Below are 72,089 nucleotides of genomic sequence, written 5' to 3'. Positions count from 1 at the left end.
GGTCGAAATTTCCGGAGTCCTTCACTACGGCGTGCCTCACAATCAGAAAGTGGTTTTGGCACGTAAAACCCCATAATTAAATGTTTAATTTAGGAAGGATGTCTGAAGCGCAGCCATCAATTTCAACCAATTCTTTCCTATTCTTTAGATAGGCCTCTACTCGTTTAATGATATAATTTGGAAGATCTATGGATTCAAGCTTAAAAAGAAGTTTCCCATGGGAAACTTTGTCAAACGCTTTCCGGGAATCTAGTAATAATACATCTATTTACCCAGCATGGTCTAGCAAGGAGAAATCATGAATAGTTGTTAATAATTGATTAGTGGGGGGCGATTTACCTTTTCTAAGCCTATCATGAGAAGGCCATAATATACCTTTATTGTCTAAAACAATCTTATTACATCTGCAACTACATGTTATATCAACTTTGAGCATGGGCGCGTAATGGACACAGGTTCGTAATTGCAAGCAGCCAATTTATCACCTTTTTTTTAGAAATTGGCACTATACTCGTGCCGTTTTCAAGTCATTTGGCAGTTTACTTGAGTCTAATGAAATTTGAAAAATGCATGCGATAAACTTTGCTATTTGTGCCACGCACTGTCTAAGAAAAGCATTCGGGATGTCATCTGGACCACTGCTCTTTCTATCTTACAATCTGCAAACCATCGACACAACACCTTCTACTGATACTTCCGAATTATCAGTTGCAGCCTGTGTTGCATATTGAACTCCTAGGGAGAAACGCATTGAAAATAAAGGTTAAATGCTCTAGCAATTTCTACACCATTTGTTACAGTTTGGCCATGTAAGGTAAGCTTTTCTACCAATTTAATTGCTTGGCCTAAAGGGCCCCTCACGAGGTCTGGGCATTTTGAGCTGACAAGCGCAGAGCATACAATGCGCTCTAACGATCGTGTTTGCAAAGAATTACATCGCTACGCGCCGCGGAAAGGTCTGAAATTTCAATCCGAACGCCGCTTTCCCTTTCCTTCGCGGCGACCGCGCTCCAAGCCGGACGGTGACGTACTGGTGTACCTGCGCCTACGTACTCGGGTCCGCAGTGTGACGACGCTCGTGGTGACACGTGACTTCGAGAATAATTCAAGGCAATATCTGTTATTTGTGTGATCTGTTGCTAGAATTGATGAATTGAAGTTAGAGAAATAATAAAACCCACACGCGGAATGTCTGCGTGCTTTTTGTTTCACTTCGCACCGAAGCGAGAGATGTACTTCCGCTTCGTCTGCTTGTTCCCACAGTCGTGCAGTCACGTGCGCAGGTAGCGAAACTATGACATTCTCTACCATGTTGCAGCACGTGATCAAGCTCTGCGATCCGACTGTTCTGCCTCAGTATTCGTGTATCACTGAATTATAGCGCTAGTCATGTGTCCTTGTGCAGAGCGCACAAAATTCATGCGCTGCTCGAAACTAGACAATCACAATAGCTCGTGCGCAACGCCGTAAGCAAAAGTACAAAGCGCCGAAAAAAAAAAGCGAGGAGAAAATAATGAAGCCGGGGCCCGTGACGTATGCGTCACGCGATCCTCGAGGTCCGGTACGGGAGGACGCAGGGAAGGAATTTCGCTTGCGCACGCTGGACGGGGTCAGTGGACAGAGCATCCCGCTATGCAGTGGAGCTCGGCTCATGAAATCATGGGTTCGTGGCACTGCAATATTTCTATCTCGGCTATCAATGGAGCCGTTATCAAAAAAGTTTGCGGCAGAACGCTCCCTAGAGAACATGTAACAACTTTCAGCGTATAACCAAAATTTGCTATGGGGCCTGGTGAGGGGCCCTTTAAATACCGTCAGAACTTTGGGGGATCAGTTTTTAGAAAATCAGGAAGGGTGAGAGTAAAATAACGAGATTTGGCTTTTCAAAGTTTAGTGTCCAAAGTGTTCCTTACTTCCAAAAAAGTGTTGCTGTTCATTAGTGCGTTTCTTTCAGAGTCTGTTTATTTAATGTTTTAAATGTAGTATTTTACGACTAACCCAAGGGTTCTTATAATATTTTTTATTGTTGTCGGAACAAAATTTTCAATACAATCAAAAATGACATTCTTAAGTTGCATACTTAAACTGTGAAGGTCATGATAAGTAATCTCCACATTGTGCTTTCTCTATATAATCAATGACTGATGTATCATCCCTGTGGTCAAAATTGTTAACGCTTAATACTTCAGATTTTGAATTGCTCGCACAGGATTTAGATAACCAAGAAAAAGCGACAATTTAAGATCAGATATCTCAGACTAAACAGAAATGGCACCATCAGAAAACGCTTCACTAAGAAAAAAGAAAAGATCCAAGATAGCGTCCTCTCTCGTACTGTCACTTACAATTTGCCCAACATTTAGTGTAATTTTTTACGCAATCAGAATAAAAAATTATGTGAAGTATCATGTCATCATTTTCCCTATTACCATACAGTAATTCTGTCCACCCAAATATTGGTAGGTTATTGTCACCTGTTATTATCATGCAAGCAGGGTTCAGAGAGGTAAAATGATCGCAGAGTTTAGGAAGAAACATTTACTCAGCATTAGGCGCCCGGCAAGCCGCACAAAGTAAGAACGAGTATGCACATATTTCTATGTTCAAAAACAGGCGTTCATGCTCTTCTATTTGAAGTAATACTTTAACAGCATTAGACTTAGTAATCACTACTACTCTACCTCCACGTGAACAGCGACCTGGCCTAAATATTCTATAACCAGGGGTACAATTTCATAAATTTTATCATACAGATAAGTTTCTGTTAGTGCAACTAATGAGGGTCGTCACAAAGTAAAAAGTACTCAATCATATCAATTTTATTTGCGATGTTTCTTGCATTCCAAGAAACCATGCGCATCTGACGCGCGGACTCCAATTTGAGCTATGCGTCAGGTATAGCATGGCTAGTAGGTTCTAACGCAATGCGATAGTTAGAAGCATCTTCCCATATGCAGAACGTGTTATCGATACGTAACTTATCATTTACAGGGAATACTTTCGTGCCTTTTTGTTTATCTGTTTTGGCATTTCACCCCAGCCAGTTCTGCTTTCTTCGTGTATCCCATGAATAATGATTATGAATAAAAATGCCCGTATCCTTTAGTTTCCTATTGAGCGCAGCACTTTTTATTTTTCTAAGTAGTCCTCGCATCAAATAATTATATGGCGTTTTTATGATTGTTTCCCCATTCTTTGAATTCTTGCGACTGACGTACAGCTAACACCAAGCTTGTCGAGAAAATTTTCCTTCATCACCTTCTCACGCAACATTGCATCCGTTTCTCCGGGTAATTCGGCAGTGCCGAGACAATAAGGTTATTCCTGGGGCTACGGTCATCAAGATTGCTAGTTTTACTGCGGTGCAGTCGAAAGGACTCTTGGAGCCTTCCACTCAGATGATGGACTCTTGGAGGTCACTCAGATGATCAATTATTCCTGTCTGTTCGCCTATATCCTTTAAATCTAGTTCAAGCTTTATCATTCGTTCACGAAATCAGTGAGAGTTCCTTCAAAGTGTGCAAGCTTTGTTTTCACTTCTGCAAGATCTTATCGAATATCCTTGGACTTGCTAAAAATATATCTAGCACTTTACAAGTGTTGAGATCCCACCGAGTTTTCCTTTGCGTCACCACACAAGTCTACATACATGAACACGATCGTACGTAATATCTAACAACGTACGTGGGCTCGGCAAAATAACAGTGCATCTATCATGGTCTTTTCATGAGCAGGCATAGCCAAGCTCCTGAAAGAAGAAAATGGGGCGTTTGGTCATCGTCCCGCCTCCTTTAGATTCACCGAGCCCACTGTTGTACATACGTGACGACAACCTTTTCTGGTTGTCTATATATTCGATAAAGTGAGTATTTTATTCTCATTGGACTCCATTATCTCGTGCCTAATGTATATAGGAGTACATCAGGGCACTAATAAGCGTTACGGCTGGAACTTTATCATGTCGAGTCTCTGATAACAATTTCCTGAGGTGTCATTGGGTAGAAGAAAAAAAAACAAATAGAAAGGGTAGCGCGAGCGACTTCATCGCTTTGAATAGTAGTGGCGTGCTATTACTTTCGGAACTGTTTCGCAATTATCTCGGATGTGTGCAGCTCAAGGCCAGTCTACTCAGCGTAAGGCTTCAGCTCAACTGCCTGAATGACGTGTGCATGATCCAAACGCTGTGTGGACAGGGAGAGCTGGTAAGTGAAAACCCCCTTCTTGCGGTCCTTTACAGACTAATAATAACGAAAATCTGTGCGGGAAGCAACTTGGGCTATTTCGTTTCGGACGTATTGGGTATATATGATACTGTCATGTTGATATGTTATGTATGTGTATGTTGTGTAGATATGTGTAGATATAGTATGTGTCTATATAATGGAAATATCATCTGCGGTGTTTGTTTCTGTGTGTGGCATTATTGTTATAATTTTCAGTTAAATGTATGTAAGGAATTTTGGGCACCTCGTAGGTACGTCCCGGCTACTCCTCTGCTCCGACGTGCGTTAAAGAAGTGAACACTGTTCGGATAACAAAGCCATAGCAATGAAAAAGCACTCAAACGCCAGTCCCCGAGCAGCCTTTGAGTACGGGCTAGTTCGTATTCCACAGCGAACGCGATTTGCAGCGCATACATAGACAAGGGAACAGAAAGAATGACGAAGACAAGCGCTGACTTCCAAATGAATTTTTATTTTGAATAACACGCACATATGACGAAGATACCGAGACAAAAGCAACCCCTCCAATTTTCAGTGATTGCTCATGTTTACTTCGTATTTATGCAGGGGGCGCTTTTGTCTTGGTATCTTTGTCATGTATGCATCTTATTCGAAATAAAAATTCAGGTGGAATTCAGCGCTTGTCTTCGTCGTTCTTTCTGTCGCCTTGTCTGTGTACGCGCAGTAAGTCACGCTTGCGGTGGAGCTCACGAGAGTAGTTCACAGTTCAAGTTCACCAAGCCAGAGCGCAAGTGCAATGCAATCCGCGTGAAAAAGCGCTTGAACACTACCAAGGAGGTAGTAGACTTGTAGCAGCGCCCAAAGTTTCGTAGGACGTTCACTTCACATGGAGCGCGTAGGCGTTGTGAGAGATTATTTGTTCACTTTCGAACCGGCCTGCTCATTGAAGTCTATAAAGACATATTGCTGATATTTGCTTTGCTGGCCAATCGCGATAATTGTCGCCTGCAGACAAGTTACTATACCTATCCAATTGACTGAAAAATAAACCTAATAACTATACTATGTGTATTACCATCCCACACACGACTCGCGGCACTTGTCCTGTGCCCCCAGGCACATATCCGACACAGCAAGGACACCAAATGTCGGAGCATAACCATGCAGATCATTTAATATTCCACACCAATATACAGAAATGGTCAGAATATCACCCTCAGGGACTTAAAATAGGCCTTGATCTTCTACAATAAACCCTCGTTATAACGAAGTTATCGGTTGAAGAAACTGACTTAATTTTCAGTGGTACTTCGTTAAAAGTGGAGAAGCTCTAAAAGAGCCAAAGTATAACGCGGGACGCGCTCTCCAACAGTGCTGGAGCACGTAAAACGAATACTGAAACAAAGCCGTGCTCGATAGTGGCGACATGAGGGTGGTGAAATTCTGTCACGCTCTTGAGCAGCTGCCTCATTTGTCGATTGCCATGATTTGATAGAGATGTAGGCCAAAGGAAAACAGTATTCAAAATTATCGACAATAAAATTTTTCGGACAAAGCTTTACTACATTTTTTTTTAATTTTTGTTGAAATTTCGACTTCAGGTAAAGGTTAAGACGATCGCTTGATAAGAGTTCAGAACATTCTATTGTTCGAGTCCCATACTGATTCTTACTTAAGCCATAACTTCTCACATAATAAAGCTGCAGACCCAAGTACCACTGATTATCTGCAAAATTCACTTGAGCATACCTTTTCGTAACTTGAATGTAGATGTCGAATGAGTTCTTATTGCTTGTATTAAGGGAATTCCCGAGACCATTCGTCATAGCGACGTACAGAAACTAAAATACTTGTTTTATGCTGCACAGGTGGACGTGCTCCCGCAGTACCTCTCGGTAAGTTATTCGTGCTGACTGACTGATTTTAATTATATGTGCCGTTGCGGCTTTCGAAAACACCAGCAGAGTGCGGTCAGCGAAAATTCTGCACACTGTTAAAGTTCATATAAGCAGTTAAAAACCAAAAGGGAAATTATTTTGCCTGCATCCATAGTATATAAATTTTGTGGCTGGCAAAGAATGACATTGATTGACTGTGTTAACATACGTGAATGCGCAGTAGATACTATAGGAAGCCGCAGGACAACAACGCCGGCTCGCATGAGGTACGCTTAAAGCTTTAAGTCTGTATTTAGGCTAAGTTCGCTTCACAGTTATTCAGACTCCGTGCAGAGTCTGACGTCCCGAAAAAAAAAATGATAAATCCAGGCAATACATTCTGCATGCTGGGAAATTGAGGCAACCTTTAGAGTGGATTGTTGCTCTACGACAGCGCTCCACTTGAGTGTTCCCTCCATTAACGAGTGCCAACTGGCGAAATGCTAGAAGAACGTGTCACCTCTACTCGGTGTCCCAGCCAGCCTGACCAGACTGAAAAATAGTACGAATAGAGAAAACAAAAAATTTCACGATAGCTAAACTAACTCCATGTTGTTTAACACTAGCAGAAGACATAGGTGAGTGGAAGCATAGCGACGGCAAGTGCACAATATTCGTTTCAAGCGGCAAGACTCTGATGTCGCGGAGGGCTGGCTATTATGCAATCCATGTAAATTTGCGTAAGGGTGGAAAATGACGACGCCCGCCAAGCTGGCTAATTGGTTAAAGACTCGCTGACACCCACGCACGCGCCACAGCGCGTGTGTCTTGCCGAGAAGGAAAGCAAAGCAAAATATGTGTTGCGTCAATGTTCTATTTTTTCACTGTTGATATTGTTTAAAGACATTGTTAAAATCTATAGCACACGTGCAACTCAATGCAAGTGTTGTAGGAAGACTCGTGTTAGCAGAAAACTGGTCACATACATGGGCATGAGCGGAACGGACAGTGTATATATATATATATATATATATATATATATATATATATATATATATATATATATATATATATATATATATATATATGTGTGTGTGTGTGTGTGTGTGTGTGTGTGTGTGTGTGTGTGTACATTTCGCTGCAAACCAGAATCTCTACAGGAGTGACCTATGCTGTCTTATTTCGCGAAGTTTCCATTTGTTATAAATGCGTATTTAGAATATGTTTTAGAATATCTATTTAGAATATACTTAGAATATGTTTTAGGCCTGATTATGGTCCCACAGTAATGTTTGGTTATCTGCTAAAGGCACTTCGTTTCCTTTTTTTTTCTTTTTGCACTGCAATTACAGGACCAAGAAATCGTAGAGCTTCATGACATCGCCGAAGAATGCAAACCATGATTTTTGCAAAAGGAAACATGCAGTATTGCTTGACTCGAGGAAAGCATGAATCGAATAATAAATGATCAGCCCCTTCATTCATGTGTGTGTGTGCATGTATGCTTTTACGGCTTTCCTTTAATGAACGAGGAACTAACGGGTTAAAATTAAAGCACACTATGAGTTTACTAGGTTCTTAACTAAATATACAAAATAAGAGAAAAAAACTAGCTAACTCTCCATGAACAAATCGCGGGGCAAATATATGCCTCAGGATATATATACGACAGTATACTAAAGCACCTGGATAGCGAACCGAATACATTGTCGGAACGCGTTTGCGCGTGTCCCACGCGATACTATCAAATGTATACTAACATAATCAAATGTCATACTTCACCTATAAACTGTCGCTGCAGAATCACACACAGATCAGAGCAGAGTCGTATAGGCACAGAAAGGGTTATGAGGTCGAACCCACTCCCCATGAGAATGGTGAGGCCACCACCAGATGTTATGCAAGCGCACGTTCCCTCGTGTTGATGAGCCATGTAGATAGGTCCATCGTGACAAAATTGCGCAACTGAAAAAAAAGAATAAATAAAACGTAATCATTCAGTTATGTAGAGCCATTTTTTTCTGCGACGCTAAGGACGTATTGCACTAGCCCTAATATAAGGGTCTCTTGTTCAGGCAGCAGCCCAGTTTGCTATAGAGCGCTCTTACACGTGAAGCTACATCGGTCAAAATAAAGTCTTTGAAGGTGTACCTGGTGCGTGCCATTCTTACGGCTTCGGCTGGGCATCTGAAACTACGTGGTAAGATGACACGCGTGCATTGCATAAAAAAAATCAATTACATACGTGGGAGGCGGTGGGGAGGGAGGCTCGTATCACTCATCAAGCCACTTATTCTAGCCATTTCTTGTCCTCAAAGGCGCCTTTATATATCTGGTAAATGAGTCACTGTAAGTCAATGAGACAGTTCAAAAGCAAATGGCAGTGATAATCTCCGACACATTTTAAGATTACACGACTGAGGTCACTTTTAATTTATTCATTGGGGCTGACTATGTAGTGTACTGTTGTGAATTCGGGGGTCCGTCCGGCCAACGAAGGTTCCATGGATGGGGCTGTTCCAGGTACCGGGAGAAAGTCGGGCTCCGAGCGACGTTGAAGAGAATGAAAAAAGGATTAAAAAAAATTACCGACGATTACGTTACTTCCTAATGCGAAATTTGAGCGCAGCAAATAAGCTGTTTCACCTTTTCGATATATTGAGGCAAAGAAATCGAGCAACACATGTATGCGCTATCACAGAATTTTTTTTTTATTTTTCACACGTATTCCTTTAACAAAGACTCCACTAACAGTTCTTGACAGTCCTGAAGGAAGCTTTGTGGTCGGAGAAATAGACTGATATATGTTCGACTTGGTACACCAATGCTTGATTCTCAAAGACGAGATCTATACAAGTGCCTCGCGAGGTTGTCACAGCCGTGGGACGCGTTACGAGCGAGAGGAACGGGATGTTCTCCCGCATAAGTGTTAGGAAATTGCTGTTTGTCTTTATGTCAAGCCGCCACCGATCTGGCTCTCTGATTGCCACCGCACAGGGCGAACGGCAGCGGCAATTTCGGCTCGGGCGGTGCACATATACAGATCCGCCGTCACCGATCTGGCTCTCTGATTGCCACCGCACAGGGGTTGCATTGGAGGAGGAGCGAAGAAAGGAATTAAGTTCGAGCCGGCGCTTTGACAACCGGAGACTCGCAGGAAGAGGGGGGAGGGGGCGGCGTGTACACCCAGCGGCAAACGATGGGGGCAGAAGCGCGCGCAGCAAGCGGACAACACGATAAAGGGAGGAGGGAAGAGATAGCAGCGACGGACTGATGCCGCTGACGCCGATAGTGAGTCAACCCCAGCTGCGGAGTTGGTTTCAGGGACAACGAATAACCGGCGCGTCGGCAACTGAAGAGCACCCTATCCGCCACACAAGAACAGGGGGGGGGGGACCCTTTCCTCCTCTTTCTGCATGGCGGCGACGGTGTTCTATGCAGTCACGTTATCTTGACTCTCTAGCGGGGTCAGCGGCATCCAGCGGTATCAGTCGGTCGCTGCTAGCGCTGGGGGGATGAAAGGGGGGCGGAGCTGGTTACGAGGCCGACGACGACGCGAAACCCAGGAACGGACGCCAAAGAGCTGCGCTCTAAAAAAGAACATGGTTCAGTTTTACAACACGGCTCCAACTATCCGAGCACACTGCATGCTAGCGTCGTTGCATGTCCGAGCGTCTCTCTTTATTTACACAACCGTACGGATCCGCTTTTTGTGCCCTTTTCTTCCCTCTTTCCCTCGTTGAGGGAATTCACTGGTCAATCACAAATGCCCAGTCGTTCACCACCTCTATCGCTCCTCACTGATCTCCAACGTGCTGCTCCTGTCGCCCACGTGGTGCTCGGGCCTCCACCATGGCAAACTGAATCTGCTGTCGACGCTTTCTCCCGGACTTCTCGACGATGAACCTGCCATCGATCAGTGGCCTCTTCGTGGCGTTCAGGAGGGCGACGTTGCTGTCTTGAAGCGAAGTGAATAATGAGGCGTGAACATCAACCGTGACAGCTGCATGTCGCTGGTGGGGCATCCTTTGTTCTATAGGGGATCGCTAGGAACAACAGTACATTTCTAGATGAGCAAGGTAGTTGACATTAATGTTGCTTGTAGCGCAATAAAGTCTGTTCTGTATGTTTCTATTTTGTGTGCTTTCTTCATTTTCCGCTGAAAGCAAAGTGTATAACATTCGATATGTTCCTTCCCTCGCTTACCTGTGCACTTTCCCCGTACCTCACCCGTACATGGGAGCCAACCGGAACTTCAACTCCCATTTCCACAAGGAGCTGTTCGGAAGCCCGTGCAGCACCTGCGATCGCATCTGATAGCGACGTCTCAACGACAACGCCTCAAAACGCTGTCTGTTTCGACAGCGTCTGCGTCTTCGACCAAAGGCGTAACGTCCGAACGACAGTGTCTTAATGCTCCAGATGTCACGAGGCAAAAATGCGAGAACGTTCCCCTTACCACCGTGCCTTTATGCGCTTCCGCACGGTACCATCTTTACCGAAAGTTAAAGGCGTTAAAATGCTTTAGAAAGTTGAATGCATTAAAAAAGGCTTACCTGCATACTTTAGAGTTGACGCAAACAATCCTGGATCGTTCGCTCGCAGCCTACTTTGACCGATTTCACATACGCATATAGTTATTCACATAGTTGTTGAATAAATGCAGACAAATGAGAAACTATGCCACATTTGAGCTGACTACTCCAAGGCATAGCTGAGAAGCTCCATGTAATCATTGCGACATCCAATACGCACATAAATTTCGCAAAAACATCCAACATACCGAGCATACAGAAAGGCACAATTAAGGAATTGAAACCACACATTTGACCACACATACGCACAGAAATATAGAAACAGACGGAGTCTGCAAAAAGTGACTGGTTCTTCTTGATGGTTACATCATCAAGATGAACCAACGATAAATCAACGTCAAATAAATAATTTTTCACATCACGGCATCGACCGGTTGGGAGCTTATTGTGTTAAACTACGTCTCGGGTTATCGGTTGGCAACATTCTGGCGACAGTGGCTTTTGTCAGCTATTTGTCATGGGTCCGGCAAACAACTCGGGCATAGAGTACGAGGAAGCCACCACCACCACGAAAGGACAACAAGATCGTGTTCAAGTCGCTACCGGGTCATTGTGGTACGCCCGGCAATGATCTCGCCGATGAAGCTGGTTGAACAGTACATGAAAGAGCACGTTTTCTTTGAAGGACCACTAAATGCCAAATTTTGGAGTTTGACTTCTATACTTCCGGGAGTTTATTTCTGAATGATCACAGAATGAAGCCGTGGAACCTCCGACGTGACAAATAATGAAGGGTAACAACGTTAATTGTAAGCATTTCTGACACCACTTCAAGACGAGCGCCAAAAGCCGAAGGTATAGCCGAGCGTTTCCCTGCGGCGGCCGCAAGTGACCCGACGCATGAACGCATGGGCTCACAAAGCAGTGACGTCGTCCAGAAGCGCGCGCAGAATTCGTCTGTTAGTCTCGAACACACTACGTCGTCGCCTTCAGAATCATGGTCGTCGTCATCGTTAAATGAGGCCGACGTCTTTGGGAAAGTCGGGACCGCTGCCATATACATCATGCCCCAGTTGACTTTAGCCAGAGTTTAAAAATATGCAAATACCACGTAGCTGGACAGAACGAAAGTATTGTTGTTTGCCGTCGCTTGGAGATACTGAAAGTACTTTTTCATTCCGACTAATTAGATTAGCTTTATTTGTTTATTCAACTGCTCAAATATCATAATTAGATGGAAAGTGTCAATGGCAAAACTTCGCGGCAATGAAAAAAGATAGTTTGAGTCTCCAAGCGATGGTAAACTACAATACCTTTGTTGTGTCCAGCTCCGTGGCAATTTCATGTTTTTAAACACTGGCTAAAGTTAGCTGGGAGACCCTGTGTAGTGGATTTAAAGAACCCTTTTCACGGTAGCCTCTGCAGAGCAGCGCGTCGGAAATTGAAAACGCTGCAAGCAGCGATGAAAGATTTACATGCAAACGTGCGCATTGGCCTGCGCAAAATGAAGCGAGCAAATTCGGCTGCTTTTCCCAGGAGTCCATTCATTCCGACTGCTGCTGCGGACGAAGTTGACCCACTGTTGTCGGGGCCTCACCCGCCATGGTATACACCTTACTGGCTAAGGCGTTGCGCTGCTGAACTCGACATCGCGGATTTGATTCCGGCCGCGTGACCGCATTTCGATGGGGGCGAAATGGAAAAAAAAAACGCTCCTGTACGTAGATTAGGTGCCCGTTGAAGAACCCAGGGAGGTCAAAATATAAAAAATAACTAAATCGGAATTTAGTTTCGCTGGGGCGCCGCGTGGGGGAAACAAATGAAATGATAAGGCTGCCACGATGCCATCTGTTTGCTTCAGTGGACACCGGTGCACCCGACACCGATGCCCTGTCGCGACGGTATGTTTCGACTACTGCTGTCACGCACAGAAGAGCGAGGAGCCAGTCAGGAAGCACGCGATACGGGCGAGCGGTAACGATACTGTCCGCCCAGATCCGGCGTCCCTTTATGTACGCTCGGAAGACTTCCCTATGCTCCTCAGAAAGTACATAACAAAAATCTGTGCACGGCGCTCCTTCGTTTTACACGAACATATTAAATAAAACATGTCACCACGCGCGACAAACACTTCCCCATGGCACCCTGTCCACTGACAGCTCCGATGACTGCCGCCGATGGATCCAGAGGGCGTGCGCAGGTCCCCTGTCGCCGCAGCCGACGGTGCTTGCGAACCGGTGGCACATTATTTTTGCCAGCACGAATAACATTTGTACAATTAAGTCGTGCTTTAATAAATTCAACTTGTTTTCTCGATGCCTTGGCTGCGAAGAGCAAACGTGTAAGCCAGGGGAGCAGCTTCGCTGAGGCGGTTGGTGTGTGCCGTCTGTCTGCGAGACGAAACGCCCTTGCATCGCGGCTCGTCATCTCGCCAGTGTTTTAGTACTGAGCGCTGCGTTGCTGAGCAGGCGCACTTTTAACTTACCTTTATTCATTTAGTTACTATTTCGCGTCAGAAACAAACTGTAGCCAATTTTTATGCCACCGCGGTGAGTGACGCAGTATAGATGGGAACGCCTCAGTTGGGGTGATCAGACGGGTCAAGGAGCGCCCAACCGCTGGCGCAGGCTCGTATGTAACCGACGCGAGTTGATTGTTCGACCGGAATCGGATTAAACATTGCATTCTGGTGGAACTTGGAAATTTGTTGGGGCGGTAGTTAATGTAAAATTTGGACGCCGGTTCATACCACGTGTCTCTTCACACGCGAGCAGATGACCAATCCAATATGCAGGCGAGGAATGACAGTCTATCTCACCGTACTCTGCCAAAGTATCCCGATCTATGACATCGACAATACCAGTGTATCCGGCAAAATGGTACAGAGAACTCGAGAAACCACTCAACGTGTCATATTGATGACGATGCCACCAGAAGCTGCAGTGTGCTGTCAGCCGCTCGCGCTGACTTCAAGACCATATTAGAATATATTCAAGGCAACGTTCGCCATTAACACTCGGTCAGATGTACATACGTATGTCGGGCAATCGAATTTCATGCGCCCTTAACCAAGGCAAATGTGAAGGCTTGTGCAGAGTTAGCCCAGTTATGATATATTGTATTGTGATACCTTATTCTCAATATAATATTCACAACGGCCGTTGTGGCCGTTGGTATGACAACGAATGCATGACGATGGCTGTGTGACGACGACGCAATACAGTGATGCCTTATTCTCTGTATCACGAGATACTGATTGAGGCTTCATATGTTCATTGACGTGTGTGGCACTCCTGCATGTCTCCTTCAGAAAATATGGCTTCATGGGCTGCATAAAATTCAATGGAGGACATACGTTGCACCACCGCCAGAGAAAGTGTATCGTTGAGAATGCAGTAGGACTTTCCACAGAAGCAACACTGGGACCGTCCGTACTAGTAGTTGTAGTAGTACCAGTGGTTAATGTTATACTTTGCTTATCGTCGACCACGCGCTGATACACATTTCAATTTCATATACTTCCAAACCTTATCTTGATTACTTTCACTGTATCTATGGCACTCAGTGGCCGCAGCTTCTGCGCTAACCTAGTTGGGTTTAGAAATCGATTAGTCCTCATTTTTTTGTCAGAGCGGCAGAACTAGTGAGTTGGCATGAAAAAAGCTATATTCCTCATTCGTTTAGGTAATCGCTTACTGCATTTAACCATTGCTGAAGACCACGGGAAGTGACGTTCTTGGACATTGGCCAACAGGGATGCCAGCGCGAACCGCTATGAAGGCGCAGCCGCGTTACTTAAGAGATACCACACTGTGTGAGAAATTGTCACGATGCACTGTGTGGCGCTGGATGTATTAGTGGGACGTTGCCACTGCGTATGTCCGTCCGTCCGTCCGTCCGTCCGTCCATCCGTCCGTCCGTCCATCCATCCATCCATCCATCCATCCATCCATCCATCCATCCATCCATCCATCCATCCATCCTCTTATGCTGACACAGTCGCCCAAGTTGTCTACCAGCGTGGGTCGCTAGGTGTGGCTTTGATGCCGTTGTGGCCGTTGGTATGACAACGAATGCATGAAGACGGCTGTGTGACGACGACGCAATGATGACGATGGCGTGACAACGGCAAAAACAATTGGATGACTACAACTTCGTGACGACAATGGGGCAACGATGACTGCATCAAGAAGCCTGTGCGGCAATGATCACGGCATTACGACGGCAGCCTGACGAGAGTCGGATGACAAAGCTGGACTGACGACAATTGAATTGTTCAATTGTTCACTCGAATTGTTGAGCTGAATTGTTCAATTGTTCAATTGTCGGTAGTATGATTAATAACAATCGGGCCCTCGGTTAGCTTTCTTCTCGTTCATCTATATATATATATATATATATATATATATATATATATATATATATATATATATATATATATATATAGATATAGATATATCATTGCTGAAGGCGGTGCTTGGTGACCTCAAACGACTTAAGAGACGCCCATATGCCACTCAGTGCACCATAGCGAAACGACGCCGGTCTGTGATGGAGTTCATTAAAAATCGAAACCATTTCGACCAACGGTTTATCGTTTTAGAGAACCGATTTTACCGCTAACAAGGTACCATGGATATTCAGTCACGCCGTACAATGCAACAGAGGGAATTTTCTGCTATGGATCAATTCAGGATCTAGTCTAGGCTGTTATAAACATGTGGCTGAGGAGAGCGCAAAACAGCATGAGCGATGGATCACAATTACCACATTGCTTAAAATGGCGGCAATCAACTGGAATCTGAAAGGTGGCGCATAGCTTTTTACAGAGAAATATCAATTCACGGCCTAAATAGGACAAGTAGAAGCATGTCTCAATTCGCCGCAGTATGTTATTTTTGGGGAGCCGGGATGCGAAACAGGTGCACGACAGAAATTGTGCCTACAGTTAGCAAAGTTCAGTGGCCGAAAGTGAGTTCAGGACTCTAATTAATATATATATATATATATATATATATATATATATATATATATATATATAGAGAGAGAGAGAGAGAGAGAGAGTGAGAGAGAGAGAGAGAGAGAGAGAGAGAGAGCACCAGAAGCAAAAACACCAAAATTGTTCAATAACGCACGTCGTTTCACGGTATGGGCATACTGTGCGCTGGTATTCCTTGTAGCTTCAAATAAACAAGTGGTACGTTGCAGACAGAAGAGAAAAGTAGACTGCGAAGAGAGTCTTGTAGCGCAACAAAACATATTTTGGTAGAATTCAAAGTTCGCTCCCCGGTGAAGAAAAAGTAATAGCCTGAGAATTTACAGTATCGATATAATGGTTAAGTGAAAAGTAGAATACGTCGCCGCAATGGCTTCGCGTGTGACACCCCCATCTGAAGGCATAAACAACGGAAAATGTAATGTCATATTCTAGCTACCAAGAAAACAGCGCAGGATAATATTGCCACGTAGTAGTGAAGGGATAGAAAGCAGCAAAACAGGGAATGACGAAACTAGCGTTCTAATGGGCGAAACTGTGCCCTCAAAAACATGCTATACTCAAATAACAACGACAGCGGCGAACACAGTCAGCGATCGTCGAAAATCTGATCAGTGGGTCAAGCGCGTCGGTTTTTATACATTACTTTTTTAGGCTTGTAGCGCAGCTCAGAACGAACAACAGGGAAGGTGGAAGGGGCAATGAAAAGCAAGGGAGAACAGGATTAGCCTTCCACCTTCCCTTTTGCTCGTTCTGAGCGGCACTACAAGCCTAAAAAAAGTCACGGCATACGAAGTCGCGCTAACTGCTACGCTTTTATGCGTTAATCATCGAAAGTTCCAGAGTAAGTGTTGGTGCCCGCGTGTCTTCCAGAAAGTACTACATCATTCGCGCCGCTCATACGATCAGATTACACTAGGTTCAGTGACATCAGACAACTGGTAGAACCATTGATAACATTCGAGAAATTTCCGATACATGCAGGCGAGTCTTGCGCCGAGCGATCAGTCTTTAACATTTGTTAGCCGGTGAAAAGCGGTCACCGGTGAAAGATAAACAAGTACACGTGTCAATATGCTGAACAATGTACTGTATAGCGAGTGATGCTGTGACAAGTATCTATAATGGATACAGTGAAAACACTGACATATGCTTTTTCGGCGATTCTACGTCGTCATCCCGTGTAGAGCACTTCAAAAGGGTGACATAAGAACCGCCCCTACTTGAAGACTTCCTTTTGGCCAGTGTATGAGTTAACAGAACGCTATCGTAGGTGAACAAGCACTACTCGGATCGCTGAGGCATGCTATTCTCTGTAGAGACTCAGCACGACACAATCGCGCTAGCTAGAAAGCGTCGTCCTGAAGAAGCAAAAAAAAAAAAGGGGGGGGGGGAAACGCCAGCATTGAGATACATAGGGACACGTGCAGAAAACGCCAAGGGCACGTTACACCACGTGTAAAGGTTTTGATTGCTCAGGCAACAGTGTAGTTAGCTCTAGTGTACCGTCACACTCGAGGCTACAACGTGAAAATGAAGGCACTGGCCGTCTTTCTGACGTGCGCTATTCTCGTGGCGTCGGCTGGATATCCGGATCTATGCGGTGAGGTGACGAGTCTGCAGCGTTTGCATTAAATCAGTTCGACATTAGTGACCTGCGCTTCGCCTGTTAAGCAAATTTTTTTATAACATGTGCTTGTCTCCGCAGAAACCTTCAGAGCATTTGCATCAAGTTAACACTAAGCAGAAATCACAGTCGCAGCGGCAATATCTTGTTCGTGTTTAAATTCGGCAATTCAAACTACTTTAATTTTTTGCTTTAGCACACTGAAATATCTCTCCACGTCTCCGCATTTTACATACGTGATGGAGCCTCCTGCGTGTATATTGCTCTCACAATTATTTGGTCTTGGTACCTATCTTCGTGCAGCGATAGAACACTCCAATTACGGTTTGGTCGTACGGGTAACAAGAAGTTAAGCAGTTCTAAGCAACAATAAATAGAAAAAGAAGAAACAACAAGCGCAACAAGTGCTTGTTGGTTTCTAGTTGCTTGTGGCCTGGCGCTGTTTAATTTCTTTGACAATGAACCAAGTATGGTTTTGCTGACGACTATACTGGTTGTAGTTGACATTCGCAATTTTTCAGCTGAGATCTTCAGCTACATAGAAGTAAAGGACGCCATGACTGTACATAAAGGAAGTCGACAGGTCCACCTTTTCCGTGTCACAACGTAGCACGTTTTGCGCCCCCTTACGTAGCTGTGGGCCAACCGATCCAATTATATATTATTCTCTAGCTTTTCAACTCAGCTTTAAACGAAAACTGTCCCACTACAAGTGCGCCAAGTAATAAAAGGAGTTTTCAGAGTCAGTTTATTCAGTCATTTCGTAAATACACTGAGAGCGCGAGGTGGACGACGACGAAGTGTCTGCTTGGCAAAACGTTATCTCTTGCTTTTTTGTGAAATTATACGTGTAGATTTGAGGCGTTGCTTCTTTGTCAATCGGCACCCACCGTGGTTGCTCAGTGGCTTTGGTGTTGGGCTGCTGAGCACGAGGTCGCGGGATCGAATCACGGCCACGGCGGCCGCATTTCGATGGGAGCGAAAACACCCTTGTACTTAGATTTACGTGCACGTTAAAAAACCCCAGGTGGTCGAAATTTCCGGAGTCCTCCACTAAGGCGTGCCTCATAATCAGAAAGTGGTTTTGGCACGTAAAACCCCATAATTTTTTTTGTCCGTCGGCGATGGACGTGGACCACTTCGGACGTCTGTCAGATTCGGTGACGTCAGTGGTGGTCGCGTCAAGTAAGCGGACTGGCCCTCACAGCGATTCTGACAGCCAGGACGCCCGTATCTCCTCACTGCGAAGCGAGGAGCGCTCTGATGATAACTTCGACCTTGTTGTGAGCCGTAAGGCGAAGAGACGTAACACCAGGACCTTTTTTTTCCACAAGCACAATGAAAGACCACAACGAAGGCCTGTGACCAACACCATCCTTTTCGTTCCTGCTGTGCCCTACGGGAACATGAACCATTTCAACAGGCAAAGTGTATTGGTGGTGCTGGATGGATGGGTGCCAAATGAAATTACTAACGTCAGAGTGATTACACAGAAGAACCTAGTGGCGATTGATGTCATGCACGCGGTCACGCTGAATACATTGCGCAACGTCCCCGACGTGGACGGAATGAAGGTTTGTTGCCACATCCCGCTGGGCTCTGACGTCATCACCGGTGTCATCTACGACGCAAATACCACCATTATCAGCTCCGACTTAGAAGTTCTTGTATAACCAGCCAGTAAAGCTGCTGTCATCGTGAGTGTTACACGCCTGGGCAACTCACGTTGTCTGAAGATGCTATTCAAAGCACGCTTTCTACCTTCATATGTAAAGTTGGCCATTTCCGCATCCTTTGCGACCTTTCGTACCGAAGCCACTACAGTGCCTCAACTGCATGAAGCTGGGTCACGTGAGAAGGGTATGCAAGAATACAGAAGTGTGTTCTGGCGGAGCTGAAACCCACTTCGCAGATGATTGCAAAGCAACTGTTCTTAAATGTTGAAATTGTCATGGGTCCCAAGGCGCTTCGTCAAAGGATTGCCCAAACATTACAAATGAGTTGGCTGTCCTAAAACAAATGACGAGAGACCATTCGTCTAATCTGGAGGCTGCGAAAACCATTAGAAAGCGGCGATATCGTCGCCGACGTTCGTTAAAGAAAATCGGTGCCTCTACCGCGTCCTTCACATGCACTGTTACTCCACCTCCCTTGCCGCCCAGACCGGTCGCGGATGATAGGAACCAGAATGCTGAAAAAACCCAGGCTGCGGCTGATGCAGCTTGTTAAGGTTGTCAATGCCACAGCCACCTGCAACTTCACTGTGCACATTGGCAGTTTTGAATTCTGAACTTCCCGCCGATAAACTACCGGAAGAGGACAAACAAGTGGTCGTAATGCTTCGATCACATATGAATGCCATTCGCGTGCTTCTCAGCAAGCTAAAAACGCCATCAGCTCAGAGTGCACTTCAAATACTGGATGCTCTAAGTGCAGTATTTGCAAGCTTTCAGTAGAGGCCATGGCTGATCCAATACAGTCATTTCGCACTCCGGTCTGACAAGCTTCGATTTTACAGTAGAACGCCAGAGGATTGAGGTCCCACATCTCATCCTTCCATCAATTAGATTCATAAATCTGATTCCCATAATTGATATTTGCGAACCCAACGTACTTACTTCCATCAAAGTGTCAGGGTACGAACAATTTATTTTTTTTCGACGAGCGAAGAGCGCAGCAAAGATGTCGTGTACATCTGCGCGGATTTTACGTATACGCATCATGCAGTGCAACCACATGATAACAATCAATACGTCTGCCTACGTGTAAGAAAGAAGCAAGTGTCGTTCACCGTCATTAGTGTCAACATATTCCCGTCAGGTCAATTTGAACGCGACAAACTTCGAGACATATTGTTGCAGACCAGTGGTCCTTGGATTGTAACGGGAGATTTCAACGCCCATCCCTTACTTTGGGGTACGTAGCTCGGCAATCAATTCCAGAGGCAGGAATCTGGTGTCGTTCGCCTCTGATCGGGACCTTTTTTGTCATGAATAATAATATTTGGGGTTTTACGTGCCAAAACCACTTCCTGATTATGAGGCACGCCGTAGTGGAGGACTCCGGAAATTTTGACCACCTGGGGTTCTTTAACGTGCACCTAAATCTAAGCACACGGGTGTTTTCGCATTTCGCCCCCATCGAAATGCGGCCGCCGTGGCCGGGATTCGATCCCGCGACCTCGTGCTCAGCAGCCCAACACCATAGCCACTGAGCAACCACGGCGGGTCTTTTTGTCATGAATGATGGCAGTCCTACATATCTGTGAGCTTTAAGTACAGCAGTTGCCTGTATTTCACTTTGGCCTCACGATGCTTCAGTTTACGAGTTCAGTGGTTTTCACACATAGATACACATGGAAGTCACCATATCTCTACATAAATACCGATAAAGGGGCTAAACAGCTCTACCTCGTCGAATGCAACACGAAGAATCGACTGATCTAAATATAAGCTACACATGGAAAATGCACGCAGAGAAGACCTTGGACGCTGCCTGGAGGATACCATCACAGAGGCAATGAGGGAACCTTCATGCCTCCTAACGTTGACAGCAAACCGTTCCCAATTTGACGTAGAACTGGAGAGTCTAACCCCGCTTCGACGTCGAGCTGAAAGGAGATACAGGCGCACGAAAGCAGTTTATGACCTGGGAATGGCACGGAGAACACAGAAGAAAATCCAGCGCTGTTTGGACAAATTGCAGGAACAACATTAAGTCCTTTTGTGAATCACTGGACCTTCGCAAACCACTTTCATACATCTGGAGGATTGTTCGTGGCCTGCGCTCGTCTCCGCAACAGCGATAGTCTTTCCTGGCCTTAGCCCTGCATCACTGCCAGACGCAACTTGAGGTGGCGGATGATTTTTGTGCGCGGATCGCTGGCGTGTGTGTCACCCCCAACGCCGAAAACGCGGGTGTCGTCCCTGTGTCTCGCGTCCCAAAAAGAGAAATTCTATTTACTACGGAAGAACTAGGCGCCTCCTTGGCTGCTTCCCGGCGGCATCATCTACGCAGCTCTTGCCCATCTTGTACAAGAGGCTAGGCAAGAGCTGTTAAATTACTACAACCGCTCATTGCATGAAGGCATTGTTCCTCAGCAATGGAAGATTAGTAGTCTCGTACCGCTACTCAAAGAAGGAAAGTCACCTTTCGAAGTAACGCCACAACGCCCTATTCCCCTGGCAAGCTGCGTAGAGAAAGTAATGGAAAAGATGATTCTTACACGCTTGGAATGCTATCTTCAACGCCACAATGTGTACCCTAACTCCATGACAGGTTTTCGGCTAGGCAGGTCATCAGTAGACAATGTTAATGACCTCGTAACATTCATACAACAACAAAACTGCCTCAAGCGCATATCAGTGGCGCTCTTTCTTGGTGTGAAAGGAGCCTCCGACAATGTTACACATAAAGCGATCCTTGAGTCATTGGAGCCTGTTGGAATCGGTGGTCGAATGTTTCAGTGGATCCGCGACTATTCGACTAGAAGGTTTTTCTTTGTGCTGACCGAAGATGCCTTGACTGCCAGCTATTCTACACATGGTGGCGTCCCACAGGTGGGGTATTAAGACCTATTCTCTTTAACCTGGCTATGGTTGGCCTTGCTGAAATATTACCGAAGACAATTCACCTATCAATGTACTCTGATGATATTTGTCTTTGCTCCTCTGCGGTAACTCGTTTTCAATTGGGCGCAAGAATTCAGCGGGCAGCCACCCTAACCTGTTCTTGTGTCCACAAACAAGGCCTTAATGTGTCCATTGAAAAATGCGCGTTAATGGCGTTTACGTGCAAACCCATAATAACGTACCCTGTTCTATCAATGGCCCGGCTATCAAATTCGAGAAGTTTCACCGCTTCTTAGGTGTGATTATTGACAGAGACCGTTCATGGAGCTCCCCCTCCATCTGCCTGAAGCGGAGACTAATTTGGATTGTACATATAATGAGGTTCCTGTGCGGAAAAACCTGGGGCACATCGGTACGCTCCAAGCTGCAGCTGTACAGAGCACTGTTTCTGGGCTTCTTACGGTACAGCTTACTGGTTTTGGCAAACACATGTAGAACAAACATTCGTACCCTCGAAAGTTTGCAAGGCCAGGCTCTACGGACATGTATTGGACTACCACGATGCGCCTCGACTCACACAACAATAATGATTGCGAGAGACTACTTAGTTCCAACATATATAACGATTGACAACCTTATAGAACACATTTGACATCTGTGGCGCGTACACAGTTACTATATTGCTGCTTTGCCAGCACAAGAACCTCAAACCACATTTTTCAAACTTGTTTCGACACATGAAGGCTACCTTCCGTCGGGCTTTACACCAGCAGTAAGACCACTGTTACCCCTGTGGTTCCTATACGACAGCCACAAGTACGCCTCACGATTCCGGGAATTACGAAGAAGACCAGTCATTCAACAGTGGCTCTGCGTCAGTTCACACTGTCATTACTGAACGAGGCATATGAACAAAAAACGAACATTTACACCGATGGAGCTGTCTGAGCCACCAACTCCACAGACGCTGTTATGATCCCGGCCTTACAAGTCACAATTACGCTCAAAGTGTTCCATATAACGAGCTCTACGGCAACAGAACTTGCCGCTCTACGTGCCACTGTTAATTACATCGCACAAGCCAAACTTCGAAAGTGGGTCCTTTTTTGTGACTCCAAGACAGCCCTTCTGAATCTGCAGTCAGCCTTACGACTCAAGACCCATGGGCAACTGGTGTTTGAGACCAGAGAGGTTCTCCATCAAGCCCTTATAAACGGACATGACATCATCTTTCAATGGCTTCCGGCGCACTGTGACATCGTTTGAAATGAACTTGCTGATAATGCCGCGCGGTCAGTCCATGAAGAAGCCCTGACACTTCCTATACCCCTATCAATGACAGATGCGGTGAGAGGTCTTCGTTTACTTGCTCGAACCGAGACTGGAACGTTGTCAAACATCCCGATTTTCTCCAACTGCCGTCTCCATTGCCTGGATCCTACACTAAAGCTGCAGATTTCATCGAACTTTTCCCGCCGTGATCGAACTTTACTGTGCCACCGCTGGTTAGGGCTGCTTTTATGAAAGTCTACTCATTCCTTATTGAAATGTCCGACACATGAATATGTGACTCGTGCAACTGTGAAGAGACGATCGAACACGCGTTGTGTTTTTGTAATGTCTACGGCAACGAACGCAACGTTCTTAGGAGGGTGTTAAACCGAGTAGATAACACACCATGGCCCCACGCCTCCCAGGCTTACAAAGGGACCGGGGCACTGCTATGTTTCATGAAAGCGACGGGCTTCAGTGACCGATTATAGGCGAGAAGTTATGGACGTCCGCACGTATTCACACTGATAGTACCTTCTTCCTTCCCTCTCCTTTATTTTCTTCCCTTAAACCCCTTCCCCTGTGTAGGGTAGGAAACCGGACGTGCGTCTGGTTGACCTCCCTACCTTTCCTTCCTTCCTTTTCCCCCTGCTCCTCCACTGAGAGCGCTAAAATTAACTCTAGATCTATCGCACCAACACAATAAATTCCGTAAAATGAGTTTACAAGTCGGCGTGGAACCTCGCTTATGGTACTATTATGAATCCGCCAGAGTATCGCAACATTCGAAAAAGTGCCTCACGAGAAATGCTTTCAATCTGGCAGCTGAGGGCTTAACCAAGAGGTAGCGCGTAGACATTTGGGACGAATTGGAGGCGCGGTACAAAGCTTTGGGGCTGTAGACCTGCAAACTAATTTGCTAGAAAGAGCGATTGAAGTTCATTGCAAAGCAATTGTAGCTTTGAAATGCATACTTTTGCAACGACATGTGGAAGCCCATTAGCGTAGCGTTACCGCGTTACCGCATTATCATCATTGTGCTCACCAAAGCGTGTACGGAGGCGATTCTCGCAGCATTTGTCACTACACGCATAGATGACGGCTGGCATAGGAACGATAATGGAAAAGACAGAGCATTTAAACAGGCACTGCGTGAAACGCAATTCATGGCGTTTTTTTTTTTTTTTACTTGAAAGGCACTTGCTTTCTACAACGCGTCTGTTTTAAAGAGGCAATGACCATGCCGTAATATCGGCTCAAATGTGTCCCGTGAGCTTACCCACTAAAACAGATACCACATGCTAGGAAATTCAGTGCATCATCATGGTTCTCCTGTGGCGCCACATGGATGCTCTGAAAAGTTTTTCCGGCGCATATTGTTGTGGGGTGATAACACACTGTAAAATGACATCGGAAAAGATTTCTTGTGGCCACAGCTTCGAAGAACACATGCTTTATATCTAGAAACCAGCACAAAGTATTTTTCACTCCTTCAAGAGAAAAAAAAAGCTTCATAACCAAACAATGATAAGCTAATGGCTATCTTCACAGAACTGTGACTAAAGCGACTTTCCATATTTGCTAGATGTCAACTCCCTTCAGTCACAGTGTTATTCAGGTCTCTCTTGCACACCGTACCACTGCGGTATGCAGTCTTCCTCACTAATCTCCTCACTCGATCGGTGCATGTAGAAGAGCTTTGGCTATATATAGCAAGGCGCGCCGATATGCTAGGCGGCTTCATGAAGCCTCTGTGCTTGACCGCGATGCGTAGTTGTGGTGCCATGTATATAGCATGCGCTCAGCGAATGACGTCGGTTGTCTCCGACATTTCAATATACGCATTTACGTATTTTGCCGCCTTTGCTGTGTGATTGCATATATGAAGCACAGAAAGCTTCGGACAAGTGAAACATACCAGTGCATAGGCCTAGTAAGACGGCTAACGCAAGAAAAACCTTTGTTTTATGCTGTCAACACACGCAACTTGATTCGGAATGGTATGGGACTGAACCGCTTAGCAATCAGCAATAAAATAAAGACAGAAAGAAGAGAGGCTCAATAGAGGTTTTGATTGTCTAACAATGGACAGTTGAAGCTGTTAATGCACCGTATGAAAGGGTGCATAGTACCTACAATAGTAACCTCTTATATTATGCTGCAATAGAAGGCGCTAAGATGTTGTACATAATATCAAATTCTCGAATCGAATGCTTGATTCGAAATAGAACAAGTATTTTATTTGTATGCTCAAAATCGGTAACACTCACGTACTTTTTACGTGAAGTTAAAAGGCAGTGTTTTGAAACTTTCAGTGATTGCATTGTAGCGTTGCAGAGCGGTATTCACAGTTCCAGAGAGCAACACTGGTATAAGGCACGTACGGGGTAGCGCTGATCGCGGCACGCAGAACCTACATCACGACCAGCAATTTTTATTGCTCAGCATCGATTCCCAAAGCAAAGCGTCAATGTACAACGGAAATGCAATGCCTCTGTTTAATTCTTTTTTTTTCCATAAAAATTTCAGTTTCCCAACCCAATTATTTCTTGACTGGGCCTGGCGTTGACACGGATCATTCAACTCGTCGAGTGATCCATGTTGAAGGATCCTGATTTGGCACATATTTTCGTTAAACTTAAACACTGATAGTTGAAATTACAGGAGACTTAATACAAATGTCGAAGACTACAGATGAGGCGTACGGTCACCTTCAAAAGTTGTCAAAGAACCGAAGGCATGACATCTGTCAGTGGGTCACGTGGCGGGTCCTCTGCAACACTATGCGTGCGTGAAACTCATGACAGCGAGGAGCACGGCTTGTCTCAAACTTAAGTATAGCAAAGCTCATTTGAGGCACTCTACGACTTACGGTCTGTAGATATGTTACCCGTTGCTTTGAATTCCTATTTATGTCTGTTCTTTTACGTAACCAAAATACATCGCGTAAATAATTGTAAAAGAGTGTGATATGAGGGACTCAATAGAGGCATTTTGCTTGAATAAGTTCATAGCGCATAGATTACGTACAAAAAGCGTATAGGCCGAGTACCTTACAAAACATGTCAACAAAAAATCTGTAAGCTTAACGATAAATCTCTCCTCACGTACTGTAGTTCGAGAAAATATTCTTTCCTTAATGGTTGGATGTAATACGGGGCGTCATTACGCCTTTGGCGACACGAGCGCCGCCTTTGGAATCCATGATGCTGGAATTGAAAGGTAACGTCTGAAATCCGTTCAATAACACAATAACAATTCACACAATATTCAGCGCTAATTTTGCTTTTGCAGGTTTGTTGTCCGTAAAATTGCAACAATGTCCATTCGTACAGGTCCGTTTCATAAGTGTGCGGAGGGCGCAGTACGTTGACGCGTTGTCATATTTTTTTTTATTATTATTTCTTCAGGCTACAGCGTGCAACAGCTGCCTGCACTGGCCGAGTGCATTGAAAAGAAGGCCTCTTTCAGGGTATGTGATGGGTCAGATGAATAACCACAACTATTTTCGGGGCTTAAATGAACGAACGAGAAATGTGCGACATCTGATATATGCAGCACGTAAGATCAAAATAGAAGCCTGCAGTCTATAGGCAATACGTTTCAAATAAGTTATCCGAAACCTATCACTGAGTTCAGCTGATTTGATAAAAGTTGAAAATAAATCTCTGCCGGCGAACGTTAAGAAAAAGAACGAGAAATAAGACATGAAAGACATTCCGAGAAAAAAATTAAGAAAACTGCACGCGCTCGCTGTACAAGTACCATAGTTAGAATTTTCTGAACGTGTTTTTTTTTTAATTGTTTGTTTGTTGGTTTATTTCAATACCTTCAGGGCTCTAATAAGTCATAGAAGGGAATGAGAAACAGATATTTAAAACGAGAACAAAACAATGCGGCTGCTGAGAGTACCAATACGTACTGTACAACTGTACCATCAAATTCAAATATATCTATCGATTTGTTGACTTCAGTGTACAACAGTTCTGAGTTATAAGTGTTTCAATGTTGATGCAGCTCAAGATAGCGCTTTTGAAGACAAGAACTGAACTCAACTGCCTGAATGGCGCCTGCATGATCCGAGCGCTGTGTATCATGGCAGATCCGGTACGTGCAACATGCTTATAGCGGCCCTTGCTGAATTATTCACGAGTGATATCTGTGCGAAAAGAAGCTTCGGCCACGTGTTGGAGATAAAAGACCCTGAAGTTACAGTACAAAACGGAATGCGATGGAATTCTGAACAGATAGCTCAGCGAGTGGAGGAAGCAGCATCTAGTGGGACATGGGATTTTGAGACGCAATCTTTTTCAGGTGATTAAAACAACACAACCTTAGTTAATTTGAAGTAATAAAAGCAATTCTTTCTTTTTCCTTTTTTTTCTTGCATGACCGGACGGCGGTGACGTGCTTTTCTGTGCTAGTCACAAATTAGGTCTTGCTGGGTGCGTCAACAAGAGATGATCCATCCACGCGTCTATTTTGGTTTAAAGTATACCACCCATCGATGGCGCTTAAGCGGCTCTACCGCTCACTCTTCCCGATGCCGTCTAAAGGTTTTGGCCCGGAGCTTGGCGTCTGAAGAGATGCAGAGCCCTTGCAGTGACTTCCCAACGGTGTCACAATTTCTCATTCATCTAGAGTCCCCGGCTACTCAACTCAAGCGGAGCGTCCGTGCTGCGCGTCTAAAATGGACAAGCCTGTACTCCATTTAACAAGTCATTTGCAGCATTTTGGAAGCTTCAAGGCTCCTTAGACAAGGCGGAATGCCCCTCGATATGTGTTCACTTGCGCTTCGTCGTCTGCTCAGCGACTGTTGAATTGGTGTTATACGCCGTGCCTGCGCAAAGGACCTAACATGTCACCTATCGCTGCAACATATCATGTACCAAGCAAAAAATTCACCTGCGATTACGATGCTCCCTAATGCGAAATTTGAGCGCAGTTCTACATGTGTTTTCATTTAGCCTGTCAATATTTTGTATTAGGATTGTATAGGTACACGGTTTATATTTGAAAGAGAACGCTGTGAGTAGCGTGGGTGGCGCAGACAATCTTCCCCGTGCAGCGCATTGCAAACGCAGCGAAATGTGGCACGACTGCCTCGCTCTGGGGAGATCGCGAGAGGCAGCGCGTGGGTGACGCGTGGACGCGATTCACAGCAGCTGCCATGCAGCTCACGAAGAGCTTTGTTTCCATGCAGACGACGGGCGCTATGCTGGCGTCATATCGTAGCCATCGTCGCCGCACAGCGCGTGTTGCGCGGCACTACGCTTTTCTTCGCACGCTTTTGTTCCACCAACGACGAGAGCGGCCCTTCGTCGCGGGGAAATTATGTCACCAGCGTCAGCGGCAGCAGCACCCAAGGGAACGTCGCATCGAGCCTTACCGCTCGCCATCGCTCCTTGCAGGAGCAGTGATCCCGCCGCACACGCTGGTACCGTGGACTGACCTCAGCAGCTGAGCGGACGCCGCGGAACACCTACCTTCACCTCCTCACGCCACCCTGCCCCCCTCCCTCCCCCTCGGAAGCGCAGATGAGGTCACCCACGCGGCTGAAGTTGCCGTGGCCGCCGGCAACTCAGCGCATGCGCAGGCCGTCTCCGCTCCTCCTCCGCTTTCCTCATCGCGCGCTCTTCTTCCATCGGTCGTGGCTCTCCACATTTGCTCGGCACGTCTACGCTCAACGCAGGAACGGGGGCTGAAGAGCTGCTCTCTAAAACAAAACTCTCTAATCCTGCCACTGTTCAGACTGTTACGCCTGGAACTTGCTTGTTACGCACGGAACAAGCAGGATATTTCCTGTGTGCGCCTTGTACCTTCGGCAGTGCTGCAAACGACTTGTGACATGCGGTATAGAGGAACCAACGACAACACTTCAAACTGCGTGCATATCATCTCAGATGCTGGCAGCGAATTCGCAGACAGAAATGTTCTGCAGATGTATTGTGAGAAAACCTCCGAACTAGGTTCCGTTATTATTGGGCTTTACAATAGGTCCACACGTGCATCCATGGAGAGCACGCAAGGGGAATTTAGGCGAGCCGGTCAACGAAACTTCAGCAATAACAGGATCTTGCCCTATGGATTGGGAGGCATAATTTGAGCATAGAGTTCCTGAAAACCGGAAGCATAAAACTGATTTTATTGGGCGTTCCTATGCAGGAGGTGACCTCTCAATTTTTATTGAGCCGATTAAGTAGTATTATTGATAGCATTGCTGAAAGTTTTCTTGCTTTCGTTCAAAATAATGGTATCTCTTGATGTCATCCGATATACGGTCAACAGTCGTAAAGTTATTTAATTTTGCCATCGTAACTCAAACGACGGCGGTAATTTGAAGTACGAAGAAAGTATACACGCACATGTTACGTGCCCTATTTCTCGCAAGTATTTCGCTCAGCTTTTCGCGACAGCACTGTCTTGCTTCTAGTATGAATTTGTTTACCATGCTTAAAAAGTGTTACTTATTGAAAATCGTTATCTTAACGTCGTAACTAAAATACTTCTTTTACACCATACAGGAGGACATCCTATCGAAGTACCTATCGGTAAGCGATGCATGGCAGACTGATACATTCAATGAAATATGCACGATTTCTGCTTTAGTTATTAAGCTGTTCTACTGACATATATCTCTTAATTGCATTTTGTGCCAATTTAAATAAAACGGAATTTTCATTGTTGACAGAAAATGTTAAAAATCCGAAGGTAATACAAATTCATAGTCATGCTGTCTATGCGTTTGGCAGCTGAAAAAAAAAAGGCATTGTCCTATGGTTGTAAGCTAGCTGACGTCAGTTTGAATATGCTTACGATATTTATATGAACGATGTCTTAGGCGCGGCTCTGCTGTTTCGCCCGGGGCTGATGTTTCAGTCGAAAACGAATCAAAGCAACAACCGCTTCACGTTGAGCGTATTGGGCAACATCCAATGAGAAGATCAAATTAATAATAATAATAATATTTGGGGTTTTACGTGCCAAAACCACTTTCTGATTATGAGGCACGCCGTAGTGGAGGACTCCGGAAATTTTGACCACCTGGGGTTCTTTAACGTGCACCTAAATCTAAGCACACGGGTGTTTTCGCATTTCGCCCCCATCGAAATGCGGCCGCCGTGGCCGGGATTCGATCCCGCGACCTCGTGCTCAGCAGCCCAACACCATAGCCACAGAGCAACCACGGCGGGTGAGAAGAGCAAATTGACAAATATTCACTAGTGCACATTATGTGTGACGAGTACGTGATGTGTGATAATCACCTACACCTGGCCCGTGGCATCGCGGCCATAGTGTTGCGCCATGCACGAGGTCGCGGGATCAAATCCCGCTGTGGCGGCCGCATTTCGATGGGGGCGAAATGCAAAAACACCGTACGTGTCCCGTGCATTAGGGGCACGTTAAAGGTCGCGTGGTCGTTAAATTTAATCCGGAGTCCTTCCCTACAGCGTGCCTCATAATCGAATCGTGATTTTGGCACGTAAAACCCCCGAATTCAATTATATTGTAATCATCTGTGTAGGCGCACTACATTTTTTTTACGGATGCACACTTTAGAGCGATTAAAATAGAATTCAAGTGAAAAATCATACCCATAGCAAAACACGCTTGTGGGCAGGTCGTGACAGTCGCGAAAAATGTGAACTTCCTGCAAGGAAATAAATACAAGGACATAGAGCCAACATAATTGAACGAATAGTACAGAGAACGCAAGAGTAGCTCTAAGGGTCGGTGGAAATGTCAATATAGTGTGATTCCTTTTAACGGTGAAAGGCTTACTTTAAATTCACTTGAAGCTTCACACATCTATTACACTATAACGCCAACACGTCCGCGAATTTACCCTTTTCAGTGTAGCAGTTCAATATATGCACTAGTACTGATTTACGTATTGACTAACTATATCGTAAATCACGAAATCTGATTTGATAGTAACCGTGAAAGCTAAAGGGGCCCTGAACTACCTCTCGGGCTTGGTGAACAAACACCGTCAGCGGATAGCACACGCTGCTGTGACCAGCTCAGTCAAGTTTTGCAGTCGTACGCTGAGCGTGAAGCTCGCAAGCGGAGCCCGAAGTCAACTTTCTCTCAAACGCTCTCTTTTCAACAGATCCCTGCTCACTTTTCTGGACATTTATTTCGTAATTTAGCAGATTTCAATGCGCGCCTACTATTGACCTATACCTGACATCACTCAAGAAAGCTGTTTGTATCAGTGTGCTTCTTTCTACTGCTACTCTTTACAAACAGCCTGAAGTAAGCGAATATCTGCTTTCGAATTCTCATAATAATTACGTACTTCAGGAAGAAGCCGACTATCGTCTGCTCACGCTCGGCCATGGCCGCCCGCGTAGGAATTAAAATTAGCCATCCTGCTTATCGGTGTCGTAGCCGTGTAGTCTCGTAATTTCGAAGAGTTTTGTACAATCAACTAACCTCGAATTACGCGAAACTTAAGGTCACACCCCATGCACGCTTGCCAGCGCGCGCTCACGCCTGACCGCTCCCGGTTAGACGCTTTGTTCAAAATGCGCCGGTTGGATGTGGCCACTATGCATTTGTAAAGCCAGCCCGCACCACGTAGCGCGGCCATACTGGAGCATATGAGCGCGAGCGCGCACTCAAGCCACGTCGTGTACTAAGCAAACGCTGGGCATTACAGTTGCAGTTACGGTTATGCAGCTAAAGTTACACTACACTCGCATGTAACTGCGGTCTGCTCCGTAGCGTACATACGTAGCATGGATACGTAGCCTATATTTGGAGTAAGCGTACCACTTTATGGTCAAAGTTAGCGCGTACACATTCTTGTCATTACCCTTATGTTCATGTTGTGTTATATGTAGTAGATGCGTCGCATTTCTTTTTGAATGTTTATCCTTATTTTCAGGACCAAAAAATGTTGGAACTAGATAAAATCACCGAAATGTGCAAACCATGATGTCTTCATTACGAAATATGCGCTCCTGCTTGACCTGAGAAGAGTGCGTCGTGAATAAAAAGAGATAGAATCATCCACGTGTGTGTGCCTTCTTGTTTTATTTTTATGAGTGGGGAAATCGGCTCGTTGAAATTAAAGCCCAGGACGAGCGGTGGACGGGGCAAGCATAGCTGTCTCGATGGCAAAGCTAAATTCAAGCAAAATGGAGGACAGTAATTATCAGTGTATAACAAATTCAGTTCACTTCGTGGTTATGTGATCGGGAATGTAATGTAAAGAAGTTGGCCTGGACTCTGAGCGACTCCTCAGCTAAGCCTTCCGCTATCATCGTTGATCCCCGCATTTCAAATAAACACCTCTCATCGTGACTGTATTGGTGGAAGGTGCTGGGTACCGCAGTGGAATCCCGGTGACCAACAATAGCAGCGCGGCCTCTGGAATTCACGGTGACAACACTCGGCCTTCTTCCGGCCGCTCCTGGGCAACATTACAGGGAGCCGCTCTGAGTTCAGGCCAACGTTGTTCTCCTCTATCCCCCGTCGGCCAATGTCTCTTGAAAACGTTTGAAAATCTCAAAATCGCTTTCAAGTCTCTACATTAACAACGTGCAATAATGGTGTGTAAGCAGACTGATGAAAAAAAGGAATTCCCCGACGATTACGATACTCCTAATGCGAATTTTGAGTGCAGCTATTTAGGTGTTTCGAATTTGCGATATATTATGGCGAAGAGTTTGATTTTGAAGGACAAAGTGCTCTCGGCGGTGGCGCTGAGCCTCTGCCCGGGCAACTCGTTTAGCAGCAGCGTCAGACGAAGCATTTCTACCGGTTGCGTCGCTCATTGTTCAGAAAGAAAGCGTAAACGCGGGAACGCTTCGCTCGCGCGGAGCGCATTCTCTAGCGGCGGCAGCGCCACAGGCGAAGTACACATGCGCAGTGGGTCCGAAGCCCACGCCAGCGCATTGTTTCCGTGTTGGCCACATATGCCTGGTCGTGCCCGTACTCCGCTTTTCTCCACACCCTTTTCGCCATACCCTCCTCCGCTTTCCGCCTACTGGTTGCGCTGCACCCTCCTCTCCGCTTTCATCCTCGCGTCTTTCATCCCCAAGCTGCGCTCCGCATTCGCTCTCATCTTTCGCTGTGCTCGTTCGCTCGGTTACGCCGAGAGCGCCGACGCTCGCCGCAGGAACGGGCGCCTAAGAGCTGCGCTCTAAAAAGATAATATAGATGCAGAAGAAAACCTGTAAGGAACCGATAATGCGTTATTGCCTTCTCAAAATTATTATTCATAACTATACAGACATATATAAACACCACAAAGAAAAAAGGAGAAGCTAGCTATCAATTGTTTCCTGAAAGGCACATCATGCCCACAAGCTTGAAGAAGAAAGAAAGAAAAGGAAGAAGAGGAAAAAGGTCGGTCATATGCCAGTCGTTTAACGCTTCAAGTGATTAACATGTGTAACCCTAAAGAAAGAAAAGTTCCACGTGGGTGTTAGCGTCTCTTTATCGGCCATAACAGGTGCTGAAATTAAATTATGTGGTTTTACGTGCCGAAACCACGATCTGATTTGAGGCGCGCCTTAGTGGGCAACTTCGGATTAATTTTGACCAACTGGGATTCTTTAACGCGCACCTAAAATTCTATGTACACGGGTGTTTTTGCATTTCGTCCCCATCGAAATACAGCCTCCGTGGAGAGATTTGATCCAGCGAACTCGTGCTTAGCAGCCCAACACCATAGCCACTAAGCGACCACGGCGGGTGCCGTAACAAGGCTCAGAGTCCGCATCTTGCGGCCGTTGAGGCACCATGTCACAGAAAAGCGAGGCTCAGCGCCACACCATCACAGCAGCTGCAAGGGGGAAACCCTAGAAGATGAGGCCTTTGAAATATCTGCGCGCCCGCGTAGGCACTTTGTTGGCACCTTTAACGGCTCCAGCTGTGTCGAAAAAAAAAAAAAAAACTTGGTGCGACCCAGAAGACCATTTATTAAATGTTACGACACAAAAAATGCAAGGCCCTGTTCTTGGCCTGTGCCATTATCGTAGCATCTGATGGACGTTTCGAACTGCATGCGATGAGGTTACGGACATGTGATGTATGCAGTCATTAATAGTGCCTACGTTACCTATTGCCAGATATTTGCCTCGGTCAGGCTACGAGCGTATGTAGCAGTTCTTCTTACAGTCTGAGGCAACTGAGAAATGACAGTCACCTCTCGTAAACACGCTAATGCCCGTCTCCGTATCATTGTTCGCAGATTTCACAGAGGTCATCACCATATATACAAAAAAAAAATTCAACAGGTCTATTACGTTTTCTTCGCACATCACCATACTTTCGAACACGTTTAACCACCCGCCGTGGCGGCTTAGCATCTATGGTGTGGCGCTACTAAGCACGAGGTCGTGGGATCAAGTCCCGATCGCCACGGCCATATTTCGATTGGGGTGAAACGCAAAAACGCCCGTGCCCCGTGTATTAGGGGAACGTTACAGTCATTCCGGTGGTCAAAATTAATCTGGAGTCCCCCCACTATACGACATCCCTCATAATCCAATCGTGGTTTTGGCGCGTAAAACCTCAGAATTCATTCAGAATTCAATCGCCGCGCTTGCGTCTTCTCTACTCTCTTCGTCTCACTTGCACAAGAAGCCGAAAAGTCACCGCAAAGGGGGACAGCAGACCGTGTAGACCAGAAAATCCCACTTTATTATGGCGTGTAAGTCGCATTGCTAACTCATGTCCGCAATATCGCCTTTTCGCCGTGTCACTCTCTTACAAATTTGAGGCTAATCAAAGGGCTACTATTAACGCGCCCCTCACAGACATGTTTAAAATAACCGGCCGGAAAGGATGCAGGTCAATTACGGTGGTCAAGCATAAATTCCGGCAACTCGCACCGCATTTCACATCTGCGTCGTGCTCTCAGTGTCCGAAAAGTTCGTGCTACATTGCGAAACCAGTTACAACACTTCGCACTGTTAAATGTGCTAGGTCAATCACAGGAATAATCTTGTTTCATGTGCAAGTGCTATCATTAATGTCGTTGAGTTGACTTCTGGCCAAAAGTATGTGTGTCCGGCAAACAGGCTTTGTATTGTTTAAGCGCATAGAAAATCAGGACAAGAAAGTAGACAAATACAAGCAGTAACTTCCACAAGTGCTTTAATGGAAACAGGAGCACATCTTTATAAGCATGCATATCACACTCATTCGGAAGCAAGGTTGCCATGTCCGCAGTATACCGCATTTAAAACAGATAGTTATTTCATTTACAAAGAAAGCGAAGGCATGCAGACCCACTTCTCATTTAAGCTTGCTGGGGCGCTATAACGTAAACCTATTCCAAACTTTGCTATTCCAATTCTGCAATAAGCCGACCGCGATTCGTAAAAAACTTTTTTAGACCACCCCCACTTCACCTGTCTGTCACGCGACGTCACGAAAACCACGATAGCTCCCCCTCTGATATGACGTGTACACACTGATTATGCATCATTTGACCGAACAAAACAAAAATAATTATTTCTGATTCGACGCCTTTTCGCCATTGGCCCTCGGCTATTGGTCAAAAGTTTTCGGGCTGCACCGACTTCACCCGCCTCTCACGCGACATCACAAAACCGCAAAATCCTGCCGCGTCAAAGTGACGTGTACGCGTTAAAGATGCATTGATATGCCCAACAAAACTGAATTTTCTTCTGAATGGCCGCAGGCTTCCCCGATCCGAAAAGAATAAGAGATGGCTGCCGCCGATCACTCAGGCACTGGTTACTCGCACCTGCCGGAGAGCATGGGTTTATTTGCTTGTAATAAAACATTTTGCGTGGCCGTGTAACGTTTTCGAGAACTTTCGACACATTTACGACCTCGTTCTGCCAACTATTCTTTGCTGAGGATCCGTTTTAGCAACGTTCTTAACTTTCCCTTATCTGCCGCCGCAATTTTCGACTAGCCACCGTAAGCTAAGTAAGGGAAAGCGGACCAATCGCAGACGCCGGCACCACCCTCTTGATCCGGTTATCGATTTTCAGTGCAGTGATTCGGCCCCATCGAATCCCTCTCCACTTGAGCATGCTCCACGCCTCTTGTCCGCAAATTAGATAAGAAAAGGCGCTCAGTGTAGGCAATGTTATTCGTTTTTCAAGCGAACAAAAGTGACCTCCTATGAACGAGGGGAGCATTCGATTGGTTTGTTCAGACAACCCTGCGAGTGACCGCCCGATGCTTGCGTCGGCGGTTACGCAAATTTGACGTCAGGAGATTGGAATAAAAACATATTGGAATAGTTTTACGTTATACGGCCCCTGTTCTGGCTACTTCAATGATCAGCATAGTGAGTTCATCTCTCTGTCGAGATATGACTAAACATTTTTCAAACAATGGCTCACAACAGCACATGTTGCAATGCAGAGCCTGCCAACCATCATGTCCTTTCCTCAGATTGTTGCTACTCTCTTAATCTGGGAATTAGACAGCGTTCCGTGTGGCCTTCATATGACATTCCGCTTGAAATAGGAATTTGATGCACGACACGATTTCGGCAGTTTAGGAAGCGCGTTCTATGACTCTTGCTGCAATCAACCCCTCTGTCAGGGGCCGAGTTACTGATTTTATACACATTTTATCTACCTTGCCGACAGTGTGAAAGGCAACCTTGAAATTAGCGTGTTCTGCTAGCTTTTCATGTTATGGGAAACGTGGTGTACTAAGGTACGGTAGGTAGGGCACACAACTACATAAGAAGGCACAAACTGCGACACACGTACAACAAGAATCAGACACATCTATTTTAACAGCACATGTTTCTTCTATCGTGTTAACACGTAGTCCTCGAATAAGCATACTCCTGTGGAATATAATTAGGGCAATTGAAGTGTTCCTTACGGAAAGGAGAAATGAAAAAAAGAGACAAATTGTAGCAGAAAGAAAGATGAGGTTTACTCCGGACTCGAATCTAATTGATTTGAAAATAATGTTTACGCGCGCTCTCTCTCTCTAAAATCTGTTTTTTTTGAGAAATTGATAGGGAAGCAAAATATGGGGTCGAAGCCACAAATCTGACGGACAGAAGCGGCATGGACTGCACACGAAAAACATATCAGCGTTGATAGTCCACAGACGACAAGCTGCTGCTGTGGGGCTGAATGCAAAAGATCTCGAGTGTTGCTCAGCGCTTGCGACCCCCTTCGCTGTCGTACCACCGTGAATGCTGAGATGCAAGAGCTTGCAGTGGGAACTTTATCTCAGCAGCCTCAGCACTGGCGTCAGCGTAGCACTAACGTGACAGCCACTGTGTTGTTGCCCAGATATCCCTTGTGCTCTACGGTTGCATGTTTTTTTTTTCTCTGCAGGTGCCTTAAAGTGCAGCACCGACACAGATACATGCAAGATCATTTTCTGTTTTGAATAGAAAACCACGCCGTTTAATGGAACAAAGGTAGGAACACAGACGACTGGTCGGCCACGTGCGGGCCGGCCCAGAGGTTGCTGGCACCCGCAAACTATACCGTGGAGACTCGTGTAAAGGCGGCACCCATGTACGCGCTGCACCCCCAACTTTGCAGCCCGAAATTTTAGAAAAAAAAATCTTTCGAAGAAGCAATCGCGTTCGGTGATCCGATGCCGCGCGCGCGCATAGACAAATTTTCGCGCGCTGCGCACTTCCGCGTGCCCCTACTAGATGGCGAGAGCTGCAAGTTTACCTCTGGTGCAATGGTACATTCGGGGAACCGGGATGTGCAGTAGTAGCCGGCGGCGATGACACCATTTTGACCAAGTGTTTGGGTCCTGTGTAAGGGCTGTACCTCGTCAAAACTGTGAAAAGTAAGTGCGGCCATTACACGAGTCTATACGGTAGTTTTCCGGGGTTCAGAGCTTCAGTGGGCCAAGATTCGCGCATCTCAATGGCCATCAGGACTCTAGTGCCACTTACGGTAAACATTGGAGTCACGAATGAGATGAAACGCCCATAAATACGTTGTTATATTCAGTGTAACAATTGTTAAACCACTGTGATGTTTGCGCGGGAGTAACATGACAAGGTATACGTCAGCCAGTGGGAGCGATGCCACAGTGCATACGCCTGCGTATTACAGTGCCTTAAAGGGCACTCCCGGTTTGCATTCTTCAGCGCATTGCTTGAAATGGGGTGGCATTCTGGTCTTTGATTGCACTGCGGTTCATTACGCCAGTACACATGCAAGAAATAAAAAAAATTGCTACAACTTTTTTAAAGATTAACGAGAACCTTGGCGTGAACAGATGCTGTCCATCGATGGCGATGTTATGTTACCGATGAAGATACCTGAATTAAGCAATCTTGTCTTCTTCTTTCTCTTAGCTAGGTTCTGAGAATTTGTGCGTCCGTCAATCGAGTCGCATGGAATGAGAAAATAAAACGTCACAGTCTAGGCAGCAATCGTTGACAGTCGGGATATATATGTAGGGCGCATCGCCAACTCCAAGCGTATGTGATGCGCCCATCAGGACCCCGAGTACCATGAGTTGGAAAACACAAGTTGACGACTTGGCTACAATCCATTGGAACGTTTCCCCAGGGAGACAAAGAGGTTCGAGTGCCAGTTTGTGGCAAACCAGTTTGGTGCCACGTGTGGGGTGTGAGATCGGGTGTCAAACCACGAAGTTACGTGTAGGTGTCTTTATTCAATCAATGTAGAAATAGCAATATAAATCAGTGTAGTTGTCAATAAAGTAATTCTAACACAGCTTCGCTGGTTATCCTTCTTCACAGAGTGGAAGGGCGCTAAATTTTTTATTTCCTATTGCGTTACCTATATAGGCTGTCTTATAAATTTTATGCTTCCGAATAAACCAGCTTTAATAAGAGCATTGGCCCGTCTCGATTTTCTTTCGTGTGGCTTGTTTGGTATTTATTACATGCTCGAATAATTTCCGAGATCTTCTTATTTAAGTTATTTTAAATTGAAAAGCTCTCAGCCATTATATTTTCTGCCTTGAACATTCATTTAGTAGCGTGACCTACAGGAACCGGGTCTAGAGCGCGTGACCCGTACTGTGCGTATGTGTACTCTTTGAATGCGAAGGCATTACAGGTCTCATGAGGCGGAAAATCAGGAGCTTTCGGCGTTCACGCGGCCACACGATGGTCCAAAAGTTTACAATAACGCTTGACCTTTGGTGGGAGTCGAATCCACGACCTCTGGTGTTAATTAAAGCAAAATTAATTACAGCACAGTTAATTAAAGTACAGTTAACTAAGGTATTGGAGCCCACTACCTTTGTTGGGAATGGAACCCTCGACCTTTCGCGGAAGTCGAATCCACGACTTTTGGTGTTTATCAAGGAGAAGTTAATTAAGGCGCATTGTTTTAAGGTAGAGTTAATTAAGACACTAACCCATTACCTTAATTTTCTTGGGAGCCGAACCCTCAACCTTTGGTGGGAGTCGAACCCACGACCTTTGGTGTTAATTAAGGCGAACTTAAATTAAGGCGATTGAAAGAGCACAGCCGTCGCGGCGGTATTCGCAATGGTTTCGCATTCACCCACGTAGGTATAACTAAGTGCCCCTTGATTCTTTTTTTTATTCTTTGAGATCTGCCGTCCTGTTCTTCGTTCACTCTTTCCTTCGCTTCTTCCTATCTTCCATTTATATGTTTCTCTCTCCTCCTCTCTCCTCCTCTCTCCTGAAGAGTAGCCAGTCGTTGTGCCCCTTCTGGCGGCAGTTGCCAGCATGCTCCTCGCTTTCCCTTTCTCTCAAGTGTATACATCTTTTCAAAGCCAATAATAATAATTCATAAGAAGTATGCAGTGCCATGGGAATGAAGGTTAACCGCCAGGAGCTACCGCCGTTGTTCACTTGCGAAAACTGACCATTTTGCACGCACTCCTTCGATACGCTCAGTTTCAGAGCGACAGCTATGTCACGGATATGTGCTTTGGTGCTGATGGTAACGAGCCTAACCGGAAAAAAAATACAGTCACCACGTATTTTGGCGCGAAGTTAAGAACATAGACCACAGAGCCGTATGCCGTGCCGCGACTTCTTCATTACACTGCTGCGCGCTTCGCTGGCGCAGCTGTGCAGCCGAGGCCGAAAACCACGAAAGCTCGCCTCAAATGGAAGCATAATATCCCAGGTCCAACAGCAACACACCTCCCCCTTGCCTCCCCCCCCCGCCCCTCACTCCAGTCAAACTTTTCTTTCGTGATGGTGAGGGGCTTGTCGTAAACAGACGTGTCGATATGTGCGGAGTGAGAGTAGGTCGCCATGCACATATCGCTCGGAATGTCGCAAGGGAGTGTGACACTGTTTACAATATACGACGATTACACGTATCGTGTCACAGACATACCATTATTATTATTGGAGAAGTTCAACGCCGGCGCCAGTGGCTGTGAACGTATGGAGACTGTTATGGCAACGAACGGTGTCCTGGGACGTTGGAATGTCGCCGAATTAGCGCTCTATGACTGTGCACGCATATTGAATAGTAGTCTCAGCCTTGGTTAAGTTATTCTCTACTCCTCAGTCATTATTTTCTCCATTGTTTCCCCCCCTTTTTTTTTGCTCGTTTTGTCTAGTTTTTTTTTTTGCATTGCTTAGGCACTGGACTTCGTTTTTGATGATAGCGATAGCTGGCCGAAAGGTGGCCTTTTCTGCCATGGTTTAATCGTTTAGTAAACAGCAACAACGAGTGGCTATAGAGCAAATGGGTTTGCAGGTTTATCGTTTAGCCCTGTGGACTCTGTATGCTGGCCATAATACGTGAATGCGTATAATGTTTTCAACGGCAACTGCATTGACTAAGCCCTCGGCAAGAGCATCCTCACCGAGTTCCAGCGCCTAGCATTTACGGTATGCAGCTTTTGAAATGAACCCCTTTAGTCACCATGTGCAGATTTGCGAGCACGAATTGTTTGCCTATTCTGTCCAGTCGTGGTAATGGACACACCATATTATACCGGAGCTACGGGATAAATGACATTCGGATTACCCATTGTTACTCCAGTTGACTACAGACTGCAGGGTACTGATACTCGCAACCGCTTTAATAAAGCCACTACCATGTTTCACTCAATGTTCGACCACCGCGTTCCGTCACTAAAGGTTGAAGTTCTAGTTTTTCATTCCTCGTGAAACCTGAAACCATTAACTCTTACATGCAATTTTGCTCGACGATTGAAGTCTCTTTGTGGAAAAAAATGCCACATCACCGATTGTGCACTAACTCAAATTTTAGTTACTCTGTAATTACGAGGGCTCACTAGAATATGTGAAAAGGATCTACCTACCATCCTTGCTTCCATTCAGGAGAGGCTGCAGCACTTTTGAATAAAATTGTCTGACTTTGACACAATTTAATTGACAGTGCATCGTAATTGGTGACTAAAGAGGCCCATTTTAGATGAAAATTTGCTACAGTGTAAAATTACACAGTGTCCTCGTGCTACATAGTGTCCTCGAACGTTGGTTCAGGAAATCTGTTTCGCTCTTTGCGCGCTTTCTTGTCAGTGCGAAAGCCGAGCCATCATCTATGCCGGTGCATAGTCAGGTTTGTTGCCGTTACTTTGACCGGACGTTTTGCTTTTTGTTTCTTTCTTTCTAAGCTTCTTTTTTTCTTTTGCCTGTGCGAGCCGCTAGCGCATGTGTTTGGAAGCGTCCCTATCGCCAAGCAACGGGGGCTGGCCTCTCTAACTCGCGTAACTGATGACGCGAACAAAGTGGCGGTATAACAGGGCTCGCTTCGCAAGCGTCCCGCTTCCATACCGATCTCCAAAGACGATCTCCAAAAAAGCACCATGAAAGTGCTGGTTTTCGCATTCCTCGTGATCTGCACGTACGGATTTTTCTCGGCCACTGCTGAAGATCCAGATTTGTGCTGTAAGTCGCAGTTTTATTTTTATTTTTCTTTCGTATATCGAATGTGCACGGAGCTGAGTCACTTCAAAATATCTTTCAAAGTCAGAACTGAAGTGCATGCTATGTGCTCGCTAAGTCGTGTACGTAATCCAAAATCCTGCGTTTTAGCTATTCTCACCTTGTTTTTCTTTTCTTGCCTTTTTCACATGGTGAAGCTTTCGACGATGTCAAGCTTGGAATTATTTTGAGGTGCATCAGGGAGAGAGCCTGGCTTATGGTGAGTTGCCAGTTCACTATGATGTTTTCTCTGCATAATTGTAGTCAGCGCTTTCTATTTACTCACGGCCTTTCAACCCTGTAAAAAGATATTGTTAATTAATTTTTTTTTTGAAATGGTGTTAGAGGAGAATTAAGTTTGCGCCTTTGGGCGGAACCGACCACTCCTCGTCATGTGGCAAACGAAAGGAAGTCGCAAAATGTGGCGAAATACACTGAAAATAGTCAAACTGCATGAACACAAAGTTCTTCGCATGATTACAGGAAGCCAGAGAAGATAGACACAAAGGAAGTCGCAAAAAATTAAGAACTGTTTTTATTACTATGCTATACCGAACCTTAAGAGCGCCACAAAGTTGCGAAGCTTTTCGTTCGTGCCAGAACTTTTGGTCAACTGGCCTTCGCTATTATATCTCCTTAGCAGCAAAGCAGCAGTTAGTCATTTAGTCATATCAGTTGTTGGGCATATCAACATTCGACTAATGAAATCTTACGAGACCATTCTTGAGCACCACCAGCTTTGTGAATCAGGACACTGTTGCTCATGTAAGCTATGAGGCTGGCACCGCACTGGAGTTCTTCGATGACTTCTTAACTTATGCTTCCCAGCTACGTCGAATGCCTGTCTGATGAAAAAAACTGTTATGTCGCCGACGGCGTCCCGGCGGTGGTGAAGGCGTCACCGTACAACAAGAGGGATCGCGCAGTAGGCCGTTGGCGCACGAGATGGAAGGACAACTGTCTAGGAATCCCTCGTACAATCCCTGTTTAATCATGGTGACACCTGTATAAATAGGCATGCCACCAGGTGACACCAACAGCGCTTGGTCACTGCCGCTCTGGGACGTCCCAGTCGGTGGATGCACGGACGACATCACAAAAGCGTATCGCAAGAATGTAAAACCGCCATCGCAAAGGCACTTTCCAGCGTGCTGACGTCAATTGCGACCAAAGTACAGATTCGAATATAGCGCTCCGAGACGGTCGTTTTCATGCACACTTGACTTTGATCCTGTTGAACTAAATGTTGGTTTGTGAACTGCGAGCGAAATGGCGGGGGGGGGGGGGGGGTGATCGAGTGAAATTGAAGGCTGCTATTGGAACGCTCAAGATCACTGAGCTAGCAGGTACAAAAACGAAATAGCATTAGAATCACCTAAACAATCTGCACTTTTCCGAATTTCCGAATCCGCTTTATTTACAACGCACAAGGTACAGTTCCCCCAGGCAAAAAGCTGTCGCAGACAGCTTTGCATCACCTGGGGGCCTACAGAGACCAACAGGCAGCGGATTTTACAAAGTGCAAACAACTATAAATACATACAGACATAACGAAAAAGAAATGAAATTGCAATAGGACAGTTACAGCATACATGATGGTCAATATCTCGAAATTCATAAATATAGGAGAAATAAAAAACCTTCAAGCAGTCTTTGTTGAACACTACTACAAAGCAATACTATGAATTTAAGCAAGCTGAGGAATCGAAAAGAAGGTATGTAACTGTCGGAAAATATGTTCATTTTTTCATCAGGGAACCACGTACTTCCAATTTAAGCGTGCTTAATGCAGCATTCAAATTAATCTGAGTCTTTTAAAAGGTTCTAAAGTGTTCGTATGCAATAGTCCAGAGTAGACCTACCGTAATTTGTGAGTGTACGCGGCACTGGTTGAACCTGTTAAATAGTAGGCAGCCTATTAAATATGCTTTAGGCATGCATGGAATGTTTCATATATTTTGGAAGACTATATATATGTTTATACATATATACATTATACATAGCGAATAGCCACGGGTACACGACTTTACTAGCGGCAGCAACGCGATACTGGGCTTCACGCTATCTAATAGACGCGGCGTCATGACATCACGCCGCTGACGCATTGACAAGCGCAGCGGAGCCGTAGGGAGGGGGGAGGGGGGATTTCGAAGCCGGAAAACCGTGACGGCGCACTTAGGACTTATTTTGCGCACTCATCTTGTTCTGTAGATAGGCGCCCAGAACGTACGTTCCTTTTGTTCCATTTAGCTACAGAAACAAGCCTTAAGCAGGCTATGTCAATCTAGTGCGTTTTGGCCGATCTGTATGGCCAGCATATGCTGTTGTCGATTACGTAAATCATTTTTGCTTGACGTGTCGGTGCGTAAGTAATAACGGTAGATCTCAACGGTACCATGCCATGGTGACCTGCTCTTCAAGAAGAGAAGTCATACCCTTCACGAATGATCCAAAGCTAAAATGGTTCTGACTCTGGGGGCGGCACACGGCGACAAGAGGAAGGCAGCCAAGCTATTTCGGATGTGGCATTCTGGAGGATGCCCTATAGTTCGTCAACAATACTTGTACTCCGTTCCATACATAGCCGTCAACTCTGCAGAGGCTAGAGAGACTTCTTTCGGTGGCTTCGTTCGCACTTGGATATAGTTCGATCTTTTTTGGCCGCAATTGTGCGCAACTGTTTTTTTTAATGTAGACTCAGTATTGAATGAAACAAGTTTTATTCCTTAGAAACAAACACACTGGGGTATACGGCTGCTAATGCGTTGCTTTAGATAATTGTTATTTTTGTTGCTCTTTTCGGATTTTTTATTTGCAACCCATGGCGCGGAGCTTCACGGGCATGCTCGGGCGAGCAAACACTGTTGGCGCGCAGCGAAGCGTGGGCGGAACGCGCGGAGAGATCACTTTTCTTGACCGAAATTCTTGCGTAGCTTCCAAAGCGTTGACTGCTATGTATGAAACGGAGTATAGAACGTACGAAGTCCTTTGCGAGACGGGTAGCTTCACAAGAAAGCGACAGAGGACTGTGGCACTAGTTCAAGAAGCGGAAATGGATGTTCCGCTTTTTTCCGACTGCCGCTACTAAGCAGTCGGCACGATTTCTCTAGAGCTTTTGGGTTTTTTAAAGCATCCTCGATCAACCGCACCGGTGCGCACCGACCATCCTTGATCACCGGAAGCGCACCCTGTTGGAGCGGTTTTCCGTTGCCCCGTCTCACACCAAGAAAATCGGCGGTGCGCCGGGGTGCAATCCCAGAAAGCACTGCGGGACTCGCGACGCGCACTGCCGACTGTAGAACCGCGGATGCTCTTGCCCGATAGCTGCGGTTGCAACGGAGTTGACGGAGTTAGCTAGTGGAGATGTCGGCAATGAGAAAGTAAGCGCTAGTAGTTGCCGCAATCGATGAGCTTTTTTCAGGTTCATCTCACAGCGAAGACGACGTACATGCTGATCTACCTCGTCCAAAAACAATGTGATGAAGAGCGGCCGAAAGTGGATAGGTTCGTTGAACGGGTCGTCAGGAACGGGTCGTCAGGATTAATTATAATATCCATTGGTGTTTGCTTGCAGCCAGGTATATCACAGCACGCGGTTTGACAAGGTTCGAGCGCTTGCCGCGAATGCTCAACACCTGCAAACAATAAAATGTGTGCGCGCTCGTGTTCGCGCACGTTTTGCACGCCAGGGGCAAAGTAGCGCTGCATGCAAGCGTCCTGCTCGGGGTGCAGTTTTGTCCTCGATGTTGATCCTCCGCAGTGCGCCACCACCGCGGTGCAAAGCGCACCTTTCTGGTTTCGGGGCAACCCCGGGGCAAGGTGATCGAGGACGCTATTAAAAATCTTCGTCCAAGTTAACTGGGACATCCGGTTTAGAGATAGTTTATAATGGTATAATTTAGAGGTTTTAAACATATTATGTTTAATGTATAAGCGACCAGTAGGTAGCAGGCTCAGGTGTCTAGCAGACTCGGGTGTTAACACCTTGTGTTGCAGTCACTCCAGTTTGCTGTAGTTTGTGGTTATCTACCCCAGACTAAAGTACAATATGAAAGACGCGAATGAAAATTAGCATAATATATTTCCCCTTTGAGCCCAACTGGAATTAATTCTTTTCAATATGCAGAGGCAATCAACTGCTTTGTCTAATTAAATTGTAAGCTTATTAACGTGTGCGTTCCAGGACATTGTTTATTCGAAGCAAATACCTAAAAAAATTTCTAATGCCGCGTGTGGCAGAGCAGTTCCTTGAGAATTCAGGGTAACTTCAGAACAACTTTTGTACGAGGTCAAGGGCGACGCCCCGTCTACTATAGTCATGGAATTTGAACAGTGGAATATTATGATTCACACAATCAAATGCTTTTCAGAGACAAATAAATAAACCCATAGTGAAAAGATGGTTTTCCACGTTAAAGTATCATTCTTGATTAGGAATAATTCGGAAAATTTTCCTTTCTGGAAGCGATATTGCGAATCATTGATTACATAATATTTAATAAGAGAGTTTGCAAGCCCTGTATCAATAACATTCTTGAAAACTTTCGATAAAATGGGCAAAACAAATATCGGTTGGTAGTTCGCTATCTCACTAACGGTTCCACCTTTGTGAACAGGGATTATACATTCTAGTTTAAGGTTAGAGGAAAAAATAGCTATTTCTAACATTTGGTTAATTATAAACGTGAGCGGTACGGCTATGATAAAACCCACATGCTTAATAGGGACTGTGCTCAGGCCCCCTACCCTAGAGGCGACATTGTTTCGAATTTTTCGAAATGAGGTTCGTGAGTTCTTGTGCAGTAACCGGAAAGAGAATAATTGCATTTGCCACTTTTGTGTGAACTAATAACAGTGTGCCAGTACAATCGCGACGTGTATTTGGAGACACGTATTCGCTAAGATTGGAAAAGAACTCGTTCATTTCTGTTAGGGCGTCTATATCCGTCTTGCATTGAGCGAAAGCTGTAATATTATTGTGACACTTAGTTTTAGAGTTATTAGATAAATTGTGGATTTCATCCCATAATTTTCTTAGAATGTTGTAGATTTTAGCAAACAGGGACTGATAGTAGGAAAACTTTGCCTTTTTTTAAATCAGCGTTTAATTTATTGCGGTATCATTTGAATTATATAGGCAAAGCAGCATCACGCGATTGAACGAATGTATGGTACATTTTGTATTTTGGATATTATTGTGTTATGCAAGCTTGTTGCAATCCTAACTGTAGAGGATCCGATTCCGGCCTGGCGCCGTGAATGTCTGCACAACAAGCGGATGTTTATGTTTGTGGCGCCGGCCTCCTCGGCGTGGAAGGCACGTGCAATAAAGGCTCAGTTTCGCCGCCGCTCGGCTGCTCGCCGGATGCTCTCAAAGTTCGTTCTCTTCTCTCTGCGCGCGTCTGTCTATGGCGGTCGCATTTCCCGCCCCGATATTGTCAAAGCTTGCGTATTCTTTTGCTCTGTCTATACATGTACTGAGTGCCAAAGGGAAGTGTTTTTCAAAGCAGGCATTAATTTTGTTCTAAAGGACACGGCAAGCTTGATTGGGATGACTAACGGTTTATACGCTATCCAATGGTATAGTTTCAACGTCGAAGTAAAAATTCTTGAGCGAAGCAGAGCTGATGCCGCGACAACTCTATTTTTCTGTATTTTTGTGCCTTTTGGACGCTACAGGTCGAAATTTAAAAATCGGCAGATGATCACAGATATCAAAGGAACAAACGCCTGTTAAGCATTGGTCACAAAGTACGTTGTGATACCGATATCGAGGAGGCGTGGCGGTTATTGCCAGTAATATTAGCAGGCAAACGTAATTAGATTTCTGCAGGCAAAAGTGCGAAGGACGCTTTCAGAATGTTTACTGGATGCATCGCCACTGAGCATGTTGATGTTTGTATCGGGAATTACTAAAAAAAAAAAAATACGCGTGCATTGAGCGAAAACCAGGCATGAAAGTTTCCATGAACTCAAAGAATTCGGACTTTCTGGCGTGATGGGGGCCTATATTATGCTGCAATAACCACATTCTTGAGTCTTACTACTATATACACTCTACATTGGGTGTAATACAAGTTAAGTCAATAAATACATCGCAAGTAATGTAATTTTGGATGTACAGAAGCAATTCCACCCCCACGGTTAGCGCACCGCACGATTCCACCATAATTATATCCTGGTATTTTCCGTGGGCTCTCAATCGTAGACCCGCCGTGGTTGCTCAGTGGCTATGGTGTTGGGCTGCTGAGCACGAGGTCGCGGGATCGAATCCCGGCCACGGCGGCCGCATTTCGATGGGGGCGAAATGCGAAAACACCCGTGTGCTTAGATTTAGGTGCACGTTAAAGAACCCCAGGTGGTCAAAATTTCCGGAGTCCTCCACTACGGCGTGCCTCATAATCAGAAAGTGGTTTTGGCACGTAAAACCCCAAATATTATTATATCAATCGTAGAAAGCCAGGATTCTGTGAATAGCATCAACTTTTACCGATAAGCAGTCGAAGAGCATGCGCAGCTTGTGCATTTTATTTTTAATGCTGCGAGCATTCAAGTGAAATACACTGAAGTAGATAACACCTTAAATTCAGTGTCGAAGTTGTCAGAGTCGTAGTACGTACTTACATTCTGGCTTGGCATGCCATAAGTTAAATTTATTAACTTCTACGCCAAAATCAGCGTCAGAGTTTAGACACCTCTAGTCACGTCTCGTACATGGAAAATAAGCTGCGGCCAACAACTCAAGGAACATTGGACTGGACTGTGGAGCACTGTACTTTCGCAATCAAACTCGAAAATTTCGGCGCAGCTCGACTGCGATGTAGACCAAAACGGCCCGTGCGACGTGTGTATAAGACATGATAAAGATTCGAATGAGCGGTGAGGTAACGCGCTAGTAAAAAATTACGGGCTCGCTCCAGTATATCTAAAATTTTTGCAGGCCTTATCACAGGCTTTATCGCTGTACCTTGGGCTTCAGTTGCAGCATCTTGGGCTTCAGCAAGCAGATTGACATTAGATAAGATTATAGCACTGAGCTTGGTCAGTTGTCGAGCTGGCAATATTGTTTTTCAAACATATTCTTGTGTTTTACGAGCCAGAACTGCGATTTGATTATGCGGCATTCCGCAGTGGTGGATTCTGGAATAATTTTGGCTGCCTAGGGTTCTTTAAGGTGCACCTAAAATCACAGTATGCATGTGTTTTTGCTTTACACCCCCATCGAAATCCGGCCGATGTGGCCGGCACTGAACCCGCGACCTCGAGCTCAGCTGTGCAACGCTATAGGAATGAATGTTTTCTGTGGAGTAGGCACAACCGCTAAACTAATTATCATTGCATGGTAGAAGTTCAGCAACCTTGGCTCTTATAGTCTTGTCTTATCTAATGTGCCTCCCGATTCTGTGGTCTAGACGTTGAACTTATGGCCCGTAGACAGGCTATAGCATCTCCATTCTTGCTCCCCCATGCTAAATTTTTCGTTTTCTCGTCAAGCTGTTATGAAAAACTTTATCGTTTTACTAGTCTAGTTTGCGACTTAGTTAATGTGTTTTAAGGGCTCAGATACAGGTTTCGTATTATTATGTGTCCAAATTCCAACTTTATGAAGTTTAACGCTTCGTAAAAACATCCAGGTGGGAACATTGTAGTAAGATTCAAAATGTCCCTATATTAATTTTTTCTGTCTCATTTTCAGCTGCGCAATGGCCTTGACCACCTTCTACACGTCTACCAGTGCCAAAGTGACACCTGTGCTTTCAACAAGATCTGCGATGAAGGAGCCGTCGTAAGGAAGCGCGGCGCCTTACTTTGCATGCGCTCTATACACCGACCACCACCGCTCGATCGAAGCGCTGTGTGGCGTGTGCACTATAGGCAGGGATTGAACGCGAGAGCGCACCCTTTGGTGGTCGTTCTGCGCCCTGCGATGACATGCCGAGGTGCTCTATGGTTTCAGGGGAAAGGCACCAGTATGGTGTAATGCTCGCGTGTCTTTGGACCTCGGCCGTACTCCACGGTGCCGGAAGAGCCAAAGGCCGCTCGCTCGCGATTCGTTAGCTGCCGATTACCTACGAGTTCATTCGGGCACGCCGTTACAAAGCGCGATCCGCTGCTGCCATCCATGTTTCTCGGTACTAACAAAAATTGCAGCCCTTTGCGACAGCAGGGGCAGTGCCAGTGACGCGAGTTCACAGCAAAGGTAAAGATCGAAAGGACGGTGCTGCGTTGCAGGCTGATACCGACGTTGGATACCTTGTAGTACGGATTGCCTGTTGTTGTAGGAACTCCAATTTACCAGGTTGGCCAGGGACTCAGGGAACACCTGAGTGTCCATCATTTATTAGGGCTCAGGTAATCCCTGAGAAATGCTCATTAATACAGAAGTTCGTAGATAGTCTATAGAATCCGCACATTGGTCTGAAGCGGCCACTCCTTGGTACTACCTCTTGGTGGTTGAAATACGAGTCAGGGGTCCCAAAATAGAACAAAGTTAAATCCAGCTCCACCGCCATCATGAGCCCGGTCAAGGCCTGTCGAAGAATCCTCCAAAGCGAAGCGCGCAAAGCCGCACATGCAGCCTTATCGGAAACCGGCTCACGGAGCTACATGCGATGAGAGGATAGACTAGGCATCGTGTCTTACATGGGAGGACTACGGAATTGTGCGAATTCCTGCTGGCATTACACAGTTGGTCGGTTAATACTTATAAATGTTAACGAACAACTTGTTAATGGCTTTTGTTTCTATATACTATATTGGTTTGTTGAAATTAAAGAAATAAAGGAGATCTATGGCGCTGTAACGTAAAGCTATTCCGAACTTTTCTATTCCAATTCTGCAATCAGCCCTCCCCGATTGGTCAAACGTTTTTGGGCCACCCGCACTTCACCTGTCTGTCACGCGACGTCACGCAAACCACGATAGCTCTCCATCTGATATGACATGTACATTCTGATTATATGTGGTTGGACTGAACAAAAGAAAAATAGTTATTTCTCATTCGACGCCTTTCGCCATTAGCCCCCGGCTATTGGTCAAAAGTTTTCGGGCTGCATCCACTTCACCTGCCTATACGCGGCGTCACAACGACGTCAGTGGGCACGGCGAAACCCAAAAGATCATGCCGCTCACCAAAAGATTTATGTTCCTTCCCCAGGTTAGTTTCTTTGTTTCTACATTTCGCAGTAACGATATTACATTGGTGGTTTTGCCGTTCCCACGGACATGCTTGTAAATTGCTTACGACTGTTTCTGTGTGTGTAAATTGCTTTGCTGTGGAGACATTGAAGAAAACCCAGGCCGTACAGTTGAACAAATGTTTGAGAGCCTTCCGTCAGGGCAAGCAAGCATATTAACTGAGCTAACTGGTATTTGGGAGCGTGTTACATCGTATCAACAAGCCGTCGCCACTCTTAAGACACGATTTAATGCAATCGTTAAGCTACTGCTAGAAATTACCAAAAGAGCTCCCAAATTCAAACACTACAAGACAAAATTCGGGCTTTAGATCAAGTAGTTATGAAACAGAACAAAAAATAAGTGACCTTGAAGACCGCAGTCGCCGATCAAACTGAGTTGATCTTGGCGTCAAAGAGCAGGATGATGAAAATGATAAAAGGTTACAAAAAGCAGTCATTGATGACATTTTTTTCAAAAGAAACTCAGCAATCATGCAAATCTATCGCGCGTATTCATCGTCTTGGAAGACAGCCAGGAAAAAGACCTGTTATCGTATATTTCCAAGACTTTTTGGAAAAGGAGGCCGTTTTTCGCAACGTGCGTAAGCTTAAGGGTAGTGGTATATCTATCCAGAATGATTACAGCAAGGAAACTCTGAGAAAACGAAAACTTCTTTGGGAAACTGTCAAACGGGATGTCAACAATGGAAAACGCGCTTTCCTTATCAATGACAAACTGAAATTTTATGGCTGCGTTTATGCTCGGGATGACAGTATAGCTCAACGAGTTGTCGTGAGCCGCGACAACAAAACTTCTAGTAATGCATGACAGAACACGTGCGCCATTTCTAAAACACTGGGAGTGCTAAATTTCAATGCCAGAAGTATAATAAATAAGGTAGAACAGCTTGAATGCCTCCTCTTCAGATATGAACCCCATATTGCAATTGTCACAGAAGCCTGGCTGCATGATAGTGTTAGCAACGAAATACTGGTATCATCATCACATGAGATTTTCCGCCTGGACCGTGGATCAAGGGGAGGAGGTATTGCGATTATTCTAAAAAGCACGTTTTCCGCAGAAATACTTCCTTAGATCGAAAACTATGAGAGTCTGTTTTTGAAAATTAATTGTTGGGGACATGTAGTTGTAGTATGCGTGCTTTATAGATCACCATCATCTCCTCCCGAGTTCTTGTCCTCGCTGCGGGACTACATGACTGTGCTGAAACCCCGGAAAATTATCATGGTGGGCGATTTCAACCTACCCGCAGTTAATTGGCTGCACAGACTCGAGATGCAGCTGGCCAATAGCCCTCTTCTCGACATAATGTTTGCATGTGACGTGGAACAAGTTGTACTTGAAACACACGTGACAATGCTGATACTTGTTAAATTTTGGATCTTGTATTTCTTAGCAAAAATATGACAGAGCTCGATGTTCGAGTGGAGGAGGGCATATCTGACCACAAGCTTGTGCTTGTCAGTAGTAGGCTTGATAGTTGTGAAAGAAAACACGTTAAGCCCTGCAAAACTCTTAAAGACTTTAATAATGCCAATGATCAAGCTATCCTTAATGAACTTTGTAAGCTGGTCGACAACTTAACAAAAACTGATGTTACTTCACTGTGGCGTGCGTTTGTGACCTGCGTTAACTACTGTATTGATGCCTTCGTGCCGACTTAACGTATTAAACCAAAACGAAGAAAGCCATAGATTGACAGAAAAATTATACATATAAAAAGCAGGTTAAAACGCGCCAAAAGACGCCGTAACAAAAACCCTGAAGTTATTAGCCACCTGCAAGTATAGCTTTCAGACGCATTGTCTTTTGCCCGTCAAAAATATTTTTCCAATACATTGCCGAATTACATAAAAACCAGTCCCGATAAATTTTGGCGATATCTTGGCTGTGGAAACACACATTTGCAAGAAATAAGGCAACGCGACATTGTGATCACCGATTCTCAGGAAATATCTAACATAATGAATGAATATTTCCATTCTGTGTTCACCCGCGCTGATAGAGCCATGGAGGCTCCTTCTTCTCCATGCCAAGTGTCAGACTTCATATCTCTTGAAGGCGTGTTTTCCTTATTGCTTAATGTTAAAGAAAAATCTTCTGGGGGCTGGATGGCATACCAAATTTTTTTCTTCGCCGTTAGGCCAAGTCTGTTCCACACATCTTAACAGTTGTCTTTTCTTTATCTATGAGCACAGCAACTTTACCTGATGACTGGCGTATGGCTCGTGTCATTGCAGTCCACAAGAAGGGTGATCGCCTAAGCATTGAAAACTATCGTCCCATTTCTTTGACATCAACGTGCTGTAAAACACTAGAACACATCATCGCTCATTATATAACTAATTTTCTTGAAAGTATCAACTTGCTCTCTCCATTTCAGCATGGCTTTCGAAAGAAACTGTCAATATCTACGCAACTTTTAACAATTGTTCACGAATGCGCTCTAACGCTTGATTCTTCCGGACAAGTTGATCTTATCTTCCTTGATTTCAGTAAAGCGTTTGATTGCGTCCCTCATGGTAAACTGCTTGGAAAACTTATTAAGCTCGGCCTTCCTACATTTATCATAAATTGGATAAGAGCCTGCCTGTCAAACCGTAGTTAGATCGTAGACGTTAACGGCCATGCTTCTACTGCATTACCAGTTCCGTCCGGAGTACCTCAAGGAAGCGTACTCGGCCCGATTCTTTTCCTAATCTACGTTAATCATATAACTAGCACCATTCATCTACACGTTAACATCAGATTGTTCGCAGATGATTGCCTTGTTTTTAAATAGATTACTTGCCGTAATGATCAAGCTCAGTTAAGCACTAGCTTAGCCAGATTTAATGAATGGTGCACCACCTGGTCTATGACCCTAAAGGCTGACAAAACTGTCTTACTTCGTGTCACGAACAAAAATCAACCTATGGCATTTACATATTGCATCAATAGTACACAAATAAAGGAAGTCTCCGAATATAGATACCTAGGCACAACGATTACCAACACTCTATCGTGGTCAACACATTGCGAACGTTTGTGCATCCGCCTCTCGAAAGCTTGGCTATTTGCGTCATAAACTGAAAACAGCACCTTCAAATTTAAAACTTCTAGCATACAGAACTTATATATTGCCAAAACTAGACTACGCCTCAATAGTATGAGACCCATATCACATAAAGGATAAGCATAAGCTTGAAATGGTTCAGAGGCGAGCAGTACGGTTCATTTTCAACAAGTTTAGGTCCATTGATTCGCCATCACAACTAATCACCGAAAACCATCTCCCTACCTTAGAAGCACGAATAACTGTGGCACGACTAAAATTTCTTTTCACGATGTACGACAAGTCGTTTGAATCTAATGGACGAACATACATTCAACCTTACCTGTCACGCGCGTCTCGACACCGTCACGCTCACAACTTGCTCCCTTTTCGTGCACGCACTAACCTCTTTAAAAATTCATTCTTTCCTCGTACCGTTGTTCAGTGGAATGATCTACCCTCAGAAATTTTCTCTGCTGATAATTTTGAGCAGGCACTACTCATGAATTTTGCACAATAATATGGAATGTTATTTTTTCCATCTTTTATTGATGTTATTTTTACTATCGCCTATGCAAGTGCATTTTGTTCTGATGTGAAGTTGTTATTTTGATATGATATTGACTATCCCAGTGCATTTTTCTGATGGTGTGAATATCGTCCTTTGCAATACAAAAAGGTCAACTTGTTCCTTTCTTTTTTGCCCTATTCCTTTTTCTGTTCCATATGTCTAGCACAAGGGCACGTATTATTCTTGTCCGACATGAGTATTTGCTGAAATACGCCCACCTGCTTGGTCTGTATAGACTGCAGTATGTACAAATAAATAAATAAACAAATAATGAATAAATAAATTAATTAATTAATTAAAAACTGCGACAACTGTCTACGTCAAAGTGACGTGCACGTGTTGAAGGTGCATTATTATGCCGAACAAAACTGAAATTTTCTCGCAATAGCCGCTGGCTGCCCCGTTCTGAAAGGAATAAAATATGGCTGCCGCCGATCGCTCAGGCACTGGCTACTCGCACCTGGCGGAGAGCATGGGTTTATTTGCGTACAATAAAACTTTTTGCGTGGCCGTGTAACGTTTTCGAGCACTTTCGGCACGTTTACGACCTCTCTCAGCCAACCTTTCCTTGCTGAGCATCCTCTTTAGCGGCAATCTTAACCTTCCGTTGCATGCCACAGTGATTTTCGACCAGCCATTGCAAGATAAGTAAGGCAAAACGGACCAATCGCAGACGCCGGTACCATCCTCTTCATCTGTTTATCGATTTTCAGTGCACTGGCTCGGTTCCATCGAATCCTTCTCCACTTGAGCGTGCTCCTCGCCTCTTATCAGCCGATTAGATAACATGAGCCGCTCCGTGTAGGCAATGTTATTCTTTTTTAAACACACAAAAGTGACCTCTTATAAACGAGGATCGAGAGCGTTCGATTGGTCTGTTTAAACAACCCTGCTGGTTACCCTCCGATTGTTGTGCCGGGGGTTACGCAAATTTGACGTCAGGAGATTGCAATATAAGCATATTGGAATAGTTTTACGTTATAGGGCGCCTAATCACCCCAGTGTGCTGATGGCTGCTCCTTTCCACTTATATGTGCAAAAATGCAAACGTATAAGGTATCTATCAGGACAAGAAAGACATGGCAAAAGTATATAAGAGTGCAAACAGCTTCCTCGAAATGTATTATCCATCTGATAGACCGTCTACATATATTTTTAAGTTGGCTGCACAAGGATCTGTGGATGTAGACGTCGTGTGACTGACAGAGAGAGAGAGAGGGAGAACGCGAGAGAGAACAGAGGAAGAAAAAAGAAACAAATGCAGATTCAAGCTACACATTAGAATCTGTGGGAAGCAAAGCTTTAGATAAACGGTTAATTGAATCTCATAAAATAAATTCCGTGAGTAGAATTGTGTTTTCTTATCATATGCAACGTATAACCTTTTGCAATTTCCAATTTCTGAGTGCATGCACCGCACAGGCCACAAGTTTAATGTCGTGTATTGCTTATATTTATGCGCTTCATGGCTGACAAGCTACATAGACTGAGCAAGTTCAAGTTTTCGCCTGCGACACCCGAGCCGATTCCTACCCTTGAGGACAGATTGTGGAATAGACGGTAGCAACCTGACTCTTTCCGTTGGCGCGGGTGCCGCAGGCATTTCAGTTTTTGCGATGGAAAGTGCGACCACGTGATGTCGCACGTCATGTGCGCAGTATTTCTGTGTCGTTCAACGGGACAACAGCCTCCGCAACATGAAAAGCCGCGACTTGACCACGAAATAAGATATGCAAACAGTTTGCAGAGGATAAACAAGCGCGCAAGGGTCGGCGCAGTCAAATCACATATTCCTTTTTCTTTTCTGCATGTATTATTTTTGATACGCGTCACTCGGCAAATCGTGTAGCCCTTAGGTGTGCAGTGAGAAAGCTTTGAAAGCCCGCTCTACGTTGCCTCCTTTCAGTATGAAGTGCGCTGTGAGAAGAGCTGATGCATAAACTTTCGGTCATGGTCTTTTATAAACGCTGCAAGTGCGATAGTCTGCCTTGCCGGCAGTAAAAGGGTCAAGATCATGGGTTTTTTTCCGTGATTTCTATCCGCGGTCTGCAAATCACTGAAGCGGCCTCATGTTGTAAGGACGGTAGTGATTTAAGCAGTTCCCATTACGAACTTTGTTTTGACTGTTTTCATACGGCCTTTGCAAATATCCACGCTTTTAACACGTAACGGTCGTTTATTATTGTGATAGATATGATGTTCCCCTATACTAATTGATACGAAGCGCTTTTCATTTACGGAAAAAAAGAAAAACAAAGGTCGGAAGCATGTGTTTCTGACAGTTTTCTTTCTTTTCTTCTTTCTTTCTTTTCTGTAACATGGGCATCGACACGCCAAGAAACGCACAACATAAATTCCACTAATACGATTTGTGTTTTTCACTCAACTATATAAGCGTATGTCTCAAGCACGATGTTGAGGAAGATCCTATTGCTGGCCTGCGAAGCCCACTTGACGCTTGTTATCGCATCTTTCTACATGCTCGCCTTGATGTTCCCGCCGCGAAAATATGCGTTCTGCGTCAGACAATTTCTGTAAACCACACTCATACGTGCACCATGCCATTTCTTGAAAATTCCGCGCCATGCTGAGCAAAATACAGTGCGAACGCGATGAGCAACAACAGAAACAGCACGCGAACGCAAAGAGAGAGAGACAGAGAGAAAGAGAGCGACAGATAAAAGTAACCCAAAGACAGGGAGGTTAACCGATTGATATCGGACTAACTAGATAACTAGCTCTGGTTAGTTAACCAGTGCCGTTTGGCTACGCTGTACTGGGGAAGAGGAAAAGGGGCACAAAAGATGAGAGACAAAGAAGGGAAGACTGAACAATATAAAACTGTGTGGGCGCTGTGACAGTCTGTGCAGGCGCCACATAGTGGTACACAATGCCAATGTGCATTAAACGCAATGCCAATGTGTAGCAAACGCAATGTATTTAAAGCCTCAACGGCGCGCCGACGCGTCTGGTTTTTTTACAAAGGCGGCACTCTGGGAGACAGGGATCTAAGTACAGCAGCACCGCCTGGCGGAGGTTGTCAGCAGTCTATGGCGAAATGTGAACACCGCGAGAACGAAGGCGGTGTTTGATGTTTGTCGAGATATCAATGGTCGGGAGAGCTGTGTGCAGAGAAAAGTACGACACATAGGTAAACATAGTTAAAGCTACCTCTTATGTCCCACAGAGTCCACATTATATGTACGGGTTTATTCCAGTTTTATTGTTTGATGGCGCAGAACAAAGGCGCCCTCACTGGCACTACTTTGTTGGTGAAAGTTCCGTGACATATAAGTGAGCATGCTGTGGCGCATATCCAATTCTCCAAGAACGGGGTAGTCCAATCATACCGGGTGCTTCTACGAAGAATGTAAGCAACATTTAAAAATAGCCGTTCTGAAATAAAAGAGTGGTTCATTCAGAGACATGCCATCAGCGGTGGCGACCACGAGGGGATGGATGATATGTAGTAATTAGTAGCCAGAGTTTAAAAATATGCAAATGCCAAGTAGCTGGACAGAACAAAGATAATGTTATTTGCCGTCGCTTGGAGATGCTCAAATTATATATTTAATTCCGCACAATTACGTAATTGGTCCAAATTAATTAATTACCTTCGCAAATATTATAATTAAATAAAAACTGTTAATGAGAAAATGGTAGAGCGGCATGAAAAACTCCCGCTACAGTTTTCTGTTGCTCTGGACGTGCTACATAAAGGTGTTTTTCCGAGTGTGAAAGAACCACGTGAATACACGCAAAGTGTCTCGCGTGGCTAGTCACGCGCCAATTTTGCATGTATTCTGAGGCTCCTTTCATTTTATGTAGCACGTACTGAGCAACAGAAAGCTGTACGGGGAGTTTTTCATGTTGCTTTACAATTTTCTCATTGACACTTTTCATGTGAGTATAATATGTGATAATTTAATTAACTAATTCAGGGTAATTGTGTAATTAGGCGGAATGAAAAAAAATGAGTATCTCCAAGCGACAGCAAACAGCATTACCTCGGTTCTTTCCGGCCAAGCGGTATTTGCATATTTTTAATGTTTCGCTAAGGTTACCTGGGACACCGTGTGTATCACTGACACTTCGCTCCTCGACTAAGCAGGGTCAGTGTTGAGTGAGCTCGTGAACAACACTTTGCATTGTGGTGAACGCGGGTTAACACATGTATGCGGGCTCTCAAAGAAGTGTGACGCAATGTTTACGTATTTATCTCGCATTCACCACTAAATTACCGCTGGATTTTTTAGGCATGCTTCGCGCTTCACTTCTCAGGATCTTCATAATTCTTTTTTACTCCTAGGACTAGCTTGCCACAAAAAGCGATGATGTGCGAGGTAATTAGAGAAAGTTGCAGCCCCTCTAATGAAGCCGAGTAGTCCGGGTCAGAACGTCAATGTCTTACCCACTAGAGGAAGCCACCAGCTTGTACAACTAAGCACACGACTGAAAAGTGATTGATAAATCATCTCGCGTTAAGGAACTGTATTCTTGTGCAATTTATAACTGTATATTACTTCTGATTGTGGGAGTTATACCCAAGTAGGAAACAGCCGCTCATATGCAGAAAAAAGCATCATGGTTTCGGTGGCTCTTTATTTGTATAATTGTGGCTTTTCCTTCTTTTTTGCTTTTTCCTTCTTGGGTCATGCTCCTTGGGTCATGCCCTCCTTGGGTCATGCCTCCTTGGGTCATGCCTGCCGGAACCACGATCTGATTATGAAGGCCCTCGTACAGGGGGAGACTTCAGATTAATTATCACTACATGCGTGACGTGCATTTGAGCCTAAGTACGCGAGCATTTTTTGCACTTTTCCACCATCGAAATGCGGCCACCGCTGCGGGATTGAACCCGCGAATTCGTACTCAGCGCAACGCGCCATGGCCACTAAGCAAGCGCGGTGGGTGCGTTAGTGTTCTTTTCGGCGTTTTTCGTTCTGCACTGCCGTCTAAAAAGGCCAGGCGATCTCACCAACAGGTTAACGCCAAGAATAATCTTTCTTGTTCTCCTGGACAAGTCAGTGCAGCTTGCTCTTGTCGCATTCAGCCATTTTGCTTCGTAGCGCTTTAAGTCGGTCATTTGGACTATATGAAAGAACGCGAAAATGAAGCCCCGTCTCCTTGAACATTCAGAGCTTTTGGTTTACGTTACCCGTACAACATAAAGCAATATATATATATATATATATATATATATATATATATATATATATATATATATATAGACTCTAACCTTTCCGGCATTTGTTATTTGTTTTTTTACTTTAGTAAAGCTCTTTCTTGGGTTAGTTGGTTGATGCTTGAATGAGTAAAGGCAAGGCGCAAAAGACCAGGACTGAAGAAGGGCATTCTGGCTTGTCACATGCTTGGCACATTCAGGAACGACTGGCGAACAAATGTCATTCGAATGAGATGTGTTTAGTCGCAAAAATGACGAAGAGGAACGACCAGAGCGACTAAAGAAAGAGACTGACTGCTGGTGAAATCTCCAGCATATCATCAAAGTTTGTATCTCTCTCTTAATGCTAGCGCAATGTACAGAAACTCCCGAAACTGGGTCGCTAAGTAGCGCCTTGAATCTATTCCTTATCCTATATTTTCTTGTTTCAGACAACTGCCTTGGAAAAGTATATGAAGGTAAGTACTTTTTAAAGACATATTATATTGTTGCACTGTTTACTAGGAGTGTCACAATATTCCACATTTCGGGTACGAATCTAATAATCTTGGCTATTCCACTCATATTCCGTTCGAGTATTCACAATTCAAGCTTTCATATAATCTATTATCTTGAAATTTTAGGGATATGAGCCTCCGGGGGAAAAAAACTTTGCGAGGGAGGACTGCTTAATGATCTGTCCGGAGAAGAGCCGCGGTTGTTGCGCGGATAACACAGTTTCTGAGTAATCACATAAAGTAGACAACTACTGTGAAATAATTTCTAGTTATCGTATATGAATGCCTCGCGAATTGATTGTCTCAGTTTACGAGAAGCTAATTATTATTTTCAGTCTCCCCTTGTTGGCATCCCTGTAAAGCAATATGCAGTGCTGTAGTATTACACTATTCTCCTTGAGCGAACACAACACTCTACGTGTATTTGACGAGGAACTGTTGCAGTGTTCCATTTCTGTAAAGCGAAAGTGCATGAGATAACTGAAAGCAACACGCTATTCAGTGGGCTGTCCGTGTACAGTTGTGAATAATATTACGCGCATGTATTAAGTGATGTAAACAAGTCACTCTTTACCAAGTTGAGCCCATGGAAATTTTATAGTTTACATTCTTCAGAAATGAAAGGAAGAAATCGGAATTAGATCAGCCAGTCGAAGGTCCCTTTTCTCGAATATTTATTTTCCCTCCCGCTTGTAAATTTCACAATTCGGCAACCTATTTACCTTTCGTTCTGACGAGACAAGCTCAGTGCATTGCTCGTTACTTTACTCCTTTAGGACAGTGTAGCACTTACAGGAATAGCAGATAGTGCAGAAAATGCAGCATGGGTAAAAGATTCTTGCTTGCACAAAAAACGCCTAGCGATTTGATAGTGCGTTCTTTCCGGTTTCCGCAAAGCTGCGGTTCTGGTTAATTACCTTTTTCTTCTGGACTTACATGCACGTATTCGGCGTGCTCCGTGGATGCCGGCTACTCTTAGCATTGGAGAGCTTGTACCTTCATAGTCCCTGCGCAATAGCTATACTGCTGTGTCACTGTACAAATACTATTTATTGACGTAGGAAATTGAACTAAATAAAAGGATGACGTGTTATATTCAATCTTTATAGTTTTCCGCGCTATAATTTTTTTTCGTTTTTCTTCTGTAGGTTTATTTGAACCCGAAAAGTATTGTGCAGTCATACGTCGAAATGCTATCCTTATCTAGATTCGCTATGATGACATGCGTATCTGAGGCTTGCTTACTTGTCGGTAGCTTGTGGGCACGACCACAGCCGTGCCCGGCTCTCGCTCGAACGCACACCCCGTGGTACCGTACTCAAAGATACTCCGGTGTGCGAATGTAAATAAAACATGGCAACACCCATCAGCTTACATTAAAAGAAATCGCGTTTATTGGCAATCAAACGAACGCCAACTCCAAGGCGAGCCATAACCTACAATCACTAGCTCACTGGCGTTAACATTGATGGCGGCGCAAAAGGGAGGTGTCGGCTAAGAATAAAAGCCGAGACGCGTATCTGAGTTTTGAATTTGCTTCCACTATCGTCGCGCGGCGCCGCAGGAAGATATCCTCCACTTAATGGCTGGACCAATCAGCACGATGTTTTAGGGTCACCTGACTGTAGCGACTGTAACCGCGATGCGGCAACTGGAGTTGTGAGAGACGACTGGTCTCTCCGAGGCAAATGAGACGTCTAGATGACGAAAGCTATTTTCTGAGTAGGCCTGCCATCTACAGCAGCGCGTTATCTGCCTCGCGGTTCCTTCGATTCGCGCAACCTTGTCGTCTGGTCACACGGACATTTTCAGCAATCTTTCAAGCACTGAGCGCATACACCATGGCTTCACGATCACTTGAGAATCCACTCGATACCCTGGCTTTGTTCTCACGGAGCGCTCGCGATTAGCACTCTCGAGCGGAATCGAAAATGTATTCATTCAAAATTTTATCATTTTAGCAGCATCCGAGGTGTTGAAAACACTTCGATATAATAGAAGAGGCTATTATTATGCTGTTAATGGTGCGCTTTGTTCTTTTTTATAGCCGAAGCCCCGCAGAGAGTTCTGGGCAATCGCTCAGAAGTGCGAGAAGGAGCTGCCTCCGGACGACGAGACCGTTTGACCACACTGTCCTCGCATAGGCCGATCGTTGCCTGTGACCAAGTACTCAGAATAGCAATAAAATGGCCAGTTATTGTTCCGCTGTCATATTGCGCTTCAATACTGTCATTTTGTCTTTTTCCTGACGTCACGCATTTATAGTGCACCCTACGTTGTCACTTGTCTATCAGACAAATATGCAGCCGCGTACAATCTCAAAAGAAACGCCAAACTGGCATTCAATTAGAAATTGCTCCACAGGTTGGAACTCAAACATTATTTGTGGATGCATAAAGATTTCCCTTCTGCATCGCCACCATGGTCGGAGTACTCTCAATTTTCCGCATTGTTGTTAGGGCTACAGTGCGTCATGAATGCAAACTATAGTTGTTAGGTATTACATTGAACGGAACAGTTAACTTGGACCCTCCTCAGCCGCAATGCCAAAGCCACAATGCCAAAGCATTCTCGCTTTGATGCATCGTAACGTGCTACACGAAGTTGCAGAAGACAAAGATAATGATAAATAGCCGGTCAAGGGAACAAGAGTTCAAGATCGCCAGTCAGCCTCTAGAGTAGAACTTGTTGCTGGGCGAGTTGGTTGGGATCTAAAGAATACATTAATACATTATTGCGCCAAAAAGGAAAATAAAGACTTGGGAAGGAAGAGTACGAAACGACAGATTGAGTGCTGAACTTCAACTGATTTTATTCTTACAGCAGGGCAGGGAGAATGAACAAATGCGCATGCGTACATCAGTGTTGCCTAGAGCAATTCCAGTGACGTCTTTTAACAGTTGCAGCTCGTTTTCAAACAGAAAAACAGACATGTCACTAATACAACTCGTGCCTCTCTTTTTAATGTGATATGCCTCCAAAAGTTATCTTGCTAACGTATCAGCACTCCTGCCAAGTATCTTTATCTCACGCAGCAGTGGCTGGCATCTGCCTTCCATGCAAACCGTGCAATGCGCAGGTAAATGCGCATTAGCTTTATTGATTACAGACAATTCATGCTCCCGGGCCCGGTCATTAACACATTAACACATTAACACATAAACACGAGGCTTATGCGCGGACACAGTCCAGCTGGACTGTGTCCTCTCATAAGCCGCGTTGACAAAAAGTCAGGATGCCAGAAAAAGCACACTAGACAGTACGTCAAATGTGTGACGGGCGTTATATACGAAATACCGCTAAAATGTGGGAAATCCTACTTTGGACAAACGGGGAGATGTGTTAATGACCGGGCCCGGGCGCATGAATTGTCTGTAATCAATAAAGGTAATGCGTATTTACCTGCGCATTGCACGGTTTGCATGGAAGGCAGATGCCAGCCACTGCTGCGTGAGATAAAGGTACATGGCAGGAGTGGTGATACGTTAGCAAGATAACTTTTGGAGGCATATCACATTAAAAAGAGAGGCACGAGTTGTATTAGTGACACGTCTGTTTTTCTGTTTGAAAACGAGTTGCAACTGTTAAAAGACGTCACTGGAATCACTCTAGGCAACACTGATGTACGCATGCGCATTTGTTCATTCTCCCTGCCCTGCTGTAAGAATAAAATCAGTTGAAGTTCAGCGCTCAAACTGTCGTTTCGTACTCTTCCTTCCCAAGTCTTTCTTTTCCTTTTTTGGCGCAACAATGTATTCTTTATATTCTTCAGCCTCTAGAGTCTGTGAAGGAGTACGTTTACCTAGGTCGATTACTTGCAGAGAACCCCGACCATGATAAGGAAATTCACAGAAGAATAAAAATGGGCTGGAGCCCATACGGAAGACGTTGTCAGCTCCTGACTGGAAGCTTACCATTATCAATGAAAAGGAAGGTGTACAATCAGTGCATTTTACCGGTGCTGACACATGGGGCAGCAACTTGGAGACTGACAAAAAAGCTTGAGAACAAGTTTAGGACCGCGCAAAGAGCGATGGAACGAAGAATGCTAGGCATAACGTTAAGAGACAAAAAGAGAGTGGTTTGGATCAGATAACAAACGGGTATAGCCGATATTCTAATTGACATTAAGATAAAAAAAATGGAGCTGGGCAGGTCATGCAATGCGTAGGTTAGATAACCGGTGGACCATTAGGGTTATAGAATGGGTGCCAAGAGAAGGGAAGCGCAGTCTAGGACGGCAGAAGACAAGGTGGGGTGATGAGATTAGGAAATTCGCGGGTGCTAATCGGAATTGGTTGGCGCAGGACAGGGGTAATTGGAGATCGCAGGGAGAATCATTCGTCCTGCAGTGGACATAAAATAGGCTGCTGCTGCTGCTGATGATGCTGCTGCTGATGACGATGATGCTACTGATGATGATGATGGTAAACGTGCTACACGTATGAACATGCCAATGCTCATTGATTGACTACAAATCTCTGCGTTGTCCATCACAGTGGACAATGGACAGCCTTTAGTATAATGGAGACTTCTATTGTAGAAGGTTCGTGATGGCAGTGCAATCTTGCACTTCATGTAAGACATATTTTGTCAGACGCACATGGGGACACTGGAGGGAGCCCCGCGCAACCTCAACGAGGTGGCGCACAGGGAGGCACGAGGATTAGTGTGCCGTGCACTCCCTGAAGGGGCTGGATCTCCCGCTCCTGAGTACAGGGACCAACTGTTAACCTACAACGAAATCACCAAGCACTATTACTTAGGGCGCAGGGCATTCCCCCTGCCACATTCTAAATTAAATAGGCGACAGGCGGTTACATTAAGGCTTCTGCAGACACGAACGTACCCTAACCCGGTCATCATGAATAAAATAATCCGGCCTGCGGGGTTTCAGTCTATTGTAGTAAGTGTGGGGCTTTGCTCGATTTAGAACCCATGCTTTGGCGCTGCTTGGCGTTGGCCGGTGATGGTTCTCGAGGTGAACAGTGGTGGCAGCGGATGCTGCACAGTGAAGTGCTGGTGGAACAACTCAGGGCTGTCCAGAGGGCCCGTGTGACGGCAGAGGGGCTCGGCCTCTCTGTACCGACGTGGGAGCGGCACGCATCAGTCCCAGACTGATCCTTCAGGACCTAAATAAAGTTCTTCATGCCATACCATACTGATCTGACGACGTGCTGCAAGAGCAGACTACTTGCCGAGCGGCGCAGCAGTCTATTCCTGCACTGCAGCACGCTGTGTGGTGGCATCACGAGAATGCAGAGTTTTATTTATTTATTTATTTATTTATTTATTTATTTATTTATTTATTTATTTATTTATTTTGCAAAGGCGTTTATTTGTCACCGGCGTTTGGGACCGACCGTTAGCGCAGGGCACGGACTCTCAGCCCGAGCGGTATTCACGAGCAAAAAGCGCTGAAGAGGACAACCCACTATATCGTTCCAGTCCTTCTCTACAAATTATTTATTTATTTATTTATTTATTTATTTATTTATTTATCTATTTATTTATTTATTTACCATACCTACAGCTCCGAGGGGCATTGGTGCAGGGCGGAGTAATAGCGTTGAAAATACACAGACTCTTACATAAACACAACAACACTGAAAAAGATATAATAATAATGATAAATAACCTCTGATCACAACATGTTAAATGTAAATGACGAAGGCGGAAAGAAAAAACAAACCACCATGCTGAAAACTTCCAATAGAGTAACTTAAAGATATTGCTTCAATAAAAAGACGGGAATGGTCACGTTGTAATAAATGTTGATTTACCTGTAAAACATGGCCATGGGCACTTACGTAGAACTTATTTGAATGGTTAGCTCTTCAAGACAAGTAGATGTTCTCAGGTAATACACCTAGCAATAACGATTACTCACACACTCTCGTATAAAGCGTAAAGGAAAGATGAGCCGGTTTCAGTCTCATCTTTCAGTCTCGGTTTCAGTCTCATGAGCGAAGACCTTTTCGTCTGTGCTCCGAATTTAGCGACTCTCTGGCGTTACTGTTTCCATTACGTTACTGTTTCCATTACACTGCAGGACCTACAAAGTGGACAGCCAGTTGATTATTTTTTCTTAAACAGGCAGCGCAATGCTTTTCCCTGGTTATGTTGTTTGGTGAGAGGGTGCACCGCACAGCTGCAGTCTACGCGACTGTGAAGGCGTTTTGCGGATTTTTCGTCTCTTCTCGAAGTATTTACTGATGTTTAGTGGTGGTCGGTGGCTCGTTAGAAGGAAATGTGTGTCTGATGTGGAAGCTTCGCCAAACCATTCTAATACCTACAGCATGCCGCGGAAGAAGAAGGTTAGCAGGTGAATGTGCTGTGTGCCCATCTGCCAGAGCATGCTGAAAGATAGCGGCGTCCCTCTGGCACTCATGAACAAGTGTTCATTTGGCAAGCTACCGTTTAGCCTTTATCGTCAGACATATGGTCATTGAACTTCGCGTGCACATGGTGTTGCAATTTTATACTGGAAGCATGAAACTTACTAGAACATTAGTGCCTATTCTGAGCTACATCGCTTCAGACTTTGTCCCAAACTTGTCATAGAGGAAAATGCGCGAGTCACGCCACCTATGGCGATAAACAATTGTCTTCTGTCAAGTCTGCACGCATCCTTTAAGTCTCTAACTCTTACGTTATTTCTAAAAAAGCATAAAAAATTTATCAATTTTTTTAGTCTAGCAAATTCTGCCATATTATATCCTGCAGAGAGAGAGAGAGAGAGATAGCAAAGAGAGGAAAGGCAGGGAGGTCAACCAGACGAGCGTCCGGTTTGCTACCCTACACTGGGGGAAGGGAAAGGGGGAACAGAAAGAAGAAAGCAGGATGCAGATTCGAAAAGTACCTTACTTGTACCCTTATTACCAACGTTCACTCGAAATATTGATAAACAAGATGTGCTGTGAAAGTGAAACATTCCCTCAACAAATGTGTAAGGTTTGAGCGCATTTATGTGAACTTATTTTAATTCAATGAATGGAGAGCGTAGGAAAATATGGTCAAGGCACTACCATACTTCCCTTGTGGTTGCAAAGACTGCATCGCCTTGGAGATCGGTCCAAGTTGTAACGAAATAGGGTGTATCGCTTATTTTCGTCGGAGTACAGAATATCACTCGTCATGAATTCGCAATCCCAGTTACATCGTCGCCGTCTTCTTCCTGCAGTCACAACGCACACGCTCGCGTCACACACAGACACAATTGTTTGACGTACAGAAAAAGCTTTAGTTAACCTGGTAACGGGCTTTGCAGAACCCCAAACGATGTAGGTTAGCTAGCTGCCCGCAAATTGCTTCGCATAACCTTGATACCCATAGTGCGTGGGATTTGCATTTTTTTTCATATATTATTTGCCGCATTGCAGTCACGTTGTGGCAGGTGGGTAGCTATATAGGTTGCGGTCTCGCCTGGTTTCAGACCTCTTCCATGAAAATAAATGCGTAGCAGATGGTGGTATTGAACCTCTGTTTCGAGTACAGTATACTGGTGCACAAATTATTAGGCCACGGCCGTTTTGTTTTTCTTTCATGGAATTTATGACAAATATGACAAAGGACCTAATAAAGTAATGGCAAAGCATGAATGTGTCTAACTCATGAGATCACACAGAATTCGCTGAACTGTCAAAGCTGATAAACACGAATAAAGTAAGCGATATTCGAAATTATAACAACGGAAAGATTGAGGATGCAGTCAAAAAATGGCCGCAGCACTGAAATCAGTGAGAAGAAAACTTGGCACAGAACACGACAACATCTATGCAGTCAAATATAATCAGGGTAATGTCATCAGTAATTTCAATGGTATAGTAAAAGCAGCAGAAGAATTCTACACAGACCTGTACAGTAGCCCGAGCAGCCACGCATCCTTCATTGGAAACAGGGATGAACAGGATGCAGCGGCTCCTTCTCGCGAAGAAGTTAGAACGCCCTTGCGAGACATTTCCAGAGGAAACGCGGCGGGAGAAGATGGAACAACAGTCATTTGAATCAAATATGGAGGAGATATTATGCTTGAAAAGCCTGCGGCCCTTTGTGTGCAATGCCTCTAGACTGCAAGGGAACTAGAGAGATGAAAGAATATTATGCTAATCCATGGCAAGGGAAACGTTAAACAATTGAAGGATTATAGGCCCATTAGCTTTCTTTAAGTATCGTAAATATCCACCAAGATAATTTCCTATAGAATCGGGGCCACACTTTATTCATGTACTCAGGCATTACATAGGAGCCTATGACATTACATAGGAGGAGGGGAGTGGGGTGGTTGGAGGTAGATCACATTCATGAAATCAATGCATAACATAATCCTAATAGGAACGTTTGTCTTTTAATAGTTTCTATACATTCCTATTAGAATTTTGTTTTCTTTGTGTATAGCTTGTTTTATGTATTAGAATTTTGTTTTCTTTGTTTACAGCTTGCCTTATGTATTGATTTCATCTGTTGAACTACCTCCCTCCCCGCCCTTCCTCCTTAAAACTTTTTTGTTAATTTTTAAGGGGGGAGGGAAGTACTTCAATATAAGAAATCAATACACAAGGCAAGCTATACACAAAGAGAACAAAATGCTAATAGGAACGCATAGACCCTTTAATTGAGGGCGCCGCCATTTTGCGATCACCGCGGCGCCTATCGTCCGGCTCCATGCTATGTGGGATCGCGCTGGAGGGTGCACGGCGAACGTGCTGTTGACGACCAGTGGCAAGCTTTCGCGCTTTCCAGAGAGGTGTGAACAAGCTGTTTGGATTGGGAAACTTTTTAACGTGTCGTCACTAAGGTTTTAGCTTCGATGTAGCCGCAATATCGAACGACGACAGGCCCAGAGGCGCTCCCGCAGCTCTGCCCACGATAGGAATAGGAGGCGAGTCATCTGAACATTGTCGATGCGTAACGTATACATGTGACGGGTTAATATCGTATGTATAGCCTTCAACTTTATTAAGATATCACTCAGGCGACAACAATCAGAGGTGTCTCCATGTGTCATGCGGTGTGCCGCGCAGAAGCATACATCCCAATCCAGGTTGCTAGCTTTCGTGCTGCTAAAATTTTTCGCGGTACAATTTTCTAAATATTGTTTATCTGGCACCCGGGCATCAAGTTTTACAAAATAAAGAACTCTAAAATAACTCGATCGAAAGGGCTGTTAACATGCAACAATGGGCTTATGGTAGTGGCCGCGACTATGTCACGATTAACCAGACGCACGCGACGCGTTCGAAGATTAAGCGCTGTCTCGAATGGTGTCCGTGCGTGCAAGGGCATTCCGCTTACTTGAGAGAGCTGAAAAACGAACTGCTCTTTGCAACAGCAGCTTTATTTTCTGCAGTAAAACAGCGCGCGATGAGCGGCGTTGACAGCTTGCCGGCGAGATTCGGAAGCACGGGAGAGCCCGTGTGAACTATATAGGGCCGACCGGCACACGGTAGGCATGGCTTTGGTAACAGAATGGAAAAGAGCACACCTCCATTTCTTAGTCGGCATGTACTGTTTTCATAATACGTCCTCGGTCAACTTCCACCCGAACATTGGTTCCCTGGCGTGATAATCTTAGTGTACGTTTGAACGGAATAAGTTTAATGTGCGTGCACGAAGAAATAGCTAACTTCATTAACAGTAGTTGACCGACTCGAATACGCATCTTTCTTTCATATTCCAATTTGATCAGGGGTGCCGAGCTACGGGTTCGTCGCCGAGCGCTCACTGGGAACAAAACGTTCTGAACATACATGCTATGGCATCGAGTCCTTTATATTTGTGTTGACAATACAAAGCGAACGCTTCTCTGCTAGCAGCGGCGGTGTCCACGAAGTCGCCGCGGCTGAATATACACTTTACGTTCGCTTCCGAAAGTTATTTTTGCATCCGAATACAGCAGAGTGGGTAGCCCGGCGACCTTGAGTCATCTGACATCGCAGAAATCCCAGACAGAACACGTTAGAATCACACTAATTCGCAATTAAACCGCTACCATTGCAAGCTGCCGCGAGGAGGAAACGGAATCCGCACATACTAGTCTGAGGAGGAGAGCGACGCGGCGAGCTATGTTCGAGGCTACATTCCTACTCGCCGATAAAACAGTCTATACAAACCATAAAAAGATAAAATTCTCTAAGTAAAAAAGAAATTAGAACACTGAATCAGCTGGCTATGTTGATCATTCTTGTCTAAAGAATACACAGTGAACAGTATAGGCAATACAAACGATATGCAGAATTTTACATATTAATATAGCTATGTGTAAAAAATGAGACATGTACAGATAAGCGTTCATACCCCAAGATGACTCGTTAATTTCTGAGTAAACTCGTCATGGTTGATTCAGGCAATGTCCCGTGGTAGGTTATTCCATTCATTAATACCAAGGACAAGAGATGAATGAAAAAACAGGTTAGTTCTGGCCAAGAAAGGTTCTATTTTGAATTGGCAGTCCAGAAGCGAGAACACTCTATGGGCAGGTTTGTCCAACCTTGAGACAAATTACAGCATCAGGGGGCGAAACAGCACAGGGCTAATCTGTTCGATAACAGAAAAGACAAAAAGAAAACGACTTTTTTACAATGTCGCTCACGAACACAGTGCCCTTAAGCACATGGGCTTAAGTGAAGACGTGAAACACAATTCTTATTATTGACGCAACACAAATTTCACAGTTGGCAAAATAATTATTGGACCAAAGTTAAAATGTAATAAATAACTTATATAAGATTAGTTTAGTAAGGCAGATGCTTTCAGTGCGACTGTCCATTCAATACAGTCAAGAATTTTGTTTACCAGTGACGTAGGAAACGTTGCTCACCATCAACAATCAACTTGTCCCTATAGGTAACTTCAAATTCGAATTCCAGTAGGTTGGAGTATAGGATGCATTGCTAGCTGTTATTTTCCGCTAGTTGCAGCGAAGGAACGGTGCCGCAACAAAGAAACATTGCAGCTGCAAGTACTAACCTTTCAAACAAATTAATTAGAGCGAGGGCTACTCCCTCTGTATGTACACTGTGTACATACAGTGTGCAGTGTACAAAGCGTATGTATGTGCAACCAAACATTTGCGCAGAGAATACCATTGTGTTTTTGGCAACCGACAATTAGGAGAGCGTGAAAAGGTCAAAACACCTCAGCTTGCTAACTTCTCTTTGGTTGGTATTGCACGGACAACTTCTGCCGCCACTCAAAACTACTCTGCTAGCGTGGTAAATGACCTTGTACACTAAGCTCTTCCATTTTTATAGTTGACGTTGAAGGCGTTGCGTATTCTTCAACTCAAAGAAAGAGAGTCTTACTATGTGAGCAACCGGTGCAGCTCAGATGTTTAAATCAAGAAACTGTGGTTTCGAGAAACGCTTAAAATTCACCGCCACATTCTTATGTGCTTGCCGACACTCAGCAAGTTGGCCTACGTTACGATGTGGTAAAAAAAATAAAACCGGCCGTACTAAGACAACACAGTCTCAGAGACCTGCCACGGCATCTCTAATGCGCTACTATAAAAACAAACGCTTCTAGCGAAAAAGAACCAGCACACACTTGGCACGATTCGAGCCTCGTTCATGAGCGAAGCAGAGAACACGTCTAGAAACAATTGCTGGTTTCGCATCCTCTAAGAATTTTCCTGTTAAAGAGGCCAACCTAACAGCAAATTTTCTAGACATGACATCAACTCCAA

The 72,089-nt window shown here is 44.9% G+C and overlaps 1 protein-coding gene across 1 annotated transcript; it reads left to right on the top strand.

Annotated features, from left to right (window-relative positions):
- Positions 1-41,797: 41,797 nt before the first annotated feature.
- Positions 41,798-62,565, top strand: LOC142572078 (antimicrobial peptide microplusin-like). Its single transcript, XM_075680904.1, has 5 exons — positions 41,798-41,879; positions 42,074-42,135; positions 49,612-49,701; positions 60,338-60,364; positions 62,451-62,565. Exons 1-5 carry the CDS (start codon positions 41,798-41,800, stop codon positions 62,526-62,528), a joined length of 339 nt encoding a protein of 112 aa, XP_075537019.1. The 3' UTR covers positions 62,529-62,565.
- The last annotated feature ends 9,524 nt before the right edge of the window (positions 62,566-72,089 follow it).

The sequence above is a fragment of the Dermacentor variabilis genome, chromosome 1 (genome assembly GCF_050947875.1).
Source record: "Dermacentor variabilis isolate Ectoservices chromosome 1, ASM5094787v1, whole genome shotgun sequence".
Classification (NCBI taxonomy): Eukaryota; Metazoa; Arthropoda; class Arachnida; order Ixodida; family Ixodidae; genus Dermacentor; species Dermacentor variabilis.
This window is presented reverse-complemented; position numbering and strand designations above follow the sequence as displayed.

What these genes read in the sequence shown, in the direction of transcription:
- LOC142572078 (XM_075680904.1), top strand. Translation starts at nt 41,798, where the DNA reads ATGAAAGTGCTGGTTTTCGCATTCCTCGTGATCTGCACGTACGGATTT. An exon ending in TCTGCGATGAAGGAGCCGTC is followed by an intron (nt 49,702 to 60,337) that starts GTAAGGAAGCGC and finishes TTCTTGTTTCAG; the next exon opens with ACAACTGCCTTGGAAAAGTA. An exon ending in CCTTGGAAAAGTATATGAAG is followed by an intron (nt 60,365 to 62,450) that starts GTAAGTACTTTT and finishes TCTTTTTTATAG; the next exon opens with CCGAAGCCCCGCAGAGAGTT.